At 52.1% G+C, this 71,631-nt stretch overlaps 2 protein-coding genes across 3 annotated transcripts; one reads left to right on the top strand and one right to left on the bottom strand.

Annotated features, from left to right (window-relative positions):
- The first annotated feature begins 5,528 nt into the window (after positions 1-5,528).
- Positions 5,529-15,223, top strand: PARP16 (poly(ADP-ribose) polymerase family member 16). The gene is made up of 7 exons (XM_075575329.1): positions 5,529-5,746; positions 8,601-8,848; positions 10,450-10,587; positions 11,871-12,077; positions 12,730-12,901; positions 13,495-13,639; positions 14,868-15,223. Exons 2-7 carry the CDS (start codon positions 8,696-8,698, stop codon positions 15,007-15,009), a joined length of 957 nt encoding a protein of 318 aa, XP_075431444.1. The 5' UTR covers positions 5,529-5,746; positions 8,601-8,695; the 3' UTR covers positions 15,010-15,223.
- Positions 15,224-30,505: 15,282 nt separating this feature from the next.
- LOC142468784 (gonadotropin-releasing hormone II receptor-like) lies at positions 30,506-54,132 on the bottom strand. Of its 2 annotated transcripts, none has more exons than XM_075575328.1 (5): positions 53,962-54,132; positions 42,765-42,861; positions 40,189-40,707; positions 35,327-35,528; positions 30,506-31,915 (listed from the first exon to the last, which is right to left on the bottom strand). In XM_075575328.1, the coding sequence occupies exons 3-5, from the start codon at positions 40,702-40,704 to the stop codon at positions 31,512-31,514; spliced, it is 1,122 nt and encodes a 373-aa protein (XP_075431443.1). In that variant the 5' UTR covers positions 40,705-40,707; positions 42,765-42,861; positions 53,962-54,132; the 3' UTR covers positions 30,506-31,511. The 2 variants fall into 2 exon arrangements, with proteins under 2 accessions (XP_075431443.1, XP_075431442.1); XM_075575327.1 differs by having other exon boundaries at positions 42,781-42,861.
- Between the last annotated feature and the right edge of the window lie 17,499 nt (positions 54,133-71,631).

The raw sequence follows: 71,631 nt of genomic DNA, 5'->3' as shown, positions 1-71,631 counted from the left end.
CTATGCTGAAGCAGGGATATCCTGAAAACCTGACCTGTTTGGGGAAGGGGGGGTGGGGGGGCTTGAGGCCTGGAGTTGAGCGCCCCGCTCTACGCGGCGCCGCCCTGTGTGTGCGCAGAGGGTGCTGAACAAGGACGTCTCGGGGGTTTCATGCCCATATGAAGAAATCGGATCATGTATAAGAGATAAAGGCGCTCGTAACATGAAACCTGCGCCGCCTAACTGATCGCGCAGAAATAAACGCTGTCATGGGGTTTTACGGGCGGCTTTATGGCGCTGTAATAAAGGGGGAAGATTTACGAGGGGTGTACTGTAGGAGCAGACAATTCCTGACGAGTGCACACAGTGTGCATGTGGGGTGCGGTGCAGGAATACTGTCAGTATACTCAGTGGGAGTGTATGGGCAAAGCTTGCCACTGTACGCGTTAACGCAGCCATACAAGCTGCCATTTAAAAAAAAATGGTGTTTGTTTTTCCCCCATTTAATATGTGCATCAATACAATCCATGCAATGGTAAGGAATTAGCTAAGTTGCCGATCGATCGGCGAAGGTTAGGCTTGGGGGTTCACTAAATGGCTGTCAGTGCAAAGGAAGAGGACCGAAGATGCAAAGTTCTGTGGGGGAAGATTATGTGACCAGGCAGTCACTAGATATAATTGGTGCACTGCTAGAGAGAGGGTGGGGCTCAAAAAGGGTTGTGCCAGAGCCTGTTTCAAGAGAGGAAGGGGATGTGACTTTGTAAATGGCTGCTATAGAAACAAAAAAGGCTTGTTACATAATAATACATTAAAAATGTAATTTAGAGTTTAAAAAATAAATAAATGCTACATGTATTTTCCCATTGTACAGAACGGATTTATTAAAAAAACAAACAAAAAAACACCCGTAGGATATTGCCTGGTCTGCACCTTTAAGGGACATTAGCCCTTCTGGCTTTGAAAAGTTCAGCTATATAAATAAAGATAAACATACATATACATATACGTACGTATACATACATACATATACACACATACATACTAATAATGAGGTTTCATCTCCCTGACACACGGGGGAGGAATGCTATAAAAAGCAGTAACACTGCTTATGTAAAAGACAAACATCCTTTTAAACAAGGGGACAGCGCTCTAGGAATTTCCAGGCCATATTTAAAAGCTTTATAGTATATTTATATATGGGCAACTCCAGTCCTCAAGGGCTTCCAACAGGGCAGGTTTTCCCTGCTTCAGCACAGGTGGCTCAATCAGTGGCTCAGTCAAAGACTGAGCCACTGATTGAGCCGCCTAAGCTGAAGCTGGGCCTGATTGAGCCGCCCGTGCTGAAGCAGGGATTTCCTGAAAACTTGACCTGTTGGCGGCCCCTTGAGGACTGCAGCTGGCCGCCCCTGGTTTATATTGTGAGTAAAGAGAAGACAGGTTTATGTTTAAAGCAGGTCTCCAGTTCTTAAAGCGAGACATATAATAAACCGGTAACGGTGACACTGCGGACTCCCTGGCGCTGCTAGGGATGTTTCGCTGGCAGTGAAGAGGTTAACGGCGCGGTACGCGCTCCCAGATAACGTGGGAATAACGCTGGATTGTGCACAGCTGTCTTTTGACTTGTGCAACCTCCAGATCTTTACAAGATCAGAGGGATTCCGTGTCGGGGAGCCAGGGGGTTCCACGTTCAAAGCCATCCACGTCTCCCCGTATTAAAAGTTTAACGGGCTCCAGATGTATCAGCCGCCCCATCCACGGGGGCGGGACCAGACAGGACTCTTTCACTGCTGGCGTGCGCGACCCCCCTCTTCCAAACACCCCGTCCCGAGTGGATAGGCCGCGCCTGTGTAAGGAGGGTAGCTTAAACTCTCCTTGTTTTTAAAGACGAATACAGCGATGGCCGGACGCGTGGTGGCACACGGAGGCGCGGAGTAGTGGCACACGGAGGCGCGGAATAGTGGCACGCGGAGGCGCGGAGTAGTGGCACACGGAGGCGCGGAGTAGTGGCACGCGGAGGCGTGGAGTAGTGGCACGCGGAGGCGCGGAGTAGTGGCACGCGGAGGCGCGGAGTAGTGGCACACGGAGGCGCGGAGTAGTGGCACACGGAGGCGTGGAGTAGTGGCACCCGGAGGCGTGGAGTAGTGGCACGCGGAGGCGCGGAGTAGTGGCACGCGGAGGCGCGGAGTAGTGGCACGCGGAGGCGCGGAGTAGTGGCACGCGGAGGCGCGGAGTAGTGGCACGCGGAGGCGCGGAGTAGTGGCACGCGGAGGCGCGGAGTAGTGGCACGCGGAGGCGCGGAGTAGTGGCACGCGGAGGCGCGGAGTAGTGGCACGCGGAGGCGCAAAGTAGTGGCACGCGGAGGCGCGGAGTAGTGGCACGCGGAGGCGCGGAGTAGTGGCACGCGGAGGCGTGGAGTAGTGGCACGCGGAGGCGTGGAGTAGTGGCACGCGGAGGCGCGGAGTAGTGGCACGCGGAGGCGCGGAGTAGTGGCACGCGGAGGCGCGGAGTAGTGGCACGCGGAGGCGTGGAGTAGTGGCACGCGGAGGCGTGGAGTAGTGGCACGCGGAGGCGCGGAGTAGTGGCACATGGAGGCGCGGAGTAGTGGCACATGGAGGCGCGGAGTAGTGGCACGCGGAGGCGCGGAGTAGTGGCACGCGGAGGCGCGGAGTAGTGGCACGCGGAGGCGCGGAGTAGTGGCACGCGGAGGCGCGGAGTAGTGGCACGCGGAGGCGCGGAGTAGTGGCACGCGGAGGCGCGGAGTAGTGGCACGCGGAGGCGCGGAGTAGTGGCACGCGGAGGCGCGGAGTAGTGGCACGCGGAGGCGCGGAGTAGTGGCACGCGGAGGCGCGGAGTAGTGGCACGCGGAGGCGCGGAGTAGTGGCACGCGGAAACGCGGAGTAGTGGCACGCGGAGGCGCGGAGTAGTGGCACGCGGAGGCGCGGAGTAGTGGCACGCGGAAACGCGGAGTAGTGGCACGCGGAGGCGCGGAGTAGTGGCACACGGAGGCGCGGAGTAGTGGCACACGGAGGCGCGGAGTAGTGGCACGCGGAGGCGCGGAGTAGTGGCACGCGGAGGCGCGGAGTAGTGGCACGCGGAGGCGCGGAGTAGTGGCACATGGAGGCGCGGAGTAGTGGCACATGGAGGCGCGGAGTAGTGGCACGCGGAGGCGCGGAGTAGTGGCACACGGAGGCGCGGAGTAGTGGCACATGGAGGCGCGGAGTAGTGGCACGCGGAGGCGCGGAGTAGTGGCACGCGGAGGCGCGGAGTAGTGGCACGCGGAGGCGTGGAGTAGTGGCACGCGGAGGCGCGGAGTAGTGGCACGCGGAGGCGCGGAGTAGTGGCACATGGAGGCGCGGAGTAGTGGCACGCGGAGGCGCGGAGTAGTGGCACGCGGAGGCGCGGAGTAGTGGCACACGGAGGCGCGGAGTAGTGGCACACGGAGGCGCGGAGTAGTGGCACGCGGAGGCGCGGAGTAGTGGCACGCGGAGGCGCGGAGTAGTGGCACACGGAGGCGCGGAGTAGTGGCACGCGGAGGCGCGGAGTAGTGGCACACGGAGGCGCGGAGTAGTGGCACGCGGAGGCGCGGAGTAGTGGCACACGGAGGCGCGGAGTAGTGGCACGCGGAGGCGTGGAGTAGTGGCACGCGGAGGCGCGGAGTAGCGCCACTTTTTATTGTATTATCATAAAGTTCTGTTTGAAAGAATAAGGGATTTACGTAAAACGTTATTACAGTAGAAATCAGGGCTGGCCAACTCCAGTCCTCATGGCTACCAACAGGTCCGGTTTTCAGGATATTGTTGCTTCAGCACAGGGGGCTCAATCAGTCCCAGCTTCAGCACAGGTGGCCCCCCCATATTAAATTGAAGATAGACTATATCCACCTCCTCTAGCTCTATGTAACGCTCCTTTAAGCACTCGTGTGACGTATATGCCATAGATGCTATATAGCAGGAGTGAGCAACTCCAGTCCTCAAGGAACACCGTCAGGTTTTCAGGATATCCCTGCTTCAGCACAGGTGGCTCAATCAGTGGCTCAGTCTTCAGCTTCAGCACAGGTGGCTCAATCAGTGTCTCAGTCTTCAGCTTCAGCACAGGTGGCTCAATCAGTGGCTCAGTCGTCAGCTTCAGCACAGGTGGCTCAATCAGTGGCTCAGTCTTCAGCTTCAGCACAGGTGGCTCAATCAGTGGCTCAGTCTTCAGCTTCAGCACAGGTGGCTCAATCAGTGTCTCAGTCTTCAGCTTCAGCACAGGTGGCTCAGTCTTTCTGAGCCACCGGTTGAGCCACCTGTGCTGAAGCAGGGATATCCTGAAAACCTGAGCTGTTGGTGGCCCTTGAGGACTGGAGTTGGCCAGCCCTGGTGTAGAATATGTTACGCAAGGGGATGAGAATTTACAATGGGTGCGCAAACATTGTTCTGTCCTGCACTCGTTTTTTAATGGCCGTTAAGAGGCAACGGGACGAGCATATCCCGCACAGAGCCGCTCTACTCATTACCTAAATAAATTAACCTGTTCATTTCCAGGGGGCTCTGCAAAACCTGTCCTGGTACAGAGACAACAATTTGCAGTTAATATTAAAAGTGAATTCATATTGGTGCACAGATACTCAGCATCACCATGCAGTGCAGCAGATCCAATTTCAACGTGGACATAAAGCTGCCTCTTTATAAGCCGCGGTAACCTCTTTCTTGTTAGCCCTAAAAAAGCCGCATTGTCATAGTTACAGAAACTGGGCGCTGAGCCACACCCCCCCTGTATTCATCCCCAGCCATCAATCACTTCCCCGCTGAAAAGCGCCACTCGTACCATCTCAAAACCAACCTCTTCGCGACCGGCAACTCGGGGACGGGCGAAGTTAAAGGGAACGCCCGCCTGTGCCCGGCTGGAATCTCATTACACTGCAGCCTTGGGATATCTGCTGCGTCCGAAAATCCAAAACGCGCCCTAAAATCCGACGTGTTTGGAGTCGATATTTAAAAAAAAATATATATATATATTTTTGCAGGGGCGCCAGCGTGAATTCGGGGAGGCCGGAAAAACTTGACCGCCCGAGGAGAAAGGGTGCAATAAAAATGAATAAATGAGTGCGGGGAAGGTTAACCCCTTACAGTATGGCCGTGAAGGGTATTCAAAATGGCGCGTTAGCTTGCAAGCTGCTGAGGATCAGGACTTTGTACAAGTCCATAAAATAATGGTGATTGCTGGTCCTGTGTGACCAGCCGGTTCTGTCAATGCTTTAAGCACCAACCCGTTTTAATTATCAGACATTCCTAGAAATGGGGTTTTGGTGCCAACATACTGTAAATGCTAAATAGGTACAATTGAAGGGTCTGTGTATGTGTGTGTATAAGTATATTAAAATAAATACATATATTTTAATAATATAATCTATACATATAGTTCATTGTAAGTGTTATTGTGTTATTCTAACTGTTACATAGTACTCAATGCTGGAGCCTAAAACTACAGCCCCCAGAATCCTCTGCTGCTCAGGCCCCCTGCAGGTGGCTTCCTCCCGCCTGTGTGTGAGTCGGCGCCCGGGACCGGTTGGCACGTGATGTTCTGAGTTCCTGGCTGCCCTCTTCGGTATCACGGGGTCTCGTAACCCACAGCGGGGTCACTTCCATGTGCAGGCACGGCCGTGGGCAGCCCGGCAGCCCGGGCGCTGGGGCCTGGGCGAGACACGTCAGCTGGGGCGGTAGCGGAAGAGACTAGAAGCAGAGTGTGAACAGGGAGAGGAGGAGAAGAAGGACAGCGAGAAGAAGAGGTGAGTGTGGGGCAATAAATGAGGGTCTCCTGGGAGGAGGAAAGAAGTAGAGGGTGGATTGTACAGCTAGCAACCCCCACCTTATGCCACTGCCCCCCCCTCCCCACCTTATGCCACTGCCCCCCCCTCCCCACCTTATGCCACTGCCCCCCCCTCCCCACCTTATGCCACTGCCCCCCCCTCCCCACCTTATGCCACTGCCCCCCCCTCCCCACCTTATGCCACTGCCCCCCCCTCCCCACCTTATGCCACTGCCCCCCCTCCCCACCTCATGCCACGCTGACCACCCCTCCCCACCTCATGCCACGCTGATCCCCCTCTTCACCTCATGCCACGCTGACCCCTCTCTTCACCTCATGCCACGCTGACCCCCCTCTTCACCTCATGCCACGCTGACCCCCCTCCACCTCATGCCACGCTGACCCCCCCCCTCCCCACCTCATGCCACGCTGACCCCCCCCTCCCCACCTCATGCCACGCTGACCCCCCCTCCCCACCTCATGCCACGCTGACCCCCACTCCCCACCTCATGCCACGCTGACCCCCCCCTCCCCACCTCATGCCACGCTGACCCCCCTCCCCACCTCATGCCACGCTGACCCCCCTCCCCACCTCATCCCACGCTGACCCCCCTCCCCACCTCATGCCACGCTGACCCCCCTCCCCACCTCATGCCACGCTGACCCCCCTCCCCACCTCATGCCACGCTGACCCCCCTCCCCACCTCATGCCACGCTGACCCCCCTCCCCACCTCATGCCACGCTGACCCCCCTCCCCACCTCATGCCACGCTGACCCCCCTCCCCACCTCATGCCACGCTGACCCCCCTCCCCACCTCATGCCACGCTGACCCCCCTCCCCACCTCATGCCACGCTGACCCCCCTCCCCACCTCATGCCACGCTGACCCCCCTCCCCACCTCATGCCACGCTGACCCCCCTCCCCACCTCATGCCACGCTGACCCCCCTCCCCACCTCATGCCACGCTGACCCCCCTCCCCACCTCATGCCACGCTGACCCCCCTCCCCACCTCATGCCACGCTGACCCCCCTCCCCACCTCATGCCACGCTGACCCCCCTCCCCACCTCATGCCACGCTGACCCCCCTCCCCACCTCATGCCACGCTGACCCCCCTCCCCACCTCATGCCACGCTGACCCCCCTCCCCACCTCATGCCACGCTGACCCCCCTCCCCACCTCATGCCACGCTGACCCCCCTCCCCACCTCATGCCACGCTGACCCCCCTCCCCACCTCATGCCACGCTGACCCCCCTCCCCACCTCATGCCACGCTGACCCCCCTCCCCACCTCATGCCACGCTGACCCCCCTCCCCACCTCATGCCACGCTGACCCCCCTCCCCACCTCATGCCACGCTGACCCCCCTCCCCACCTCATGCCACGCTGACCCCCCTCCCCACCTCATGCCACGCTGACCCACCTCATGCCACGCTGACCCCCCTCATGCCACGCTGACCCACCTCATGCCACGCTGACCCCCCTCATGCCACGCTGACCCCCCTCATGCCACGCTGACCCCCCTCATGCCACGCTGACCCCCCTCATGCCACGCTGACCCCCCTCATGCCACGCTGACCCCCCTCATGCCACGCTGACCCCCCTCATGCCACGCTGACCCCCCTCATGCCACGCTGACCCCCCTCATGCCACGCTGACCCCCCTCATGCCACGCTGACCCCCCTCCCCACCTCATGCCACGCTGACCCCCCCCTCCCCACCTCATGCCACGCTGACCCCCCCCTCCCCACCTCATGCCACGCTGACCCCCCCCTCCCCACCTCATGCCACGCTGACCCCCCCCTCCCCACCTCATGCCACGCTGACCCCCCCCTCCCCACCTCATGCCACGCTGACCCCCCCCTCCCCACCTCATGCCACGCTGACCCCCCCCCTCCCCACCTCATGCCACGCTGACCCCCCCCTCCCCACCTCATGCCACGCTGACCCCCCCCTCCCCACCTCATGCCACGCTGACCCCCCCCTCCCCACCTCATGCCACGCTGACCCCCCCCTCCCCACCTCATGCCACGCTGACCCCCCCTCCCCACCTCATGCCACGCTGACCCCCCCCTCCCCACCTCATGCCACGCTGACCCCCCCTCCCCACCTCATGCCACGCTGACCCCCCCCTCCCCACCTCATGCCACGCTGACCCCCCCCTCCCCACCTCATGCCACGCTGACCCCCCCCTCCCCACCTCATGCCACGCTGACCCCCCCTCCCCACCTCATGCCACGCTGACCCCCCCTCCCCACCTCATGCCACGCTGACCCCCCCCTCCCCACCTCATGCCACGCTGACCCCCCCCTCCCCACCTCATGCCACGCTGACCCCCCCCTCCCCACCTCATGCCACGCTGACCCCCCCTCCCCACCTCATGCCACGCTGACCCCCCCCTCCCCACCTCATGCCACGCTGACCCCCCCCTCCCCACCTCATGCCACGCTGACCCCCCCCTCCCCACCTCATGCCACGCTGACCCCCCCTCCCCACCTCATGCCACGCTGACCCCCCCTCCCCACCTCATGGCACGCTGACCCCCCCTTCCCACTGTCATGCAGCTGAACACCATCACTACATGCTGATGTCCCACACCATATACCCCCTCACCTCATGTCGCTGATCCCATCTCAACCCATGTCTCTAACCGTTCGTCACCCCATGCCGCCGGCGCCTCCTCACCCCATGCCGCCGGCCCACATCATTTACCCCAATTAGGATGTCCAGAAGTCTGTGAATAGGCCGAGAGCTAAAGAAGTGTGAGGAAAAGTTTCGTGGTCGGAGTACTATGAGAGGTGCCTCAGTATCCCTACTTTTCTCTTTACCCCAGGGCTGCCATCACGCCCCGTGACCTCAGGGCGCTGGATAACCTCGTAAGCGCGCGCACGTCGTGTAGCACGCTGTGCGAGCGGGGCCTAAAGAGAAATGACCGAGCAGATCATAGCGAGGGATCTGCTGGCAGCTGATCTGAAATGCAGCCTCTTCATGTCGGCTTTAAAAAGCTACAAACGGGACTCCGTCCTGCGACCGTTCCCTCCGTTCTATGCCAGCGACGATTATAAGGACTTCGATGCCTTGGTAAGTCCAACATTTTCTACAGCGCGTTACCACTGGGGGTATTAATTACACACACAGCTGCACATAGAATTGTACAGTAGGAACAAATAAATCCAGGCAGTCCCGATGTCCTGGTGGAAAATATCTATGTATTTAAACAGGATCTGCGTTTCGGTCCAACCTTGGACTTTTGGCAAGACACAGTCCCTGCAATCTAATTTTGGTGCCCCCGGCACAGGCGGATAATACCACTTGCCCAATGTCATAAGGATCTGAGACTGGGATTTGAAACTTAGTCTCCGTTTCAGCTTGGATACGGTTCCCGCAATGGAATTACAATACAAATGCAGAAACTGTTGCAACATAAACTTACACAGCACTGGTACGCTAGGTAATGTAGAAACTGTTGGGTGGCGCTTGGGATCTATAAGGAAAGGCAGAGAGGTTGTGAGCACAATGTGTGGCGTCATTTAATAATGCGTTTATTTCATGTATCACTTTTCTCCCAATGGGACTGGAAGCGCGTCACAATTACAGCATAGCGCGCAATGCGCAGCGCACAGGGATGTTACAGGCGCAGTCCCTAGTCCAAATCAATCCGTTTTTGGTGCCTGAGGCACAGGGAGATAAAGTGACTAGCCCAAGGTCACAAGCAGCCGACGCCGGGATTAGAACCCGGCTCCCCTGCGTCACGCTCCGTGTCACTGTTGTCAGCGTATTGACTCACTGAGCCGCTCCTTCAGCCTTTTCCATTTGCTGGAAAGACAGCTGTATTTTTTCCCTCTTGTGTACTTTGGAAGTATGTTTATTTAGCCTGCGTGGCCCTGAGTGTGAGGCTTTCTGCGCATGTCTGTATTGATTTGCCCGTGCTCAGTAATACATTTAGTAAGTCATTTGAGAAGGCTTTCCAGGTGTTTTGGATGGAAGATTTCCCAGGACGGTTCGGTCTAATATACAGATAAAGTGACCCTGTTCTAATATACAGATAGTGTCACTAACACAAGGAAGGTAACGGCAATAATCTCTTTCCGCATTTATAAAGTGTTTTTGTTTTTTTGCTCTAAAGCCGCTATGTTCTCTACTTATGTAAAAAAAAAACAAAAAAACCCAATGTGTCGTTTCCTTGAAAGCTGCGGCCATGTTCAGGGAGACGGCGCGGATGCCTTACAGCAATGATCGCAGCCATGGACCGCGCGTGCGACAGCGCGAGGAAGCAGTTACATTTGATTCCACGGCGCGATGGGCAGGTCACTTGAGCGATTTGCCCAATGAGGGCGAACCAGCTCCGTAACGCCCCAGACACGCCTCCCCATCGCGTCTAGCCCGGCCAGAAAACGCTCCCACTAAAACGCGGCTGACGTCGCGCGCACGCCTCCACGCCGTCTCCCCGAACATGGCCGCAGCCTATGTTGGCATCTTTACATTTCTGAAAGGCGGGTTAAACGCTAGTTAAAAGCTAAATACAAATCTTAATATCTTATTTAGTTCCTTTTTGAAGGATTGAACCCTTCAGCAAGCTGTATTTGGGGAACACGGGCTTAGATCTAAATGCGTCTCGGAGGGGAGTACACGCTCAATAATCATTCAGGTATGGTGTGAGCAGCATTGTGTTTTGTTGTTAGCTTGCAGACACAAACGGTTTGCCCAGCCTGCAAGAAATAATCCAAAGTAACACGGGGAGAGACCAGAAAAGTATGGCCCTTCTGGACTGGACTTTATCAGAGAAGCTTTTTACCATTAAAAGCCTCAAAAAAGATAAGGTGAGCTGCATTCCTCTGCTTCAATGTTCCCTTTTCTAGCGTGGAGAACTCAGTTCTAACCCCTCCACTGCTAGAGGCAACACATCGGTCTCTTCTATCAGTGGGTTAACATTGGCATTTTTTTGGGTGAGGTGACCCTGAGACCTTCTGGATCTTGTCACCGTGCTAAGGCACTGACCGGTGAGGATCCTGTTACCATTCAGAGAGAAGGGAGAGCTGGTTTGTGGTTAAGATGGTCACCGCCAGTAAGGGTGTCATAGGGTGACAGTGTGACGACGCTGACCTGTGTTGTGACGCCTTTAACAGCTACGAAATGAAACTGTAATCTTTGTGGGTTAAGTTTCACAATGACCATGTTTTTTGTTAATGACATGTACCGTGTGGTGAAAATTATCAGCGCCATTTGAAACTGGTTAAAATAGTTTTTACAATAAAGACTACTCTAATTACCTAGTAAATACTAACTCGCTCTCTCCCAGACTCCACTTGTCTCATCAAAAGTATTTTGAACCAAACCACACGAGTTATCAGTGAAAAGTTCAGTTCCACAATTTTTATTTAAACAATTTACTAATTTGCGTCCTTAGCTTAAGTTTCACCCCCCCCTCCCATCCCTAATGCAACTGCTTAGTACATCTACAGCTTTAGCAAAATCAATGTGTTTTCCTTGGGGAACTATTAATTGAAGCATATTAGCTACTGTATGTTTAATCTGTTTTACTAACAATGGCTTTCGAATTATTTCGGAAATAAAGAACAAAGCAAACCGTTGTGGGTGAAAAACGGCAGCCCGCCGCGGCCACTAATAAGTTGCGGCCCAAATTTTGTGCGCCCCCTCCCGGTTACGCCTGGCCAAAAACTGCTGAACCCAAGCCTAATCTTTTCTCCTGCAGATGCAATGTAATGATCTGTCGGTCAGTGCCGCGGTCTGTGCCACGAGCCACGTGAAGATCTCCAGCATTTGGCTCCTTGTGCCTTTTTTTAATGTCACTTGCGACCCGTTAAGGACACCGCAAAGATCTTCAGGTGCAAAGCTCCTCACCGCAGGATTAATATCGGAGGCAGAATGTGTGGCGGTTCAGTGGTTATAAAGGTGGCAGATTCCGTGTCCCACACCCTGGGCCTTTGTCACGGTGCTGCTGGTTTCAGTCACAGTCTCTGTAATGAGACCTGAGCCACACGTGTGCGTCTGATTAGCAGGGCAGGCAGCGTCTGTACTAACCTTATTGGCAATATAACTGCAGCCTTGAACGTTAAGGCCGCGCATCCCTTGCTGTTTTTAGTATGAGGAAGTCCAAGCACTGACAGGCTTTCCCAGTGTTGCTCTGCCAACTCCTGACTTCCTGTTTGAAATAGACTACTGCAAGCAGCTGAGAGACAAATTCCAGGAGACCCGCGGGGAGAGGGAGCTGATGTACGCCCTGCACGGCAGCCGGCTGGAAAACTTCCACTCCATACTGCATAATGGCTTACACTGCCACCTGAACAAGGTAAGGTCTGACCGCAGCTGCTGCCCAGGGCTCCTGGCATGCACACGCACTACATGTTCTGCGGGAGCACGGCGTGCACGCGCACTGCATGTTCTGCGTGGAGCACTGCATGTTCTGCGGGGAGCACGGCGTGCACACGCACTGCATGTTCTGCGGGGAGCACGGCGTGCACACGCATGGCATGTTCTGCATGGTCCTTGCTATGCAGGGAGCACTTACTGCTGGTAGCAGGAGATACATAGTCATTCATTGTGCTCTGCCATGGGAGAGATTAGGAAGTAAGACTTGGTTCTCTACTTCTTTATTCGGTTATATATACCCGTACCTAACGGCACACTTTGCAGGTAGTGACACAGTGTCCCAAAACGCTGAATCTCCTGAACACTGGGAACATGTATATGCATCATAAATTAGAAAGGCCTGTACCGTGTTTATTCTTGGAAAGCCGGGGAGAGAGTTCTGCTAAAATGAATCCCGTCTTTCTTTCAATAGAAATTAGCACCGTAAAATAAATGTGTGTATTTTAACTACAAAGTGCATCACACTTGTCTTTTTGTGTCTTTACTGACCTTCTGTCTTAAGAGAATCCAAATATTAGATCCCATGTACCAGCGGCGCAGTGCAAATGTGGGATCCCTCCTTTCTCTTGCAGACTTCCTTGTTTGGGGAAGGCACCTACCTAACCAGTGACCTGGGCCTGGCACTTCTGTACAGCCCACACGGCCTGGGCTGGACGCAAAGCGTCCTGGGACCAGCGCTAAGCTGCGTAGCCGTGTGCGAAATGATAGACCACCCTGACGTCAAGTGCCAAGCGAAGAAGAAAGGTGAGCCCCGCGATATGCAGAGAGGGAAAGGCCGCTCTCTGGGGAGCGGGCAGTCTGCGTTGCAGACAGGGGGGTTTGGTCTCTCCGATTGTGGAAGTAGTTTTACTTGTTAAAGTTTAAATGAGTTGTATAAATCACACACGACTGAGGGAGTTTGAAACGGTCTTGTGATACATTCATAAAATCGGAGCCTGATATCTTCGAGCAGGGGGGCTCAACTCTAGCCCTCAAGCCCCCATCACAGGTCTTCAGGATATCCCTGCTTCAGCACAGGTGGCTCAATCCGTCAATGCTTTAGCACAGGTGCCTCTTATTCAGCCACCTGTACTGAAGCTTGTATAACCTGACCTGTTGGGGGGGCTTGAGGACTGACGTTGAGCCCCTTGTATTAGAGGCCTCATGAATTTTAGACCTGGACCTCAATAATTTAGTCTGTGTGAACATGATGATCAATGTTTCTTGACGCGATGAAGACCTCAGCTGGAGACGCTGCGCAGCGGAGGTAACACAGGAGCCGTAGGGAAATATTTTGAGTGTTTGGGTTTTGCGGTTTCATTGGTTCTGTGTACACATCTTCCCCCTTCTTCATGCAGATTCCTCCGAAATCGACCGGACGCGAGCCAGAGCCCGAAACAGCGAGGGGGGAGATGTGCCGCAGAAATATTTTGTGGTGACAAATAACCAGCTGCTGCGCGTGAAATACCTGCTGGTGTATTCTCAGAAGCAGCCACAGAGGAGGTGAGCAGAGCTTGAGCCGCTGGACTCGCTGGTCTCTTCATCCATCGCAGGAGGGAGACGTCACCCTGCAGTGTGATGTACAATGTGTCTGCTCACCCAGAGACAAACGTACATTACTCGCACTGTGTGCTGGGCTGCAGCAGGGGAGGGCCAAACCAGTCCTCAAAGGCCACCAACAGGCCAGGTTTTGAGGACATCCCTGCTTCAGCGCAGGTGGCTCAGTCGAAGTCACCTGTGCTGAAGCAGGGATACCCTGGCCTGTTGGTGGTTCTTGAGCACGGGAATTGGCCACCCCTTGGCTACTTCATGTTAACCCCCGCACTGCTAGAGCAGCCTGCAAGGTGGTAAAGCGCATATTTATTTTGTTACGTTTTTAACAAGTTGAATGTTTTGAAGGGCCTGACAAATTGCGCCTCTGCCCTGGTCGGGGAGACCTTGTAACCGTGGCAGGGTTCTCTCTTCCCGTCCCGAATGTCAGAGGAGGGAAGCCATAATGCTATTTATTGTTGTGACGTGTGAAGCGCTAATATTCTGGCCCCAAGTTTCAAAAGCTATTCAGTAAATAAAAACTCCCGCGTGTGAGCACATTCCCACGTCTCCGGCAGGTCTGCCCTTCCCCATTATCTCTTACCATGCAATGCTTCCACTGCAGCCAGGGATTATGGGTAATGGCATGCAAATGAGCACAGTGTCACTCTTTACTGCCTCTTGTCCATTTTAACATGGAACCCTATAAGCTTGTGCCTGCCGCATTACACAGCATTTCAGCACAGCCTGGGTGTAACAGGGACTTATCTCTGTTTTAAATAAAGCAGCCTTAGGGCTCTGAGTATCCAGCCGAGAGAGAGTTAATTGCAGCCACTCAATTAACTAGTCTCCACCTGCCTAATGAGAGCTCTGTGAAAGTGTGTCATGTGAGACACAGGAAAGATTTTCCTCAGTTCACACGGGTGCTGACACGAGGAAAGAGGTCTCGAGTGCACCGAAGGACTGGGCATTGAAAACAAGACTGAAAGGGACCCAAGAGATGTGATTAGGTCACCTGGAGAGTGTACATGAAGTGTACTAGACTGTGTTATTAACCAAATGGTTAAATATGGTATTTTTACTTTATTGCATCGTCCGTATTGCACCTTTAATCCCTTCAGCTCGTGGCTGGCTGGGTACTTTGCTTGCTCTCTACTCCATCCTGTGTGTGTGTTTAACTTTTCTCCCGTTTCTCTGGCAGATCCCGCCAGCCATCTTGTTTTTCCACGCATCGTTTTGCCATCCTGATGACCCTGTACCTGCTGTTACTAATCGTCATCGGCCTGATCAGCTCTCCGGCCTTCACTCACCACTGGAACAGACTCCTGGGCTGGAGGCGCTGAGCTCTCTCGGGGTTTTTGGACTGTACCACAGGCCTTAATTGTGTAACATTCACACGGCGACGCACTTTCAACTCTCTTTGGTGCCTCCAACTGGTGTAGGCATCAATCCGTTCCAGGAGTTGGGTGACCCTCATTCAATTCACTTTTCGGTTCTTTGGATTCACCGCAGGATTTTGGCTTCAAGGGGATTAAAAATGGTGACTTTGCAAAGCAATTTTTTGTTTTTATTTAGGATTCTTTAAAAGGGGTAATTAAGAATAAAATGAGTAGATTTTAAAAGAGCAATTTAAAAACCGTGAGAAAAACAAACCGGCATTGGTTTAAATGTTCTATAATGGGATTGTTTAGCTTATTTTCCCAGATGTAATGAGCTCCTTTCCGTTCGCGTTACTAATGTCTGGAGCAGGGAGGTTTTCCCCCCCCCCCCCCCACATCTGGCAACAGGTTCGTGAGAAAAGGGGGAAAAAGACAGACGGGCAGAGTGATTATTTATTGTTGTACACGCACACCAATGTTTAAAAAAAGATAAAGGTAATACGTAATACTCACCGTTTTGGCTGCACATGGAGCTTTTTTTCAGAGACTTTTTCCAAAACCTGCTTTGAGAGCCGAAACCCGGAGTATTAAATACAAAAAGTATGTGTGCAAGGTAGCACTCCACAACCAAATCCGTATGGAAAGTAAATGATATGGTGCACGGGAACAAGGGCTAACCTCTAACCCCCTAAGTAAGTCAGTAATATATACAGGGGTCCCGAGCACACAATAAAGGAATAAAGACAAAATCTGTCAACAAGAGAATCAATGTATTGAATGCAATAGCAGCTACAAAATCAGCCCTGGCATAGGGTGTGGAGAGGACATCTCGTGGAGAAAACCAGTACAGAGGGGGAGGAAGGGGAACAAGGGGATGAAACTCACAAAAAAAAAGGAAGGGGAACAACGTACAATACACGTAAAGTTTAAGGCAATAAAAATTTAGGGGGGCGACGTTTCGGAGCCAAATGCCCCTTAATCATGCCCGTTCCCACAGACTGAAAACAGCCAATGGTTCTTCCCTAGTTTACACACCTTCAACCTCTACTACCTCTCGCCAAATTTACTCCAGGGGAAAGTAATCATGTCTGGACTACAAAGTACCCAATCACTAGTGTCAAACTAATGGTGAATTATTTATATACACAATATAACCATGTCTCAAAACAAACCCAACATTAATTCGTGGGGATATAAAGATAAAATATAGTGATACAAAATTAGTATATCCAAACAATGTACAGTATGTATATATTACAAGTACATATATGGATTTGTTTGTGTATAAGCCAATGGTTGTCAACCCTTTTTTTTTTTTTTTTGGTGAAGGAACCCTATGTCAAATTTTGAGGAGCCCCAGCCCTCTCTACTAGCGCGTCTGAGATCTGATGCATTGTAAGGAACCCCAACCCTCTCTAATAGCGCGTCTGAGATCAGATGCATTGTAAGGAACCCCAACCCTCTCTAATAGCGTGTCTGAGATCTGATGCAGTGTAAGGAACCCCAACCCTCTCTAATAGCGTGTCTGAGATCAGATGCATTGTAAGGAACCCCAACCCTCTCTAATAGCGCGTCTGAGATCAGATACATTGTAAGGATCCCCAACCCTCTCTAATAGCGCGCCTGAGATCAGATGCATTGTAAGGAACCCCAACCCTCTCTAATAGCGCGTCTGAGATCAGATGCATTGTAAGGAACCCCAACCCTCTCTAATAGCGCGTCTGAGCTTGGTCAATGATACCGGCACTAAATTCCAAAAAGTTGGCCAGCCCTGGAAAACTCGATGACATCCCAGGGGTGAGTATGGCCACCATCCTGCTATGATAGTCGAAGATATTTCTCCTTTGACAAGGGATTGAAGTTGGCTACCAGATAGCTCTGAATAATTATCCTTTTGGGAAATGCTGGACCAGGACTGTACAGAGATTTTAGTTGTGTACCACTACGTGAATGCAGGAAGGTAACTGCTTCCCCCCCCCCCCCTCCCCATGATATTATTTTACCCCAGAAGTTTGATGTACAGATATGTATCTACACTATTGATTTTCAATAAAATTTGAGTTCCGAAAAAAAAGAACCTGTCACCGCCGTGGCTGGTGCTGTACGTGTCACTGTCCCGTGGCTTTTCTCGCATGTAGGAATCTCTACACCCTGCTGCCTGCCTGATGCCATGTCCTGTGCCACGAAGCTCCGTGTTATTTCTCCCAGGCAGAGATCAGGCTGAATACAGGAAGCCAACAGCAGTTTCCGAGCTAATCGCTGTTTGCATGAATCATGTCTGGCTTTCTGTCTATTTCTGGCCTGCGTCGGGGGCTTGTGTTATTAGACCTGGAATGACCGGTGCTACATGAGGGACACTTATCTATTCACTAACGGGTGTCCTGAGACATAGGGCTGAAGGCGAATTAGAAATCCGTCTTATACTTCTATCATAGGGTGAAGGGGTCTGAATTTGTCCGACCATTCGTAGCGTTCGTAGAGTTGGGTGACCCTCATACAATAGGTATGGTTACCCATAGGTTGTGTGGTGTCACTGGGCACTAAGGCAGGGGTGGCCAACTCCAGTCCTCAAGGGCTACCAACAAGTCAGGTTTTGAGGGTATCCCTGCTTCAGCACAGGTGGTGCAGTCTTCAACTGAGCCACTGATTGAGCCACCTGTGCTAAAGCTGGGATATCCTCAAAACCTGACCTGTTGGAGGGTCTTGAGGAGTAGAGTTGTGCCCCCCTGATGTAATCCCTCGCCCTCTTGTCCCAACGCCACGACCGAATGGCTTCCGGGGAAGAGACGGGCTGCTTTATTAGGAAGGGGGGGGGGTGAATACCTGTGGCCCCGGCACGGAGATCCAAGCCTCCGGTTACATTTTTCTTGGATTCCCGAGTCTCATGTGGGTCGGGATTACAGAATTCTGGACTCTCTCATCTCTAATCACAACCAGTTTGGTCTCAGGTGGAACTGCACCTCTAATACCAAGTTATACCTTCAGTCGGCCACAAGGTGTCCCTATTTCTCGCTGTAAAATCCTCTATCCTGACACTACTGTATCTCCTTTCAGTCACCATGAAATTCCTACATTATTATTTTTTATTCTGCCATTTAAATATATACCCTGTATACATTTTAGGGAAATTCTGCAGAAGAGGCTGCGAAGAAACATTCAAGAAAAGCAAAGCATTCTCGTACGGTGACGCAGTGAAGACGCACACAGGGTCATATACTAATATACTGGTGATGAGAACTGCTGAGGGGGTAAGATCTGGTGCTCGGAAATGCGGTGAGATTTGTCATTGAAACCACATTGGGGTGACTCTCAGAACCACGTCACTTCTGGACAATCTGCAGTGTTGGTCAGTTTTTTTGGCTGCTGATGTAATTTCAGGAGAAGTGTTAGAGGTCGTGTATGTGTGTGTGTGTGTATATAGCACCATCCAGGTACATAGCACTTTACCGCAGTAACACGTTGCATATAGCAGACCAAGTTGAAAAAACACATACATCCATCAAGTTCAACCTATGCTAAATTTAGACAGATACTTTATCCTATATCCGTACTTCCTTATTGATCTAGAGGAAGCAAGAAACAAAGAAGTCCAGAGCAACATCCAATGTGACAAAAATACACAGTGGAATACCTTAATATCTCTTGAAAAGGAGTCATTTAGTTAACCCTTTGGCCAAAGCGGCCCACTTTCAAGGCATGACCATAATATCGCAGGTCCTAGCACTACCTGATTAAAATCCTTATTTACCTCTATAATTAGAGGAAGGATGGTCCTGGCATTGAACCTGTCGCAACCAACTGCGTGAAAAGAAAACCTGCTTACTTGGAAAGTCTCCCAGTTTAGGTGATGCCCAAGGATCCAGTATAAACAATATACAGGTATGCAGAGGTGTATATATATATATCTTTAATATATAAAATCGAAAGGTTAGTGCTATCGGCGGTGAATCTGATTGGTCCTCAGCCTCTGGCCAATCAGATTGGTGGCTCTGACGTCACCCAACTGCCACACACACACACACACACACACACACACACACACACACACACACACACACACACACACACACACACACACACACACACCTATCTTCCCCCTCAGCCACACACACTCTCTCTGTCCTCTCCCCCCCATCACACTCACCTTCCTCCCTGGCACTCCCACTCAGCTCCCTCCCCAGCGCTCCAACTCACCTCCCTCCCCGGCGCTCCAACTCACCTCCCTCTCCGGTGCTCCAACTCACCTCCCTCCCCGGCGCTCCAACTCACCTCCCTCCCTGGCGCTCACACTCACCTCCCTACCTGGCGCTCCCACTCACCTCCCTACCTGGTGCTCCCACTCACCTCCCTCCCGGCGCTCCCACTCACCTCCCTCCCCGGTGCTCCACTCACCTCCCTCCCTCCCCGGCGCTCCACTCACCTCCCTCCCTCCCCGGCGCTCCACTCACCTCCCTTCCCCGGCGCTCCACTCACCTCCCCTCCACTCACCTCCCCTCCCCTCCACTCACCTCCCCTCCCTGGTGCTGACTCACCTCCCCTCCCCGGCGCTGACTCACCTCCCCTCCCCGGCGCTGACTCACCTCCCGGTGCTCCAACTCACCTCCCTCCCCGGCGGGGGGACAGGCAGTGGGCAGGCAGCAGGGAGTGGAGAGGAGGGACCCGGAAATTTTAAGCAACCCACACCCCCTCCTGTCCACTGTCCCCCCCCCTCCTGTCCACTGCCCCCCCTCCTGTCCACTGCCCCCCCCTCCTGTCCACTGCCCCCCCTCACGTCCACTGTCCCCCCTCCTGTCCTCTGCCCCCCCCTTCCGTCCACTGTCCCCCCCCTCCTGTCTACTGTCCCCCCATCCCGTCCACTGTCCCCCCCCTCCTGTCCACTCTCCCCCCCTCCTGTCCACTGTCCCCCCTCCTGTCCACTGTCCCCCCCTCCTGTCCACTGTCCCCCCCTCCTGTCCACTGTCCCCCCTCCTGTCCACTGTCCCCCCCTCCTGTCCACTGTCCCCCCCTCCTGTCCACTGTTCCCCCCTCCTGTCCACTGTCCCCCCATCCTGTCCCCCCCTCCTGTCCACTGTCCCCCCCTCCTGTCCACTGTCCCCCCCTCCTGTCCACTCTCCCCCCCCTCCTGTCCACTCTCCCCCCTCCTGTCCACTGTCCCCCTCTCCTGTCCCCCCCTCCTGTCCACTGCCCCCCTCCTGTCCACTGTCCCCCCCCTCCTGTCCACTGTCCCCCCCCTCCTGTCCACTGTCCCCCCTCCTGTCCACTGTCCCCCCCTCCTGTCCACTCTCCCCCCCTCCTGTCCACTCTCCCCCCACCCCCCCTCCTGTCCACTCTCCCCCTCTCCTCCCCTCCTGTCCACTCTCCCCCCACCCCCCCTCCTGTCCACTCTCCCCCCACCCCCCCTCCTGTCCACTCTCCCCCCACCCCACCTCCTGTCCACTCTCCCCCCACCTCCCCTCCTGTCCACTCTGTCCCCCCCTCCTGTCCACTCTGTCCCCCTCTCCTGTCCACTGTCCCCCCCTCCTGTCCACTGTCCCCCCTTCCTGTCCCCCCTCCTGTCCACTGTCCCCCCCCTAATGTCCACTGTCCCCCCCTCCTGTCTACTGTCCCCCCCTCCTGTCCACTGTCCACCCCCCCTCCTGTCCACTCTCCCCCCTCCTGTCCACTCCCCCTCCTGTCCACTGTCCCCCCTCTCCTGTCCACTGTCCCCCCTCCTGTCCACTGTCCCCCCTCCTGTCCACTCTCCCCCCCTCCAGTCCACTCTCCCCCCCTCCTGTCCACTCTCCCCCCACCCCCCCTCCTGTCCACTCTCCCCCTCCCCGCCTCCTGTCCACTCTCCCCCCACCCCCCCTCCTGTCCACTCTCCCCCCACCCCCCCTCCTGGCCACTCTCCCCCCACCCCCCCTCCTGTCCACTCTCTCCCCACCCCCCCTCCTGTCCACTCTCCCCCACCCACCCTCCTGTCCACTCTCCCCCCACCCCCCCTCCTTTCCACTCTCCCCCCACCCCCCCTCCTGTCCACTCTCCCCCCTGTCCACTCCCCCCACCCCTCCTGTCCACTCCCCCCACCCCTCCTGTCCACTCTCCCCCCACCCCTCCTGTCCACTCTCCCCCCACTGTCCACCCTCTCCCCCCACCCGCCCCCTGTCCACTCTCCCCCCACCCCCCCTGTCCACTCTCCCCCCACCCCCCCTGTACACTCTCCCCCCACCCCCCCTGTCCACTCTCCCCCCACCCCTCCTGTCCACTCTCCCCTCTGTCCACTGTCCCCCCACCCCCCCTGTCCACTCTCCCCCCACCCCTCCTGTCCACTCTCCCCCCACCCCCCTCCTGTCCACTCTCCCCCCACTCCCCCCTGTCCACTCTCCCCCCACACCCCCTGTCCACTCTCCCCCCACCCCCCCTGTCCACTCTACCCCCACCCCCCCCTGTCCACTCTCCCCCCACCCCTCCTTTCCACTCTCCCCCCACCCCTCCTGTCCACTCTCCCCCCACCGCTCCTGTCCACTCTCCCCCCACCCCTCCTGTCCACTCTCCCCCCACCCCTCCTGTCCACTCTCCCCCCACCCCTCCTGTCCACTCTCCCCCCACCCCTCCTGCCCACTCTCCCCCCACCCCTCCTGTCCACTCTCCCCCCACCCCTCCTGTCCACTCTCCCCGCACCCCCCCTGTCCAATCTCCCCCCACCCCCCCTGTCCACTCTCCCCCCACCCCCCCCTGTCCACTCTCCCCCCACCCCCCCTGTCCACTCTCCCCCACCCTCCTGTCCACTCTCCCCCCCACCCCTCCTGTCCACTCTCCCCCCACCCCTCCTGTCCACTCTCCCCCCCACCCTCCTGTCCACTCTCCCCCCCACCCTCCTGTCCACTCTCCCCCCCATCCCCCCCTGTCCCCCTCCCCCGTCCCCCCCTGTCCCCCCTTGTCCCTCCATCCCCCCCCGCCCCCGTCCCCCCCCCGCCCCCGTCCTCCTCCTCCTAGCGGGAAATTTAACTCATGGGCAACGCCGGGTCTCTCAGCTAGTATATATATATAAAATGCAGCAACAAAAAAGATGGAGGCACACAGGTATAGTAGCAAAAATTTACAGACATTTACCTTTAAGGGTGGCATTATCTGAGGAAGGGTTTGTGTTCCCGAAACGTTAACGCTTTGTCTGCTTGAGCATAAAGTAAACTTCAGCAAATGTTTGCTGCTACACCTGTGTGCCGCCATCTTTTTTTCTTCCAGGATCCAGTATAACGGTGCCACCTTACTGACAAGGTTCTCCCAGCGGGTGCAGTCAGCCCGGGAACGGCTGTGACATGCTGTCAGTCTCTCAGCGCCCCGCTCATCCCTTATTTATAAAGCATCTTCGGCTGTTCTCTGCTGTGACACACAGCATGTGGTGAGGGCGTCTTCCTGTCACTCGCCTGTCACCCATTTGTAATGACATTGCGGAGGTGACAAGCTTAATGCTTGAGCTGTGCCATGCGGAGCAAAATGTAACGCTGGCTCAGTGAGCTCTGTGCCCCGAAGAGCTTACACTCTAGTTTTAAGTACTTCATTATGACGCTCCTGAATGTCCAGGCTGGCATGGCAGGCTGCTCCAGCAGCGAAGGGGTTAATCGGACGCTGTTTAATACCCAGACCCCACCGTACCGTTCCCAGTGAGACGGTACTTTCTGTAGGAAGGCAGGTACAGCGTTAGCACAGGTGTTTGTGCTGCGGATCAGATCACTCAGTGTTCTCACACTAACAATCCCTGCACTATTCTCCCTGCACTATATCACAGCACTATTCTCCCTGCACTATATCACAGCACTATTCTCCCTGCACTATATCACAGCACTATTCTCCCTGCACTATATCACAGCACTATTATCCCTGCACTATATCACAGCACTATTATCCCTGCACTATATCACAGCACTATTCTCCCTGCACTATATCACAGCACTATTATCCCTGCACTATATCACAGCACTATTATCCCTGCACTATATCACAGCACTATTATCCCTGCACTATATCACAGCACTATTATCCCTGCACTATATCACAGCACTATTCTCCCTGCACTATATCACAGCACTATTCTCCCGGCACTATATCAGAGCACTATTATCCCTGCACTATATCACAGCACTATTATCCCTGCACTATATCACGGCACTATTATCCCTGCACTATTATCCTTGCACAATATCACAGCACTATTCTCCCTGCACTATATCACAGCACTATTCTCCCTGCACTATATCACGGCACTATATCACTGCACTATTATCCTTGCACTATATCACAGCACTATTATCCCTGCACTATATCACAGCACTATTCTCCCAGCACTATATCACAGCACTATTCTCCCTGCACTATATCACAGCACTATTCTCTGCATTATATCACAGCACTATTCTCCCTGCACTATATCACAGCACTATTCTCCCTGCACTATATCACAGCACTATTCTCCCTGCACTATATCACAGCACTATTCTCCCTGCACTATATCACAGCACTATTCTCCCTGCACTATATCACGGCGCTATTCTCCCTGCACTATTCTCCCTGCACTATATCACAGCACTATTCTCCCTGCACTATATCACAGCACTATTCTCCCTGCACTATATCACAGCACTATTCTCCCAGCACTATATCACAGCACTATTCTCCCAGCACTATATCACAGCACTATTCTGCCTGCACTATATCACGGTGCTATTCTCCCAGCACTATATCACAGCGCTATTCTCCCTGCACTATATCACAGCACTATTCTCCCTGCACTATATCACAGCACTATTCTCCCAGCACTATATCACAGCACTATTCTCCCAGCACTATATCACAGCACTATTCTGCCTGCACTATATCACGGTGCTATTCTCCCAGCACTATATCATAGCACTATTCTCCCTGCACTATATCACAGCACTATTCTCACAGCACTATATCACAGCACTATTTTCTCTACACTATATCACAGCACTATTGTCCCTGCACTATATCACAGCACTATTCTCCCTGCACTATATCACAGCACTATATCACAGCACTATATCACAGCACTATTCTCCCAGCACTATATCACAGCACTATATCACAGCACTATTCTCCCAGCACTATATCACAGCACTATTCTCCCTGCACTATATCACAGCACTATTCTCCCAGCACTATTCTCCCTGCACTATATCACAGCACTATATCACAGCACTATTCTCCCTGCACTATATCACGGCACTATTCTCCCTGCACTATATCACAGCGCTATTCTCCCTGCACTATATCACAGCACTATTCTCCCTGCACTATATCACAGCACTATTCTCCCAGCACTATTCTCCCTGCACTATATCACAGCACTATATCACAGCACTATTCTCCCTGCACTATATCACAGCACTATATCACAGCACTATTCTCCCAGCACTATTCTCCCTGCACTATATCACAGCACTATTCTCCCAGCACTATTCTCCCTGCACTATATCACAGCACTATATCACAGCACTATTCTCCCAGCACTATATCACAGCACTATTCTCCCAGCACTATATCACAGCACTATTCTCCCTGCACTATATCACAGCACTATTCTCCCTGCACTATATCACAGCACTATTCTCCCTGCACTATATCACAGCACTATTCTCCCTGCACTATATCACAGCACTATTCTCCCTGCACTATATCACAGCACTATTATCCCTGCACTATATCACAGCACTATTATCCCAGCACTATATCATGGCACTATTATCCCTTCACTATATCACAGCACTATTCTCCCTGCACTATATCACAGCACTATATCACAGCACTATTATCCCTGCACTATATCACAGCACTATTCTCCCTGCACTATATCACAGCACTATATCACAGCACTATTCTCCCTGCACTATATCACAGCACTATTATCCCAGCACTATATCACAGCACTATTATCCCAGCACTATATCACAGCACTATTATCCCTGCACTATATCACAGCACTATTCTCCCTGCACTATATCACAGCACTATATCACAGCACTATTATCCCTGCACTATATCACAGCACTATTCTCCCTGCACTATATCACAGCACTATATCACAGCACTATTCTCCCTGCACTATATCACAGCACTATTATCCCTGCACTATATCACAGCACTATATCACAGCACTATATCACAGCACTATTCTCCCTGCACTATTCTCCCTGCACTATATCACAGCACTATATCACAGCACTATTCTCCCAGCACTATATCACAGCACTATTCTTCCAGCACTACATCACAGCACTATTCTCCCTGCACTATATCACAGCACTATTCTCCCAGCACTATATCACAGCACTATTCTCTCTGCACTATATCACAGCACTATTCTCCCAGCACTATATCACAGCACTACTCTCCCTGCACTATATCACAGCACTATATCACAGCACTATATCACAGCAGCGGGTCAGCGGTAACAAATGACTTAACCCTTTGTGGCATGTGAGAGATCCTAGATTGGATAATTAGAATGGCTCCGCATGCAGCTTCCCTGAAATATGCTGTCACATTTCCACCAATAAAATAACACAGCAAAGTCAGGCAATGGGAAAGGAAATCCCTGCCCCGGAGAGCTTGCAATCTAAGCGGTATGCTGGGAGATTTACAGCGGCATCAGGGAAGGGAGTAAGTGCAGTAGATGGTAGTGCCTGGCCTTGATGGTTGGTAGCAGCAACTGTGGGGCAGTAACATGAGTCCAAGCTATTGTATGTATAACTTTATATAGCGCCCACAATGTAATAGCACTGTACAAAAGAGACAGGAAATACTAATACAATAAGTGCAGCAATCAAAATCAGACCACGGGAGGAGACCCCTGCCCCTGAGAGCTTACAATCTAATCCTACACTCAGAAGGTGGAGACAGAAAGTGCAGTGTGTGAGACACACACACTTTACATTGTGTCTGTGTACATCTGTATTACATTAGAATACAGGCAGGGGTTGTTGCACTTGTCACTATATTGCATTAGATAAGAATATCTGTTCCAAAGAGCTTACAATCTATGAGGTATGTTGGGAGACTAGCAGAGGCGTGAGAAGTGCCGTGGTGCCAGGAGTGAGACTGTTTAGGAGGAAGTGTCGTTATTGAGATATAAAACCCCGTGGCGCGCGCCCTGCCGCGTATTACTGGGAATGTGCGGGAGTTGGAAGGAGCTGATTAAATTGAGGATGGGAATAATAATACTATTATCCCCTCTCCGCTCTCGCTGGGAGCTCGCGGTCGCTGAATGGAGCCCTCCCTCGGCCTGTTCTCTTTTGTCTGAGATGAAAGGGTCCTTAATAGGGGAAAACCGCGTCCCGCTGGCCGCGTACGGAGACGGCAGCTGTAACTGCGCAGTGATGTTATATGGAATCACTGTCAGACTCGGCAGAAAGGCAAAGTGCCGCGCGTCTGGGTGTTATCACGTATACTTAACCCCTTCGCTGCCAGAACGGGGGGCTCTCAGCCTGTTGTAATGCTCTGCACATTTCCTGGCGGCAGAACGGTTAAAGGTGTAGTCCAGAAGTGGCTAACTCCAGGCCTCAGGGGCCACCAACAGGTCAGGTTTTCAGGGCATCCCTACTTCAGCACAGGTGGCTCAACAAGTCCCTGATGTAGCACAGGTGGCTCAATCCGTCCCTGCTTCAGCACAATTGGCTTAATCAGTGACTCAGTCTTCGCAACCTGTGCTGAAGCAGGGATATCCTAAAAACCTGACCTGTTGGTGTTCCTAGGACTGGAGTTGGCTACCCCTGGTGCAGTCTCATGTAATTAATTGTTTTAGTCATTTTCTACATAATTAATACGATTAATAATGAATTATTAATAACAGCACAAATAATATTTGCAGAGACTTAAAAAAAAAACAAAAAAAGGAAAAACCGGGCAGAACGAGCACAAGAAAACAGCATCAGATTTACCAGAGAGATCCTATGGAAACGATGTGTTAAATCCTGTGCTGTTTTTGCCACCGTTCTGCAGCTCGGAACCTTTAGTAATAACCAGACGTGGCTGCAGATTACGGTCGTGGACGGTATTAATCCTCGTGGTAAACCATCGCCCCCCCCCCGGGCCAGCATCAGGATCCGCTCTGTATGACTCGCTGACCTTTAGCGAGGTCCGAAGCCGCGCCTCCCCGGGCAGCCTGGCTGCGCGCAGTGGAAACGCACAGAGAGCGCGTCCTGGAGCGGCACATATGCACCATTTATACTGCGCCATTAGAATGAGTAATATTAATATTCGCACAGGCAGGGAAGGGGTTACAGACGCCATCTCAGCTACATGTACAGCTCGTGCTGGAAACATGCAAGGGGTTAACTTGTGATGGCGCTTCGTCCCGGGCAGTGGCGCTCAAACTCATTCCTCAAGTGCCACCAACAGGCCAAGTATTAAGAATATCCCGGCTATAGATGGCTCAATCAGTGGCCCAATCAGTGGCTCAATCCCGGCAGCAGGGATATTCTTAAACCTGACCTGTTGGTGGCCTTTGAGGACTAAGTTTGAGCCCCACTGGCAGAGGCGTTTCAGACCTCTCAGGCGCTGAAGGAGTTAAAGCGTCATTTACCTTTGTACAAAGATAACAAATCTAAAAGAAATGACTTTAATAAAACCTGCAGTAGTTCCTTCTCCAGAACGGTTACGCTCCCTTTGTTACCTGGGGGGCAGGGAGATATGACTTCTCTAAGATCACTAGTGAACTGGGGTGTCCCACTTCAGAGGTCGGTTTTCAGGTTATCCCTGCTTCAGCACAGGTGGCTCAATCGGTCCCTGTTTCAGTACAGGTGGCTCAATCAGTTCATGCTTCAGCACAGGCTGAACCTCTGATTGATCCACCTGTGCTGAAGCTGGGATATCCTGAAAACCTGACCTGTTGGGAGGGCTTGAGGATTGGAGCTGAGCACCCTTGTGGTTAAGTGACCCTAAACAGCAGAACCCTCATTTGCTGCCCTGTCAGTTTGCATACTTCAGCCTTCATCGATCCGTGGATACAGAGCGAGTACCCCCAAGGTCAGGAGCCTCCTTCCTGACTCAGCAGTGCCCTGGCAGCTGACGTCGGCCTAAGGATCGCTTATACCACACTTTGGTCCACAGCTGCCAGGGCTCCAAGCACTAACATCACTGACATTTGTATGTTCTGGGAGGTGAAGGGGAATCTGAGTCTTGCACTGGGGGGTGTGAGATTTTTTGGGGGGGTAGGGGGGCGTGGCGGTTGCAGAGGCCTTGCTCTTCCCCAAGGCATTTAAATTAAATGGCGGTGGAACTGCGCGAGGCATGCGCAACTTCACTTACCGTGATCCAAATGACGCAGCGGGGTCACGTGGCGTGACGTCACATGACCCCGCAGCGTCACTTGATGCTTCAGATCAGGTAAGCGGGGGGGGGCGGGGGAAACGGCAGGGGGGGTGCAGTTTGCGCACCCCTGGTGTAGCCGGCATGTTGGTGATCTGGTGGAGTCTGGACATCGGCTGCTGGTGAAAATCTGCAACTTCAACTGGGAGTAAAACCTTGTCCAATATTCTGTGAGGGAGAAGATATCAGTTCTATCCGAATGCGTGGGACTGATCTCTCCCCCAGCGCAGGGAAACCGCGTCACCGGATATGGAACAGGGACCTTCCAGAGCAGTTTAATGATAACTGTTTGCAAACATTTCACAACAATGGATGGAAAATACTTGGGAATTTTAGTGAATTTTGCACCATAATCACCACGCAGTTTTTGACCCGTCCAATAAACGTTGCTGAAATGTTTGGCAGATTCACAAGTTCACGGGAACGTTTGGGAACCAGGACAGGTTGATACATTTCTACCCTCTGTGTGTTACCCTGATGTGAGAAAGAAAGGGGGGTACACCTTTCTAAGAATGGTTGGTTTAAAATCTAGAAAACTCCAGTATGCGGCACTCATCTCCCCCTCTCTAATTTCATTGGGTGACAATAAGGCATTCTGATTCTTAGCCGTGGGATGGCATTCTGATTCTTAGCCGTGGGATGGCATTCTGATTCTTAGCTACACACTGTGCCGGTGAGATGGCACTCTGATGCCAAGCTGCACGTTGTGCCGGTGGGATGGCACTCTGATGCCAAGCTGCACGCTGTGCCGGTGGTATGGCACTCCGATGCCAATCTGCACGCTGTGCCGGTGGTATGGCACTCCGATGCCAATCTGCATGCTGTGCCGGTGGGATGGCATTCCGATGCCAATCTGCACTGTGTGCCGGTGGGATGGCACTCCGATGCCAAGCTGCATGCTGTGCCGGTGGGATGGCATCCCGATGCCAAGCTGCACGCTGTGCCGGTGGGATGGCACTCCGATGCCAAGCTGCACGCTGTGCCGGTGGGATGGCATTCCGATGCCAATCTGCACTGTGTGCCGGTGGGATGGCACTCTAATGCCAAGCTGCACGCTGTGCCGGTGGGATGGCACTCCGATGCCAAGCTGCACGCTGTGCCAGTGGGATGGCATTCTGATGCCAATCTGCACGCTGTGCCGGTGGGATGGCACTCCGATGCCAAGCTGCACGCTGTGCCGGTGGGATGGCATTCCGATGCCAAGCTGCATGCTGTGCCGGTGGGATGTGAGCAGACTGTCTCCATTGTTGGCTGTACTTAGTGAGAATGTAACTTCCTGTGAATTGTGCTGAATATATACAGCGTGTGTCAAACGTGTCACTGGAGCATAGTGACAAATGTACAGCTTGGAGGGTGGCAAGGGGACAGACTGCAGTCAATGATGTCATACTCTACCTTACATAGTTACATAGTTACATAGTAGATGAGGTGGAAAAAAGACGTACGTCCATCAAGTTCAACCTAAGCTAAATTTAGACAACAGATACTTTATCCTATATCTATACTTACTTATTGATCCAGAGGAAGGCAAACACACAGCCCCATTAAGGGGAAAAATAAATTCCTTCCTGACTCCAAGAATTGGCAATCGGATTAATTCCTGTGGACTGGCACCTCACCTGAACCATTTAGATGGAAGAAACTTGGAATACGCCTTTAATTATCTGTGCCCTCAGGAGTCAGGACACGATTGTGTAATAATTCATATGTTCTACCAATCCTGACTTGTTTTGCCTATGAATTTACTAATAACAGAAGGTTAACGCGATGAAGCAGGGGTCCCATATAACATTTTAATCACCTCAGTTTTGTAGAGGTGCTGTAATTATACTGATTAAACACACACGGAATAATTCTCATAATCACCAAAGTGGCCATAACTGGTTTTATTTCTGATTCCCGCCAGTTTATACAATGAATGTCATTCATCCTCTTAGTGCAGGAGTGGCCGAATCCAGCCCTCAAGGGCCACTAACAGGTCAGGTTTTCAGGATATCCCTGCTTCAGCACAGGTGGCTTAATCAGTGGCTCAGTCGAAATCGGAGCCATTGATTGAGCCACCTGTGCTGAAGCAGGGATATCCTGAAAACCTGGCCTGGTGGTGGCGCTTGAGGACTGGAGTTGGCCGCCCCTGTCTTAGTGGCACCAATTCGGAGTGTTGTGAAACAGTCTGCATATGACTGGGGCTGAAACCTTGCCTAGCAAGGTGAAAACATATTTTGTGTTCACACGGCCAGTATCCCATTAGCAGCATTTAAGCTATGACAGCGATGTCTTGAGAACGTGACACCAGATCATGCAGTGTGTGTCACAAGTGAGTCTGTAGGGAGACAGCGTTAACCCACTAAATGCCTCATTTCCCAGCTATGTACTGCACCTCAATGAGTTACTGACTCCTCTGGCTGCGCACCTTATTGCTCCTTTCCATCTGATTGTGCTAAACTGAGCAGTTATACCAATGTGTGACACAATGTATCACAATGTATCACAACCCCCAAAAGTGCTTCATGGTTGCGCTTCATGCAGCCGTCACTGGGGCATCATTCTGTCAACGTATTTTTCGTCTGCAGAACAAGATCCAACGGGAGAGAAAGGAAATAACATATTCTGAAAATGACCTGATTCTTGGGGAGGAACAGGCAGATATAGGGATTTGTTTGAGATCACACAGTGCTAGTGATCGAATCTTCTGTATTTAAGAAGAACATATTACAACACGGAGTGTGCCTCACGTTCATCCATACACAGGTATCCGAGTATTCACCCATAAAAGCCCCACTTTAACAGCACCCACAAAGAAGAGTCAAATAGAAAAACTTTGCAACCTGCAAAAAGTCCAGTAATAAGACAGCGACTTCAAGTTAAGCTCGAAGAAGAATCTCGGAGGAGCAGGGTCCCTTCAGGGAGCAGCAGCCGAAGCTCCTTATTAAACCCACGTGTACAGAACCTCCTCTCCCCTGACTCAGCCCGGGCAATTTTATTAGGGAGAATATAGAAAATGATAGATTTCCATGGACACGCCAAGGAGTTTCCCTGATAAAGTGTTGGGTAGTAACAGCATCCAGACACATGGATGGACCTTTCGCCGTGTGGGCTCTGCCTCAGAAGATAGACTGCATAGTAACCCCACTAGACGTTGGTCCATCCATGGAGGACAAGTCTTTAATGTTCACCTCGGAGCCTGAGAGGTGCTTGCTGCTCTTCGCCCGCCTGGACAGCAGACCCCTCGCCCGCCTGAAACACAACCTCATGTCCTCCTTGAAGGACGGGGTGTAGAGTCCATAGACAAGAGGGTCAGTGCAGGTGTGCAGTAGGCCAAAGAGGAACAGGCTGTGGTGGATGTACTCGGGTGTCTGGTGGATGATCTGTGGCTGGAACCAGTACCATAGCCCCAGCAGGTAATAAGGAGTCCAGCAGACCACAAAGGAAACCACAATTGCCAGCGTCATCTTCATTGTTTTCAGCCTGGCTTTGGAGATGAGGTCATTCTTACTTCTCGCAAGTTCTATAACAACACAACATATATATATATATATAGTGTTACTCAGTCATATTAAATCTCTGTAAATTCTACAGGACGATTCTGTTACAGAGAAGGAAATTAAATCAGCAGCGGCCCAAACACAGGGAAAAGAGGCCAAATGTTTATTATTTTACTGGATGGTGTGCAAATGAAATAAAAACCACATTTGGGGGTTTTACTACAGCGCGCTGCTGTCTTTTCTTTTCTCGTCCAGCTACCCGCCTATCTGAACAAGATCCTCACCCCTACCGCACGCAGAACTTATCACCTGAGATCTGACTCCAAACAACTCTTCACGGTCCCACGGTTCAAAGTATCTGCCCGCTCCTCCTCCTGTTACCGTGCACCCCACAACTGGAACAGTCTACCAGAGACCCTCACAGCCGCCACCAGGCTAAGTGCTTTCAAAACTAAAGCTGTCTCATTTTAATCTGGTCTGTAACGGTTACATACGCCTATAATATATATTATCTCTTACTGTGCATGCAATATCTTTATATACAATGTATAACCCTGTTAATGTAATGTAACCATGTATTGTCACCTCTGTGCCCAGGACGTGAAAACGAGAGATAACTCTGTGTATCACTTCCTGGTAACACCTCTTTATAAAGAAATAAATGGGGTGGCGTATTCAGAGTGGGGTCCCCTGCTGTAATATGCACACACCATTTACTGCCCTTATTTTCTCTTGGGGGGGCTTTTAATGGTAATCGGGAACGTAAGAATCAGAAAACATTGTTTAATGAAATATTATTATGGAGCGGCAGAAGATATGCATTCCAAGATGAATAGTAATTAACTAATTTATTGCAGTCCAGAGGAGCCAAACGAGATCCAATGACTTCCAGAGACCAACCTGGTTGGGTTTTCTCCCCTTCTGGTTGTGACATTAAAACAACTATAAATGTAACCGTGGGATCACACACAGAATTGGAAGGAATCGGACCCTGTGGCCATTTTGTGTTGCCCGTTGGATAAACCTGCCAGACGACTGGGAACTCGGGTTTTTGCTGATCAGCTCTGGGGTGACCCCTCGGTTCAGGTAAGCAAATCGTATCATGAGCAGCTAGATTGTAAGCTCCCCGGGGCAGGAATTGTCTGATTTAAATTTTTTGTTGTACTGCTGGTATTATAATTCCCTTCTGTAAAGCGCAGAGCACACTGTGAGCGCTATATAAATAATGATATACTATCATACATGATAAGGCCCCTCTTACGCGTCACATCACGGACTGATTTCTGGGTGGGTTTCTGCTCACCCACTGTCTGTTTTCTTGGTGAAAATGTTGAACGGTGTAAAATATTCTTTTTTTTGAACGTATTACTGGGAATTTGCTGCGTTATAACCCACTCCTGAATTACTCAGGGTTGTTTATTAAAGACTTTCAGATAAAGCAGGGTTCCTCAACTCCAGCCCCCCCCCCCCAAATGTCAGGTTTTCAGAATATCCCTGCTTCAGCACAGGTGGCTCTGTCGACCACTGAGCCACTGATTGAGCCACTTGTGCTGAAGCAGGCTTTTGGATTGAGCCACCTGTGCCGAAGCAGGCTTTTCGACTGAGCCACTGATTGAGTCATCTGTGCTGAAGCAGGCATATCCTGAAAACCTGACCTGTTGGGTGGGGGGGGGGGAGGATGGGGTTAAGGACTGGAGTTGAGAGCCCCTGGGTTACAGAGCTAGAGGGGAAAAAACAGCCCCGGATTTACCGGACACACAGAAACTTCCTTTCCTCCAGTTATGCTAATTTTTTTTAATACAATACTCCCCGTGACCGATTTTCCATTAACCCCTCGAGTACACGATGGGTCTGCAACGCGTTGCGGGACAAGGCGTGGCATTTCAAACCTTTAACCCCTTGGCTACCCTCACGCCTGCGACTCATCGCTCAGCCGCGCAGCGGGTGCGAGCTCCCTGGGAGAGAGCCTCCGGTGTTCGTGGCTAGCTATATATAAGGTGCGTGCGCTGCCCCCGAGCGCGCCATTTATAAAGTTCTGTCGCTAGCCCAATTAGCACATTATTTGTGCAGCACACAGGCCGGTTCGCTGAAGCAGAGAGAGCCCTGAGATTGGGGAAGTTACTGCTCCCTGCGTGGATGTGACAGCGCGTGGGATAATGGGAGAGGTTTCGTATGCTCCGTATTCACGGCCCCGCAGCGCTGATATTAAGGCAATGAGGCGTTCATAATAACGGCGAGGCTTAGTGCGAGTTACTGAAGCGTGCTGTACTACGCAGGCACTTATTATAAGACAGGGGCCCGTGGAGTCACAGATAAGGGTCGCACGAGAGCAGGGCCGCCACCGGAAAACATGGTGCCCAGGACAAATGAAAGGAGCAGCCCCCACACCCCCAATCCATTGTACCCCCCCCCAATCCATAGCGCCCCCCCAATCCATAGCGCACAACTATTACTTAACTGTGTTCTTCTTATTGTAATACGGAAAAAAAAAACATTACAATGCAATCTGTTTATTTTAATATTTTAAACAAAAGACAAAGATACCCAATGCTACATCCTATGTGACAAAAGGCCTGGGGGGGTTCAGTATGGGCCTGGGTGGGGTGACTGACCTTGACTGGGTGGTGCTTCCATGCCTCGCTTCCCCCCATGCCCCCTATCCCCATGGCTGCTGCCCGGGGTGAGAGGTAGGCTCGGGGTGCGGGAGGTAGGCTGGGGGGGTCGAGATTGGGGGGACCTGGGTTGGCGGGCACACCACGGCACTTCCCCTCCGTCCCACGTTGGGAGCGGGGGGGAGCGGGTCCACGTGGCTGCTGCTGCTCGGGGAAGGAGGAACAAGCCTGGACGCCCTGCGCATGTGCGCTGAGACATCTGCTGGCCCGCCGGCATTTTTTCCCTCTGACACTTTTTTTTTTAACACTGGCACGGGCGTGCAGGGGGCCGGGGACGCCCCCCCCGGCAGAGCTAGAGGGAGAAAGTGATCGCCAGTACACACAAAGGGCAGTATAGAGTCGGGGTGCTCAACTCCAGTCCTCAAGCCCCCGTCAACAGGACCGGTTTTCAGGATATGCCTGCTTCTGCACAGGTGGCTCAATCAGCCCCTGCTTCTGCAAAGGTGGCTCAATAATTCCCTGCTGCAGCACAGGTTGCTTAATCAGAGGCTCGGTCTTTGAGCCACCTCTGCTGAAGCTAGGATATCCTGAAAACCTGACCTGTTTGCGGGAGGGGGCTTGAGGACTGGAGTTGAGCACCCCGGGTGTAGAAAACAACAGCCGATACCGCCAATGTGAATATGCCCACTGAACCCGGCGCATTTCCAGCGCGGTATATAAACCCGGTTAAAGCGCCAGAGAGGGGATCGCAATACGGTTGGAAGAACGAGGAAGGTGTTTGGAGAGGGGGTTTTCCCCGTGCTAGTAAATGGCGCCACTCACCGTTCTTGTGGTTCATCTGCTTGCTGATTTCCCACAGGATGCGGGTGTAGCACACGATCATAACGCCCAGCGGCGTGACGAACAGCGTGCAGAAGGTGAACATGTTGTACACCGTCTCCTGCCAGCGCTCTGTAAAGCTCCCGTGCGTGGCGCACTGCGTGAAGTTGGCGGCGGGAACCGTGCGCAGACGGAAGAGGAAAAGCTGCGGGAGTGGGGAGGCGAGAAAGTCACAAACTGCGTCACACAGGGTCGCCAGGCGGCGTCTCCAAAAGTACTGGGCACAGTGGGGAAAAGTGCGACGTGCTCGACACACACACACACACCCCACTCTCACCTCTCACTACTCCATGGTGTTTCCTCTTCTCCTTGGCCCCACCCCCAGGCTCCTGACACCTCCTCCAATCAGGATGGAGGAAGCTGCTTGGCCCCCTAGCCACAGCCCTGCTCTATCCCTGCTCTGGGAAATCCCACGGCCCCCCAAGCCGGTCAGGTCACTATGTCCAGAGAGGTAAAACCGCTATACATGTACATGTCCAGAGAGGTAATACCGGTATACACATACACACCCAGAGAGGTAATACCGGTATACACATACACGCCCAGAGAGGTAATACCGGTATACACATACACGCCCAGAGAGGTAATACCGCTATACACATACACGCCCAGAGAGGTAATACCGGTATACACATACACGCCCAGAGAGGTAATACCGGGTATACACGTACACGCCCAGAGAAGTAATACCGGTATACACATACACACCCAGAGAGGTAATACCGGTATACACATACACGCCCAGAGAGGTAATACCGGTATACACATACACACCCAGAGAGGTAATACCGGTATACACATAAACGCCCAGAGAGGTAATACCGGTATACACGTACACACCCAGAGAGGTAATACCGGTATACACATACATGTCCAGAGAGGTAATACCGGTATACACATACACGCCCAGAGAGGTAATACCGATATACACATACACGCCCAGAGAGGTAATACTGGTATACACATACAAGTACACAGAAACAGGATGACTAGTCGCTCTCCTAGTAGTAGTAGGAGATAAAAACCTCGGTGCTTAGGGAGTATATAACAAATAAACACTTGGACAAGTGACTAAAGGTCACTGAAAGCCCTAATAACAGCACTCAAAGTCACCATATATAAGTCAATACATGGTGGGGATGGATCCCCACCATGTATAGACTTATATATGGTGACTTTGAGTGCTGTTATTAGGGCTTTCAGTGACCTTTAGTCACTTGCCCAAGTGTTTATACACATACAAGTACAGAGAGGTAATACCGGTATACACATACACGCCCAGAGAGGTAATACCGGTATACACATACACGCCCAGAGAGGTAATACCGGTATACACATACACGCCCAGAGAGGTAATACCGGTATACACATACACGCCCAGACAGGTAATACCGGTATACACATACACGCCCAGAGAGGTAATACCGGTATACACATACACGCCCAGAGAGGTAATACCGGTATACACATACACGCCCAGAGAGGTAATACCGGTATACACATACACGCCCAGAGGAGTAATACCGGTATACACATACACGCCCAGAGAGGTAATACCGGTATACACATACACGCCCAGAGAGGTAATACCGGTATACACATACACACCCAGAGAGGTAATACCGGAATACACATACACACCCAGAGAGGTAATACCGGTATACACATACACACCCAGAGAGGTAATACCGGTATACACATACACACCCAGAGAGGTAATACCGCTATACACATACACACCCAGAGAAGTAATACCGGTATACACATACACGCCCAGAGAGGTAATACCGGTATACACATACACGCCCAGAGAGGTAATACAGGTATACACATACACGCCCAGAGAAGTAATACCGGTATACATATACACTCCCAGAGAGGTAATACCGGTATACATATACACACCCAGAGAGGTAATACCGGTATACACATACACCCCCAGAGAGGTAATACCGGTATACACATACACACCCAGAGAGGTAATACCGCTATACACATACACACCCAGAGAAGTAATACCGGTATACACATACACGCCCAGAGAGGTAATACCGGTATACACATACACGCCCAGTGAGGTGATACAGGTATACACATACACGCCCAGAGAAGTAATACCGGTATACACATACACGCCCAGAGAGGTAATACCGGTATACACATACACGCCCAGAGAGGTAATACCGGTATACACATACACGCCCAGAGAGGTAATACCGGTATACACATACACACCCAGAGAGGTAATACCGTAATACACATACACACCCAGAGAGGTAATACCGGTATACACATACACACCCAGAGAGGTAATACCGGTATACACATACACGCCCAGAGAGGTAATACCGGTATACACATACACGCCCAGAGAGGTAATATCGGTATACACATACACGCCCAGAGAGGTAATACCGGTATACACATACACGCCCAGAGAGGTAATACCGGTATACAGATACACGCCCAGAGAGGTAATACCGGTATACACATACACGCCCAGAGGGGTAATATCGGTATACACATACACGCCCAGAGAGGTAATACCGGTATACACATACACGCCCAGAGAGGTAATACCGGTATACACATACACGCCCAGAGAGGTAATACCGGTATACACATACACGCCCAGAGGGGTAATACCAGATACATACATGCAACCCTAGCTTCACACCCAAATCTACAACATCCTGCCACAATTCTCGTAAGAAACAAACAAAACAATTAAAAGCTTTTTGCTTAACAAAAATGGAGCAGTTTGTTGATTTTTGGATATTTATTAAGGTGAGCAAAGTGCCGGAGAAGGAGGTGCAGGTGATGCGGATGGCTTCTAGCTCTCCCGGGTCATCAACCAGACTGCAACATGTTTCATTTTATAAAGACCGTACCACGACTATACACGGACCTTGGGGTTGACTTTGTTCAAGCAGAGGTCTGGGAAGGCCCCTTCCCCACATGACAAATGTAGGCCGAAGCCTTTAAATAACCCCACAGTCTGATCTGTACGAGCGCTGCAGGAGGACCCTGACCGAATACGTTCCACTTGTTTACAGCTCCACATACAAAGCACTCAGGAAAAGATTGGTTAAGAGAAACGGTCAGAGAACTAACCTTAAGGACACACATTGCACTTCAGATGTTGCATGCCTGAGGGCCTTCCCTCTATATAAAGCTCAAAAGTAGCATATTAAAATGAAAAGGAGTACTTCAGCGTTAGGTGAGACCTTTTCTATTTGGACCAATAATTGATATTATAAGACGAGCTTTGGAGAGTTCTCTTTCTTCCTCAGGTCAAGCAACGCTCGTCTTATAGTATCAATTGTTAGTCCAAATAAAAAAGGTATCACTTAATACTGAAGTACTCCTTTATGCCTCGTCCGTAGTGCAAGATATGGAGTAAGCTACAGAGCCCGTGCTACAAATAAACGTGTGTATTCCAAAGTGTCACAGTAGACGAGGACTTCTAACACCATTTATATTTAAGGGATCAGTCACAGGGCAAAGCACAGTAAGTGAAAAAAAAGGAGGTTTATTTTGGAAAAACCCTCGGAAACACGCAAGAATACAAAATACAAAATATACACACTTACAGGGGTCTGGGGGAAGAAATCTACCTTTCCTAGGAGCAGGGACCCACTTCAAATGGGTTTCCCCTGTCCGCTTCTCTCTCCAGGTTATCAAAGTGCTGCACACAGCAGCCCCCCTGAAATGTATCTCCACACTCCTTCCCAGAGAGGGACTTCGGCAAACTCCCTCTGAAGGATAACTCAGATGGTCCTCTCCCTCTGAGGGATAACCTAATGCACTGTCCAGCAGCATCCCTTTTATACCCCTTGGTGACTATTGAACAAAGGCAGCCAGCCAAGAGAAAACAGTGCCTGGGGCTCAGACCTGATAACTGACTCATTTAACTAACCCCCTACCTTTGTTCTGATCCATTTCTATGGAGAGCTTCAACTGAGTGAATTACTTAGTCTTTCTTCCTAGAAATGACAGTAACAGTGGAATATCTCATTTACTTTCTTGCATGTTAATTCCATCACCACACAATACCAACTACTGTATCTAATCGGGGAGGAACTGCTAACACATGTATAAATGCAGACAGAAGGTAATTATGTAAAAGACAGGACTTAGCATTACACACAGCTAGCACAAATCCCATCAAAGAACAATGTTGATTGGGGAAAGGATTGTCCCAGGGAAGACAGAGTACATGCTTTGAAATGCATTCTTACAGACATGGTGCATAATACATTCCCTGTTCTCCCTTTGATATTAAATTATATTTGGCTGAAATAAGCCTTACATAGCTGGCCAAGTTACATGGATGTATGGGTAAATAGCTGGGATTTCTCCCCACTAGGTCACCCAGCGACCCCTACCATTACACAAAACGCATGGCCATAGTGAGCGCGAGCTTGCACGTGAGATACAAGGATACCAAAAGCAGAGGAGACAAACCTGTTTGCTGGTGTCGTGGGGGTGGGGGTGGGGGATATGGGGGAGAGGGGTTCAGATACACAATGTTGTGACAAGATGTGTCGAGCTGCATCAACTGCAGCGAGGGGGCAGAGTTATGACGTTGGGGTCAGAGTTTAGGACAGTCTCGGGGGTTTCCTGTCTGCGTGAGATTTCCATCATGCCGCATGGAGCTGAGCCCTCGTGGGACTCCTGCAGATTGCGTGAGTAGTGACAGCAAGACGGTCCATATTTTGCAACCTTGATATGCACCCCCACCCCCAAATGTTGCTAAGTGGGACTCGGCGCTGAAGCCCCCTGGAGTCAGGCGCGAGACGTACCTGTGGTGTCGCCAGGAGAAGGCTGCCTATCCAGGCGGTCCACAGCATGACACGGTTGCGCTGTCCAGCGCTGGTGAAGCTGAAGGGATACAGAATGGCCCAGTGCCGGTCCAGGCTGATCACCACCAGCACCAGGGAGGCGGAGTACATGGCAAACAGCTTGCCGAAGTTGAGGACTTTGCAAGGCAGCTCCCCCGCATACCACTGGACCGTCACGTTCCACAGGGCGTCCAGTGGCATCACCAGGAAGGTGACCAGCAGGTCGGCCGCGGACAAGCTGAGGATGAGGACGCGCAGGTGGGACTTGCATCGCTTCCCGCTGATGCTGCAGAGCACGGCGGTGTTACTGCACGATGCCACCAGAAAGAAGCAGCAGGTGATGCCCACGCGGACCTTGGCAGCCACTGTGAATGTGGGCTCAGTCCAGGGGCCCGGGAAACCCTGTGCCGAGACGTTGGTGTCTGGTGGAGCCAGAAACCGGTGGGTTTGGTTCAGAGAAGGGAGCTGCGCAGCCATGGCCTGAAAGGAATATACTGAGTGAGCTTTATATCTGACATATAGTTTGTAATATTACAGTGTAACGTCAAAGAATTGTTTTTGAATGATTAAATGTGACGTCCATAGTGGTAAAATATCCATTATCCTGCAGTGCCCTCCCCTGCTACCCTCCTGCAGTGCCCTCTCCTGCTACCCTCCTGCAGTGCCCTCCCCTGCTACCCTCCTGCAGTGCCCTCCCCTGCTACCCTCCTGCAGTGCCCTCCCCTGCTACCCTCCTGCAGTGCCCTCCCCTGCTACCCTCCTGCAGTGCCCTCCCCTGCTACCCTCCTGCAGTGCCCTCCCCTGCTACCCTCCTGCAGTGCCCTCCCCTGCTACCCTCCTGCAGTGCCCTCCCCTGCTACCCCCCTGCAGTGCCCTCCCCTGCTACCCTCCTGCAGTGCCCTCCCCTGCTACCCTCCTGCAGTGCCCTCCCCTGCTACCCTCCTGCAGTGCCCTCCCCTGCTACCCTCCTGCAGTGCCCTCCCCTGCTACCCTCCTGCAGTGCCCTCCCCTGCTACCCTCCTGCAGTGCCCTCCCCTGCTACCCTCCTGCAGTGCCCTCCCCTGCTACCCTCCTGCAGTGCCCTCCCCTGCTACCCTCCTGCAGTGCCCTCCCCTGCTACCCTCCTGCAGTGCCCACCCCTGCTACCCTCCTGCAGTGCCCTCCCCTGCTACCCTCCTGCAGTGCCCTCCCCTGCTACCCTCCTGCAGTGCCCTCCCCTGCTACCCTCCTGCAGTGCCCTCCCCTGCTACCCTCCTGCAGTGCCCTCCCCTGCTTCCCTCCTGCAGTGCCCTCCCCTGCTACCCTCCTGCAGTGCCCTCCCCTGCTTCCCTCCTGCAGTGCCCTCCCCTGCTACCCTCCTGCAGTGCCCTTCCCTGCTTCCCTCCTGCAGTGCCCTCCCCTGCTACCCTCCTTCAGTGCCCTCCCCTGCTACTCTCCTGCAGTGCCCTCCCCTGCTACCCACCTGCAGTGCCCTCCCCTGCTTCCCTCCTGCAGTGCCCTTCCCTGCTACCCTCCTGCAGTGCCCTCCCCTGCTACCCTCCTGCAGTGCCCTCCCCTGCTTCCCTCCTGCAGTGCCCTCCCCTGCTATCCTCCTGTAGTGCCCTCCCCTATTACTCTCCTGCAGTGCCCTCCCCTGCTATCCTCCTGTAGTGCCCTCCCCTATTACTCTCCTGCAGTGCCCTCCCCTGCTTCCCTCCTGCAGTGCCCTCCCCTGCTAATCTCCTGCAGTGCCCACCCCTGCTACCCCCCTGCAGTGCCCACCCCTGCTACCCCCCTGCAGTGCCCTCCCCTGCTACCCTCCTGCAGTGCCCTCCCCTGCTATCCTCCTGTAGTGCCCTCCCCTATTACTCTCCTGCAGTGCCCACCCCTGCTACCCCCCTGCAGTGCCCTCCCCTGCTATCCTCCTGTAGTGCCCTCCCCTATTACTCTCCTGCAGTGCCCACCCCAGCTACCGTTCTGCGGTTCCCTCCCCTGCTACCCTCCTGCAGTGCCCTCCCCTGCTACTCTCCTGCAGTGCCCTCCCCTGCTACCCTCCTGCAGTGCCCTCCCCTGCTACCCCCCTGCAGTGCCCACCCCAGCTACCGTTCTGCGGTGCTCTCTGTCCTCCCCTGGTGCCCTCACCTGGTGCCCTCTGCCCTCCCCTGGTGCTCTCTGGCCTCCCCATGTGCCATCTGCCCTCCCCTGGTGTCCTCCCCTGGTGCCCTCTGCCCTCCCCTGGTGCCCCCACTGGTGCCCTCTGCCCTCCCCTGGCGCCCTCTGCCCATCTCTGGTACCCGCCCCCTCTGATCCCCCTAAGACAAGCAGCCTGGATCATGAATCTTTTATTAAACATATCTGAAATAATGAAGCAATAAAGTAAGATATGGTGTTGCAGGGCTGAGTGCTTTCACTTCTCAGCATCCCCTCACCAGTAGGACTGCACCTTTAACCCATTCACTGTCATGGAGTCTTGCAGCATGTGACAGTACAACGCATTGCTGACCTCTCAGGCAGTGAAAAGGTTAAGGCTGCTTAGATAAGCTTCAACTGATAAAAACCTGTGTTTCCTCTCACAATATCCCAGAGTTCTGCGCTCCGGGCCTGTGACGTGGGCTCTTCTCAAATGGATCATCAGCACGGCACCTCCAGTAAGCTCTGCAAGGAACAGAGACGAACCATAGGTAACCTAACTCCTGAGTGCCTGATTATACTATCGTTACATCCGGGGAAAACTCCTGTTTGTCCATCAGAATGTATCACAACCCACAACCAAGCTCCACTTCACCATGATCAATACAGACGTTGGTACGTTCAACATATCAACGTATCAGTGACCCAAACGGCGTCCATTTTATATCCCCAAACACCGCCGCAGCTTTCTGTATTTGGTTTGGTTACAGAGTCGGCAAAACGTACACTGCTTCGGCATTTAATGAAGGCGTTTCTACGCTGATAGTTTATTTTCTTGGTTATTGTGCATTTTCATGAAGATTTACCTACGTGTGACTGATTATAATATATTATATTATTATATTATAGTTTCAGATCTGTGCCGTCTTTTTCTTGCGAAATGTTTACCTGTAAATGTGTTATATCAAAGGTGTAATTCCCAATAGTGAAAACCTGTCACTTTTTAAGCATTCGACAGTGATTCTAACCTTTCCTCTTATGAACAAAACTACTCGTAATGTTTCATTTTTTTTTTTAAGGAAATAATCCTTTTTTCTGCCAAACGATGATTAATGTACAATGAATTTAATTCCCTTTCTCAAAAAAAACAAAAAATTTTGGTCAGATTGCGCCTTTAAATCCAGCGTCGCTGTTTGGAAGTGATCGTTCAGATCTTGTTTTCTATATAAACTTCATAGATGAGTAAAATAAAATATTCTGTGCGATATGAAAAGATTGAGAATGTGCAGATGTGGTCAGCAGCACGAGCGACTTGCTCCTGTAACTCTCCTCTAGTCAGTGAGCGGCTCAGCAGCACGAGCGACTTTCTCCTGTAACTCTCCTCTAGTCAGCGAGCGGCTCAGCAGCACGAGCGGCTTTCTCCTGTAACTCACCTCTAGTCAGCGAGCGGCTCAGCAGCACGAGCGGCTTTCTCCTGTAACTCACCTCTAGTCAGCGAGCGGCTCAGCAGCACGAGCGACTTTCTCCTGTAACTCTCTTCTAGTCAGCGAGCGGCTCAGCAGCACGAGCGGCTTTCTCCTGTAACTCACCTCTAGTCAGCGAGCGGCTCAGCAGCATGAGCGGCTTTCTCCTGTAACTCTCCTCTAGTCAGCGAGCGGCTCAGCAGCACGAGCGGCTTTCTCCTGTAACTCACCTCTAGTAAGTGAGCGGCTCAGCAGCACGAGCGGCTTTCTCCTGTAACTCTCCTCTAGTCAGCGAGCGGCTCAGCAGCACGAGCGGCTTTCTCCTGTAACTCACCTCTAGTCAGCGAGCGGCTCAGCAGCACGAGCGGCTTTCTCCTGTAACTCACCTCTAGTCAGTGAGCGGCTCAGCAGCACGAGCGGCTTTCTCCTGTAACTCTCCTGTAGTCAGCGAGCGGCTCAGCAGCACGAGCGACTTTCTCCTGTAACTCACCTCTAGTCAGTGAGCGGCTCAGCAGCACGAGCGGCTTTCTCCTGTAACTCTCCTGTAGTCAGCGAGCGGCTCAGCAGCACGAGCGACTTTCTCCTGTAACTCACCTCTAGTCAGCGAGCGGCTCAGCAGCACGAGCGACTTTCTCCTGTAACTCTCCTCTAGTCAGTGAGCGGCTCAGCAGCACGAGCGGCTTTCTCCTGTAACTCTCCTCTAGTCAGCGAGCGGCTCAGCAGCACGAGCGACTTTCTCCTGTAAGGCTAAGGCCCCGCTCCCAGAGTCAGCGCACCCGCACTGCTGACAGGCGGTGCGCTGAGATACACAGACCGCGATATGCGGTCTGTAGGGAGCGGGAGCCGGAGCGGGAGGTGGGCGGGTGGTGGGCGGTTTGACAGGGAGGGGGGGCGTGGCTTGAGCGGAGGGACCCGCTACTCTCCCCCCCCTCCCTCCTCGGGCTGGAGCTGGAGCTTCGGTAAGTATTAAACACACACACACGCAGGCACTCATACATACATACACACACACACACACACACACACACACAGGCAGGCACTCACGCACTCATACACACACACGCGTGCACACACAGGCAGGCACTCACGCACTCATACACACACACACACATACACACAGACAGAGGCAGGCACTCACGCACTCGGGCACACACATACACACACAGACAGGCACGCACACACACAGACACACACACAGAGAAAGGCACTCACCTGCTTTCACTCCACACTCCTCCCCGCTCCCCGAAGCCTCTCCTCCTCCCGAAGCCTCCCCTTCCCATTGGCTCACAGCCACACACGTCACGCGTCAAAGCTAGAAAACACCATTCTCTGGTGTCTCCAGCGGCTGACGCGCGACAGCGTGTAGTCAGCTGTGCCGCCAGTGGGGACCGGGACCGGCTCGCGAGGATTCCCCTGCTGGTGGGGAACTCGCTACATTGCCGCCCACGCCAACGAGCGCAGCGGGACCGAGGCCTAACTCACCTGTAGTCAGTGAGCGGCTCAGCAGCACGAGCGGCTTTCTCCTGTAACTCACCTCTAGTCAGCGAGCGGCTCAGCAGCACGAGCGGCTTTCTCCTGTAACTCACCTCTAGTCAGTGAGCGGCTCAGCAGCACGAGCGGCTTTCTCCTGTAACTCACCTGTAGTCAGTGAGCGGCTCAGCAGCACGAGCGGCTTTCTCCTGTAACTCTCCTCTAGTCAGCGAGCGGCTCAGCAGCACGAGCGACTTTCTCCTGTAACTCTCCCCTAGTCAGCGAGCGGCTCAGCAGCACGAGCGACTTTCTCCTGTAACTCTCCTGTAGTCAGTGAGCGGCTCAGCAGCACGAGCGGCTTTCTCCTGTAACTCTCCTCTAGTCAGCGAGCGGCTCAGCAGCACGAGCGGCTTTCTCCTGTAACTCACCTCTAGTCAGCGAGCGGCTCAGCAGCACGAGCGGCTTTCTCCTGTAACTCTCCTCTAGTCAGCGAGCGGCTCAGCAGCACGAGCGGCTTTCTCCTGTAACTCTCCTCTAGTCAGTGAGCGGCTCAGCAGCACGAGCGACTTTCTCCTGTAACTCACCTGTAGTCAGTGAGCGGCTCAGCAGCACGAGCGGCTTTCTCCTGTAACTCACCTCTAGTCAGCGAGCGGCTCAGCAGCACGAGCGGCTTTCTCCTGTAACTCACCTCTAGTCAGCGAGCGGCTCAGCAGCACGAGCGGCTTTCTCCTGTAACTCACCTCTAGTCAGTGAGCGGCTCAGCAGCACGAGTGGCTTTCTCCTGTAACTCACCTCTAGTCAGCGAGCGGCTCAGCAGCACGAGCGGCTTTCTCCTGTAACTCTCCTCTAGTCAGCGAGCGGCTCAGCAGCACGAGCGGCTTTCTCCTGTAACTCTCCTCTAGTCAGCGAGCGGCTCAGCAGCACGAGTGGCTTTCTCCTGTAACTCACCTCTAGTCAGCGAGCGGCTCAGCAGCACGAGCGGCTTTCTCCTGTAACTCTCCTGTAGTCAGCGAGCGGCTCAGCAGCACGAGCGGCTTTCTCCTGTAACTCTCCTGTAGTCAGCGAGCGGCTCAGCAGCACGAGCGGCTTTCTCCTGTAACTCACCTGTAGTCAGTGAGCGGCTCAGCAGCACGAGCGGCTTTCTCCTGTAACTCTCCTCTAGTCAGTGAGCGGCTCAGCAGCACGAGCGACTTTCTCCTGTAACTCTCCTCTAGTCAGCGAGCGGCTCAGCAGCACGAGCGGCTTTCTCCTGTAACTCTCCTCTAGTCAGTGAGCGGCTCAGCAGCACGAGCGACTTTCTCCTGTAATTCACCTCTAGTCAGCGAGCGGCTCAGCAGCACGAGCGGCTTTCTCCTGTAACTCACCTGTAGTCAGCGAGCGGCTCAGCAGCACGAGCGGCTTTCTCCTGTAACTCACCTCTAGTCAGCGAGCGGCTCAGCAGCACGAGCGACTTTCTCCTGTAACTCTCCTGTAGTCAGCGAGCGGCTCAGCAGCACGAGCGGCTTTCTCCTGTAACTCACCTCTAGTCAGTGAGCGGCTCAGCAGCACGAGCGGCTTTCTCCTGTAACTCACCTCTAGTCAGTGAGCGGCTCAGCAGCACGAGCGGCTTTCTCCTGTAACTCACCTGTAGTCAGTGAGCGGCTCAGCAGCACGAGCGGCTTTCTCCTGTAACTCTCCTCTAGTCAGCGAGCGGCTCAGCAGCACGAGCGGCTTTCTCCTGTAACTCACCTGTAGTCAGTGAGCGGCTCAGCAGCACGAGCGGCTTTCTCCTGTAACTCACCTCTAGTCAGCGAGCGGCTCAGCAGCACGAGCGGCTTTCTCCTGTAACTCACCTGTAGTCAGTGAGCGGCTTTCTCCTGTAACTCTCCTCTAGTCAGCGAGCGGCTCAGCAGCACGAGCGGCTTTCTCCTGTAACTCTCCTGTAGTCAGCGAGCGGCTCAGCAGCACGAGCGGCTTTCTCCTGTAACTCACCTCTAGTCAGCGAGCGGCTCAGGAGCACGAGCGACTTTCTCCTGTAACTCACCTGTAGTCAGCGAGCGGCTCAGCAGCACGAGCGGCTTTCTCCTGTAACTCTCCTCTAGTCAGCGAGCGGCTCAGCAGCACGAGCGGCTTTCTCCTGTAACTCACCTCTTGTCAGCGAGCGGCTCAGCAGCACGAGCGACTTTCTCCTGTAACTCACCTCTAGTCAGCGAGCGGCTCAGCAGCACGAGCTGCTTTCTCCTGTAACTCACCTGTAGTCAGCGAGCGGCTCAGCAGCACGAGCGACTTTCTCCTGTAACTCACCTCTAGTCAGCGAGCGGCTCAGCAGCACGAGCGGCTTTCTCCTGTAACTCACCTCTAGTCAGCGAGCGGCTCAGCAGCATGAGCGGCTTTCTCCTGTAACTCACCTCTAGTCAGCGAGCGGCTCAGCAGCACGAGCGGCTTTCTCCTGTAACTCTCCTGTAGTCAGCGAGCGGCTCAGCAGCACGAGCGGCTTTCTCCTGTAACTCTCCTCTTGTCAGCGAGTGGCTCAGCAGCACGAGCGGCTTTCTCCTGTAACTCTCCTCTAGTCAGTGAGCGGCTCAGCAGCACGAGCGGCTTTCTCCTGTAACTCTCCTCTAGTCAGCGAGCGGCTCAGCAGCGCGAGCGACTTTCTCCTGTAACTCACCTGTAGTAAGCGAGCGGCTCAGCAGCACGAGCGGCTTTCTCCTGTAACTCACCTCTAGTCAGTGAGCGGCTCAGCAGCACGAGCGACTTTCTCCTGTAACTCTCCTGTAGTCAGCGAGCGGCTCAGCAGCACGAGCGGCTTTCTCCTGTAACTCACCTCTAGTCAGCGAGCGGCTCAGCAGCACGAGCGGCTTTCTCCTGTAACTCTCCTCTAGTCAGCGAGCGGCTCAGCAGCACGAGCGGCTTTCTCCTGTAACTCACCTGTAGTCAGCGAGCGGCTCAGCAGCACGAGCGACTTTCTCCTGTAACTCACCTCTAGTCAGTGAGCGGCTCAGCAGCACGAGCGACTTTCTCCTGTAACTCTCCTCTAGTCAGCGAGCGGCTCAGCAGGAGAAACACTTAGTTTTCTTCAATTAAATAGAAGTAGCCACTTCAAGTTCAAAGACCAGGAGATGGGCCACCCTTCCCGTCCTGCTCCCTACGTCTCTGCTGTGGGTATCTGCTTGCTGTGCAGCTGCCTTCACTTTACATCTGACTCTCTAAGGCTGCGCTTATAGAGACGGCCAAGACGGCCCACTTAAGAGAGTCTCCCCAATATGCTTCAACTTCACTGCTCCTGTCCACTAAGCCAGCATAGACAGGGTTAACATCCTCAAGGAACAATAGGCACCACTTCAAAGACCAGTAGGTGGCCACCTTCTCATCTCCCCTGTATCTCTGCTGCGGGGGTGTCTGCCGTGCAGCTGACCACGCCGACTCAGGTGTTTTCTCTGAGAGTCAGCGTTGAAGTGTCTGCTCTTCACTGGAACATATTGTCGTTGTGATTTGCAGTCGCAGTTTCCAGCTGCTCTGCGGCTTTGCGATGCTGCAGGGATTCTGCACACAGGCTCCTCATTATTTCAGTCGCCCTGTCAGGGGCATCCGCCTGAGTATTGGGGATGTTTCAGAATCCCACTTCATAACCGAGGGTGTTATTTCCTAACTTGCGGACATCAGTAGGATCAGAAAATCAGCGCACAGTTTCACTGGACAGAGGCATAATCACATCATATGAGGGGGCCGTTTTGACACATATGTGCCCATCAGAATCGTTTTTTCTATTATGTTGATTGAGGAATATTAAAAAATAAATAAATATATAACCAGCCAGTAAATACACAGCAAAATCCTACAAAACAATTAGGAAGGGAGCTGGACCAGTAAGACTGGACGTTTCCTGTGGTTCTACAACAAAACCCATAAATAGTAGTGTACCCCCCCCCCCCCGCCCCCCTGTGTGATGAGCTCACACTGACCTATGGCAAGTTTTTCTGCAATGTATTTTGGACATGTGACTGTGATGGATATGATAGCAGCCAGTGATAACGGCTGTGGAAGAGGAGGGACTATGAGCAGGGGTTCCACCTTCTACTGAAGGGTAACCCAGAGATAACATTTTTTATTGGCAGTGTTTTCCGGCATCCTCCGGACATCCTCCCCGAAATCTTCCCCTGCATCTCCTGTCAACATGTCTGCCATGACAACGGGAACGCGATGTGACGTCACGTCGTTATGCGCCGTCATGTTGCCATGACAAAGGGGGTGCCTTATGGGGGGAGTTGCAGGGGGAGATGCCGGAGGATGCCAGAGGAAAGACACCAACAAGAGAGCATTCTACCTTCCATTTACCCCGGGGGCTACTGGGGCCATCAGCACAAGTGAAGCTGAAAATTGAGGGACAATGGTGCATGTTCTCTTGGATAGTGGATCACAGGTATCCATTATTTTTAAACCCTGGTACAATCGGTACCTAAAACATCTGCCGTTGCAACCACTGGAGGGTTTGGTCATTTTGGACCTCAGTGACCCTTATCTAGGGAATGTAGTGGTGTAGCTCGAGTTTCCAAAGAAGGTAACTTGAGGAGAAGGACCATTGACAGTGTTGGTCCTCATATGCCCTGAAGTCCACAGCAAAGAGGAAACTGGCGCCATAATTGGCATAAATGCTAATATTTTTGAACAACCACCAAAATGGTCCCAGACCATCGGGGGGAAACGATTGTGGCCGCACAATGACCACCCATCTCTTGTGTTTGATGGCATACCAGCGGATGGAGAAAAAAGAAAGGGCTCAGATTTAAGGGCACTTGGGGGATGTCACGTGGGCAGGACCCAACCCAGTGTAAGTGCCCCCCAACAGTGTACAGAGGATAACTGAAAACGTGACACTCCGGTGAAATAAAGAAGCGACCATTTGCCATAATCGATAGTCCACCCCATGGAGGATACCCTGGAGGGCTACTGGTAAAGGCCGGGGTTCTGTCCATACAGACAATATTAATGGACACACTAGGAGTAGAAGAAATGAGACTGCCCATGATATGTGGATATGTAGAGGTACGGTGGTGGCTCACCTGTATAGTGCCGACGTGATGGGCCCCGCCCGGACAAGAAAATAGAAAATAGATTGACCCGGCTACGTTCAATTTTAGAGACAGTCCTGCTCCGGAACACTGGAAGAAACGGCTGCAAGAGAAGATGGCTCGTGGGCCTGAGGCTTTGTCCACTCGAGAATGGGATGTGGGAAAAAGCCCATGGAGTGGAACACCAGATCCGCCTTCATGATGCTTGCCCTTTTAGGGTAAGGTCACGGAGACTGGCCCCGGCTGATGTGGAAGATGGGAGACGACATCTCCAGGAATTGATGGGGGAGATGGAATAATCTCCAAATTCCGGAGCCCATACGCATCACCCATAGTGATGGCCCGGAAGAAAAATGGGCTGGCAAGAATGTGCATTGATTAATAATAATAATTGTTGTTTGTTCTTGTATAGCGCTGCTAGTTTTAGGTAGCGCTTTACAGAGACATTTTGCAGACAAGTCCCTGCCCCGTGGAGCTTACATTCTATGTTTTGGTGCTTAAGGCACAAGGAGATAAAGTGACTTGCCCAAGGTCACAAGGAGTCGACACCGGGAATTGAACCAGGCTCCCCTGCTTCACACTCCGTGCCAGTCCGTGTCGTTACTCACTGAGCCGCTCCCTTCTCCCTACTTATCACACACTGAACAAAAGGACCACTCCGGATCAATGTACGATACAGCGTATAGAGAATGCATTGGATTGCCTCACCGGGAGGAAATGGTTTTCGATCTCAGACCTCTGCAGCGGATATTACCAGATCCCAATGTGCAAGCAAGATAGGGAAAAGAACGCTTTTATATGTCCGTTGGGCAGTTCAAGTACATGCCCCAAGGAGGGTCAGAGGCCCCAGCTACTTTCCAAAGACTAATCGAACGCAGTGCAGGGGAAATGAACCTATTAGAAGTTGTTGTGGGGAGGACATCCGGACCGGCTACAGTGATGGTTCATCGGTCAGTGGCAGCGCCTTCAGCCCCCGAGGATCCTGAGGCGGCCAGGATGGACCTCAAGGGCACTTCTCCTTGAGTTGGCATACTCCAATTAGCACACCAGAGATGGTATAACTTGGGTTTGTTGAACACAGCAGGATACATTAAGGGTCACTTCCATGAAGGCAAGTACCCAGGGCTTGAGGCCCGGAGCACCCCGTCAGCGCACACCGAACCCCCTAGCAGGGCAAGGCCTCAGCCTAGTCCTCTTTAGGAGAGGCCCACTGCTGCATCCTCATACTCTGAAGGACAGCCCAGAACAACTCCCAGAATACACCTACTCTAACTCTAGAAGGAACCCCCCTCCTACCTTGGGGAGTGGCTTGTAAGCCGGCCGACCTAGTCATAGACCCCCCTTACAGTAGCAGGCTAATCCTGAACTTTATTGCTAAGACCAGTACACCGACCCTGCAGGACTTACTCCCAACACTGCCCACTCGTTACTTGGACTTACCGTGATAGAGGTGGCAGTGAATCAGTAGTCCAAGAGGACTTGGCCACATACCTAATAGTATTTAGGAAGACCTTAGAGGAACAAGATCGGCCTGATGAAGGTATTCGGCAGACAGCCTTTGGTGCAGCAGAAGGGCAGCTAAAGGGTGTGAACCGTTTGCTGCCGTTTGACGATGTTTGATGATGTTAAATCTTCTCTATTTCAATCTGAAACTCACCAGCCTTTGGTGGGACACATTGTGTCTGAAATAGGAGTGGCTACCGACCCCTCTAAATTAGAGGCCATTGCACCCCGGCATAAGCCCCAAAAAAGTGACAGAATTGTGATTTTTTTCTGGGGTTCTGCGGATATTACAGATGGTTCGTGAATAATTTCTCAGCTATAGTAGAGCTGTTGACGCAATTAATGAAAGGTTTCAGTAATGAATTATAATTTATTGAAAGGTATTCTCTTCTTTATTCTAAGATACAATTGGTATTAAAGTACCTCCATGAGAAAATAGATCTTAGATTCCGATTTGTATGATTATAAAGACTATTTTTTTAAATATATATATATATATATGTGAAAACAGAGTCAAGATCCATCTCAGGGGACCGTGATTGAATAATTTGGCTGCAAAGACATTATTTTCTATTAAATTAAACACCAAACCATCTCTTTCATTAGCCCCTGAAACGGCACATTTCTCAGTAGAGCTATGGTTAGACTCCCTGGAGAAAGTCTGGAAGATGTCTGTTAAGGTTACAATACTTAAAAAAATGGATCGCTATTAACCTCTTCACAGCCCGAAGGACCATTGTTTGACATGTTATATTATTTTACGACGTGTTTTCAGCCACTCAGGCTGTGAAAGGGTTCAAATATAAACCCCTGTTACTTTCCAGAGATTTCCTTTGAAAAAAATGCAATACCTGTTTAATGGACATGAAATATACCTTTTATTAGCATGATATGAGGGGAAATCAGCCAATTGTCACACTACAGAAAAATGACATCTGAAAGCCGGTATCACTGTAATTCTGCAACTTACAAGGCAGAGGCAGGAATTACAGTATAAAGCATAAAATAGCATGATAACCCCATTGCAAACCCCTGTGATAACAACACATATATAGCATGTTACTGTGCATGCTATTAAGTTGATCTGCATGTTATTATACCGCTCTGCGTGTTATCATATCTATCTGCATGCTATTATACCGCCCTGCATGTTATACCGGTCTGCATGTTACTATATTGCTCTGCGTGTTATTATATCGCTCTGCATGTTATATCGCTCTCCGTGTTATTATACCGCTCTGCGTGTTATACTGCTCTGCATGTTACTATATTGCTCTGCGTGTTATTAGACCGCTCTGCATGTTATACCGCTCTGCGTGTTATTATACCGCTCTGCGTGTTATACTGCTCTGCATGTTACTATATTGCTCTGCATGTTATTATACCGCTCTGCATGTTATACCGCTCTGCGTGTTATTATACCGCTCTGCATGTTATACTGCTCTCCGTTTTATTATACCGCTCGGTGTGTTATACCACTTTGCATGTTACTATATTGCTCTGCGTGTTATTATACTGCTCTGCATGTTACTATATTGCTCTGCGTGTTATTATACTGCTCTGCATGTTATATCGCTCTCCGTGTTATTATACCGCTCTGCGTGTTATACTGCTCTGCATGTTACTATATTGCTCTGCGTGTTATTATACTGCTCTGCATGTTATACCGCTCTGCGTGTTATTATACCGCTCTGCGTGTTATTATACCGCTCGGCATGTCATTATACCGCTCTGCGTGTTACACCACTCTGCGTGTCATTATACCGCTCTGCGTGTTATACCACTTTGCGTGTCATTATACCGCTCTGCGTGTTATACTGCTCTGCGTGTCATTATACCGCTCTGCGTGTTATACCGCTCTGCGTGTCATTATACCATTCTGCGTGTTATACCGCTATGCGTGTTATTATATTACAATGGATGACATCTCTGTGCATGTTAATATATCACTCTGTATGTAATTATTTTATCCTGCCTGTTGTGCGGCTCTGCGTGTTATTACGCTGCTGAGCGCTGTACTATATGCTCTGCAATACATTGCAATCGCCTCTGGCACTGAAGCGGTTAAACTGCGAATTACAGACCTTCACCAGGTAACACTGGATATCACACCTGCTAAATTGAATTATTGTTGCACTTACCAAATCCTGCTGGACATCGCTGCCCCCTTCCTCCTCATGTCCTGCTGGTGACATGCGCTGAAGTTGGTCCCTCTGCCCGGTTCTGCGTCCTCGCAGTCTCCCTGCTCAGCCCGCTCTCTCCCTGGTGATGTTACAGAGCCGCTCAGAGCTGAGCAGGGAGTGTTATGGGAGGGGGGGGGGGGGGGGGCAGAGCGTTGTGTCTGTGTAACAGAAGCTCCGTTCAGAGAAGAACTGCTGCTCCTAGCACAGTGCGGGACCACGAACGTCCCCAGCTCTGCCACTCACATCTCTGCAGCCATTTCCATACTGACGTAACATACAGAGTACACCAACACTGAATCCCTGCCCCGAAGAGCTGACACTCCAAATTCCCTGAGGCACAAGAAGACCAGGCTTATGTATCAGTCGGCCAGCGGTCCGGTTTGCCGGGAGACTATGATAACCCCCAAACTGGCTTTTCCAAGGTCACAAGGAAATGGCTGTTGGGCCATGTTTACTAACTGGTGCTACTCCCTGTTTCCTATTCACCGGAAGGTGTCTTCTCTTGACGATTATGGTTTAGCCCCACTAGGTAAATATGGCTCCTTGGTATCAACCTAATATCTCCCTGTAACAGGGACTTATCACTGTTTGAGAGAAACTACCTCTAAATCCAGCAGTGTGCTGGTTAGTTGCACACAGGCAATCAACCAGACTCCACCTGGCTGATTAGGACTCTTAGAAAACGCCTGATGTGAGAAACAGGAGAGAGATTCCTTAGCTCACATTTGGGCTGACATAAGGAGAAGGAGGACTGCAGAGATTTCCTTAGCCCACAACTGGGCTGACCTGAGGAAAATATGATGTCTTGATGCACACAGAAGGACAGTATGCTGACAGCAAGACAAGGGGACAAGACCTTATACCTGGACACAGAGAGTCCCATAGCCCACAAGGGTGCTGATCCAGGAGAACAGAGAGGCCTTCCCCTACAGCTACAACAGAAACAGATAAGAGACTTTCTTGTTGGACTGTTGTGTATATATGTATATTTGTTTGGGGTGGTAACCAGCTTAGCTACCCACCCAGTTATAAAGGGCTGGAGTAAAGGTTTAGTTATTCTACAAAGTGGAGTAGGCCTTTATTTTGTTTGTTTTTGTATGTTTCGCCTTGTTAAAGGAACAGGCGCAATAAAGCCAGGATTTAATTTCACCCTAATCGGTCTCCATTAAATGCTATTCTGCACACATCTCTTACACTCCCAAATAAAACTTTAGGCCAGGAGTGGCTAACCACTGATTGAGCCACCTGTGCTGAAGCAGGGATATCCCTAATACCTGGCCTGTTGGTGGCCCTTGATCACTGGAGTTGGCCACTCCTGCATTAGGCCCCTCCTCCTCTTTCAGTCCTGTCCTATCATATGCCACGAACTCCTGCGTCTTTATAACTGGGGTCACACCTAGAGACGGGCGCATTGTTTTTGCGGATTGGCGTCCGCAGCGGATCGGCCGGTTCATTTGGTCCGCGGATTTCAGCGGATCAATGTCAAAAAGGGCGATTTGCCATTTTTTTTTTATTATAACTGTAAGAGTTGTGTGCAGAGGTGTGCAGAGGTGTGCAGAGGTGTGCAAAATGCAGGCCGTTTTTAGGGTGAAATTAATATAAAGCTTTATTGCCTGTTCCTTTAAATAACGCAGCAAACAAAAATATACATAAAACAACAAACACCTACCCCTGTGTAAGGGCTAACTCACTGCCCAGCCCCTGTCTGTAAGACTGGGAGGGGAAAGCCCCTTACCAGCATACCACCCCCAAATTCTCAGCAGTAACTTAAAGCAGGTGTCCCTGCAGGTCAGTGGTGTCTGGGGGTCTTGGTGTGTTGGAGGGTCCAGCCTCTGGCAGGTTCCTGGGACCTGTGTCCAGGAAAAGAGATCTGGTCCCCTTGAGGAAAATCTCTTTCCTGTGTCTCACATGACACTTTCACAGAGCTCTCTTTATAGAAGCGTTTGTGGAACATCTTCCCCCATTAAAAAATGAACACAACAAAATTCATTTAAAAAAACCTCTGCAAGACTGCACAGAACCTGCAACTTGTACAGTGTGAACACGTCGCCTGTGCTAAGCATTATTATTAGAATACTTTATTCTTAAAGCGCCAACATGTTCTGAAGTGCAGTACAATGAGGGCACACAGATTTGATCATTACATAAACAGAGTTAAATACAAATAAGGCCAAACAAGCGTAAACGGATACAATGTAGCTAAAACTTGTCATTTGTTCCTCCGTAACGTAGCAAACATACGCCCTTTCCTCTGTCACTCGACTGCTAAAACTCTGACACAGGCCCTCATTCTCTCCCGTCTCGACTACTGTAGCTTTCTACTGTCCGGCCTTCCTGCCTCTCACCTGTCTCCCCTACAATGTATCATAAACGCTGCTGCTTGAATCGCTTTATTCTGTCCTAAATCTGCTTCACTGTCTCTCCTTCTGAAATCCCTCTCCTGGCTTCCTATTAAATCCCGTATTACTTACAAAATTCTCCTCCTTTCTTTTTTTAAGGCTTTACACTCCCCTGCCCCTCCTTATATCTCACCCTAATATCTCACTATACCCTCCACTGCCGCTCCTTATATCTCACCCTAATATCTCACTGTACCCTCCTCTGCCACTCCTCCATATCTCACCCTAATATCTCACTGTACCCTCCTCTGCCCCTCCTTACATCTCACCCTAATATCTCACTATAAACTCCCCTGCCCCTCCTTATATCTCACCCTAATATCTCACTGTACCCTCCACTGCCCCTCCTTACATCTCACCCTAATATCTCACTATACACTCCTCTGCCCCCCTCCTTATATCTCACCCTAATATCTCACGTTACCCTCCTCTGCCCCTCCTTACATCTCACCCTAATATCTCACTATACCCTGCTCTGCCCCATCTTAAATCTCACCCTAATATCTTACTGTACCATCCTCTTCCCCTCCTTACATGTATGTATGTATGTATGTCTTTATTTGTATAGCGCCATAAAATGTACATAGCGCTTCACAGTAGTAATACATGTCATATAAATAACAAATATAAATAACAGATCATGGGAATAAGTGCTTCAGACATACTGTAAAAGTAACATTAAGGAAGGAGTCCCTGCTCCGAGGAGCTTACAATCTAATTGGTAGGTAGGGAGAACGTACAGAGACAGTAGGAGGGAATACTAGTACTGTAAGTGCGTCTGCAGGGGGCCAAGCTTTGTGTCATGTGTCCATGATTATCCAGTGCTACTCATATGCTTCTTTAAGCAGATGTGTCTTAAGGTGGGTCTTAAAGGTGGATAGCGAGGGGGCTAGTCGGGAATTGAGGGGAAGGGCATTCCAGAGGTGTGGGGCAGAAAGTGAGAAAGGTTTAAGGTGGGAGAGAGCTTTAGATACAAAGGGGGTAGAAAGAAGACATCCTTGAGAAGAACGCAAGAGTCGTGATGGTGCATAGCGAGAAATTAGGGCTGAGATGTAATGAGGGGCAGAAGAATGTAAAGCTTTAAAAGTGAGCAGTAGAATTGAGTGTGAGATACGCGATTTAATCGGAAGCCAGGAGAGGGATTTCAGCAGGGGAGACGCTGAGACAGATTTAGGAAAGAGTAGAGTGATTCTGGCAGCAGTGTTTAGGATAGATTGTAGGGGAGACAGGTGAGAGGTAGGAAGGCCGGACAGCAGGAGGTTGCAGTAATCGAGATGTGAGAGAATGAGGGCCTGAGTCAGAGTTTTAGCAGTTGAGTAACAGAGGAAAGGGCGTATCTTTGTGATATTGCGGAGGAAAAAGCGACAAGTTTTAGAAACGTTTTGAATATGAGATGAGAATGAGAGAGAGGAATCAAGTGTGACCCCTAGGCAGCATGCTTGGGCTACTGGGTGAATGATCGTATTTCCAATAGCAATGTGGAAGGATGTAGTAGGGCCAGGTTTGGGAGGTAGTATAAGGAGCTCTGTTTTTGCCATGTTAAGTTTCAGTCGGCGGATGGCCATCCAGGATGATATTCCAGAGAGGCATTCAGAAACTTTGGTCTGTATAGCAGGTGTAAGGTCAGGGGTTGAAAGGTAAATTTGTGTGTCGTCAGCATAGAGGTGATATTTAAACCCAAAAGATGTGATTAGGTCACCTAGAGAGAGTGTGTAGAGAGAAAAGAGAAGGGGTCCCAGGACAGAGCCCTAGGGTACCCCCACAGAGAGATCAATAGAGGAGGAGGAGGTGTTAGCAAAAGAGACACTGAAGGTACGATGGGAGAGGTAAGAGGAGATCCAGGATAAAGCTTTGTTCCGAATACCAAGAGTATGGAGAATGTGAAGGAGAAGAGGGTGGTCCACGGTGTCGAATGCTACAGAGAGGTCGAGTAATATGAGCAGAGTGTAATGACCTCTGTCTTTGGCAGCATGGATGTCGTCAGTTATTTTAGTGAGGGCTGTTTCAGTAGAGTGAGCAGTGCGGAAGCCAGATTGTAGAGGGTCTAGTACAGAATAGGTGTTGAGAAAGTGTAGCAATCGAGAGAATACAAGACGTTCAAGGAGTTTGGAGGCAAAAGGCAGGAGGGAGACAGGTCGATAGTTAGAAGGACAGGTAGGGTCAAGCTTGCTGTTTTTGAGTAATGGTATAACGGTTGCATGCTTGAAGGATGAAGGAAAGGTACCAGAGTAGAGGGAAGAGTTAAAGATCTGTGTGAGCATAGGGATTATAGAAGGAGCAAGAGGTTTTAGGAGATGGGAGGGAATGGGATCAAGAGGGCAAGTGGTAGAGGGAGAAGAGGAGATCAGCAGTGATACATCCTCCTCCGAGATAGCAGAAAAAGAGTCAAGAAAGACAGGAGGAGAGTTGGGAAGCATTGTGGGATGGGAGGAGGCAACAGATGGGATGTTCTGCCGTATGGACTCCACCTTTTTCTTAAAAAAGTCAGCAAACTCCTGAGGTGAGATGGAGGAAGAAGAGGAGGCAGCTGAGGGTGGTCTGAGTAGAGAGTCAAAGACAGAAAAGAGACGGCGTGGGTTAGACTTGTGTGTGTTGATTAGTGATGAAAAGTAGGGTTGTTTAGCCTGAAAGAGGGCAGAGTTGAAACAGGATAGCATAAATTTGTAGTGAATGAAGTCTGCGAGCGTATGAGATTTCCTCCAGAGGCGTTCAGAGGAACGAGTGGAGGAACGCAGCATGCGTGTGTGGGAGTTTAGCCAGGGTCTGGGGTTAGAAGGGCGAGGACGGCAAAGAGAAAGTGGGGCATGAAGATCAAGAGAGGAAGATAAGGCAGAGTTGTAGTTCCTGACCAGGTTTTCAGGGTCTGAAGCAGAACTGAGAGAGGAGAGGGAGGAGCGTAAAGTGGAATCAAGAGCTGGTAGGTTAATAGAGCGCAGGTTTCTGCAAAAACGAGGGCGAGATGGAGATGGAGAGAAGCGAGAGAGAGAAAATGAGATGAGGTGATGGTCGGAGAGAGGAAAAGGGGAAATGGAGAAGTCGGAGAGAGAGAAGTTTTTAGTGAAAACCAGGTCTAAGTAGTGGCCATCCTTGTGGGTGCTGGCTGCAGTCCACTGTTGAAGGCCAAAAGAAGAGGTTAGAGAAAGAAAGCGGGAAGCCCAAGGGAGAGAGGGGTCATCAATGTGGCAGTTGAAGTCCCCAAGGAGAAGAACAGGGGAGTCTGAGGAGAGAAAGAAAGAGAGCCAGGATTCAAAGTGAGAGAGAAAGGCAGAAGGGGGATGAGTAGAGGTAGGTGGGCGATAGATGACCGCCACATGGACCGGGAGAGGAGAGAAAATCTGGACTGTGTGAGCCTCGAAGGAGGGAAAAGCAAGAGAGGGGGGAATAGAAACTGTTCTGTAACGGCAGAGAGAGGAGAGCAGGAGCCCCACGCCTCCACCCCTGCCACCAGGGCGTGGAGTGTGGGAGAAGGAAAGGCCACCGTAGGAGAGGGCAGCTTCCAGAGCAGAGTCAGACTGAGTGAGCCAGGTCTCAGTTATAGCAAAGAGAAGCAGGGAGTGAGAGAGAAAGAAGTCATGCACAGAGAGGAACTTGTTAGAGAGGGAGCGAGCATTCCAAAGGGCACAGGAGAAAGGGAGAGAGGAGGGAGGGTGGCAGGGGATGGGTATGAGGTTGGAGGGGTTTACACCAGAAGGAGTAGAAGTTGCATGTGGAAGGCGAGGACGAGAGCAAGTAGAAATAAGGCAGGGACCAGGATTGGGAGAGATATCCCCAGAAGCAAGGAGGAGAAGCATGGACAGAAAGAGAATGTGTGAGGATGATTTGTAGGGGTGTGTTTTAGTGCAGGCGGCATAACTGTGTGGTGACAGAGGGCGCAGGTAAGAGAGGAGTTCATGTGAACTGAGAAGTGGTGAAGTAAGGAGAGATGGCGAAATATGAATAGAATATGAATACATCTCACCCTAATATCTCACTATACACTCCCCTGCCGCTCCTTATATCTCACCCTAATATCTCACTGTACCCTCCTCTGCCCCTCCTTACATCTCACCCTAATATCTCACTATAAACTCCCCTGCCTCTCCTTATATCTCACCCTAATATCTCACTATACACTCCACTGCCGCTCCTTATATCTCACCCTAATATCTTACTGTACCCTCCACTGCCGCTCCTTACATCTCACCCTAATATCTCACTATACCCTGCTCTGCCCCATCTTAAATCTCACCCTAATATCTTACTGTACCATCCTCTTCCCCTCCTTACATCTCACCCTAATATCTCACTATACCCTCCTCTGTCCCTTCTTACATCTCACCCTAATATCTCACTATGCACTCCTCTGCCCCTCCTAACATCTCACCCTAATATCTCACTATACCCTCCTCTGTCCCTTCTTACATCTCACCCTAATCTCTCACTATACCCTCCTCCATCTCTTCTTACATCTCACCCTAATATCTCACTATACACCCCTCTGCCCCATCTTACATCTCACCCTAATATCTCACTATATCCTCCTCTGCCCCGCCTTACATCTCAGCTGTAATCTCTCAGTATACACTCCTCTGCCCCTCCTTATATCTCACCCTAATATATCACTATACCCTCCTCTGCCCCTCCATTCATCTCACCCTAATGTCCCACTATACCTGCTCTGCCCCTCCTTACATCTCACCCTAATATATCACTATACACTCCTCTGCCCCTCCTTACATCTCACCCTAATATATCACTATACCCTCCTCTGCCCCTCCATTCATCTCACCCTAATGTCCCACTATACCTGCTCTGCCCCTCCTTACATCTCACCCTAATATATCACTATACACTCCTCTGCCCCTCCTTACATCTCACCCTAATATATCACTATACCCTCCTCTGCCCCTCCATTCATCTCACCCTAATGTCCCACTATACCTGCTCTGCTCCTCCTTACATCTCACCCTAATATCTCGCTATGCACCATCCCAACTCTTGCGTTCTGCTCAAGGATGTCTTCTCTCTACCCCCTTTGTATCTAAAGCCCTCTCCCACCTTAAACCTTTCTCACTCACTGCCCCACACCTCTGGAATGCCATTCCCCTTAATATCCGACTAGCACCCTCTCTATCCACCTTTAAGAACTTTCTTAAAACACGCCTCCTTAACGAAGCATATGAGTAGCTCCGTGGCTGATACTATACACCTCATACATCGACCTTTGGCCCCTGCAGACGCACTTACCAGAACATCTTTCTACTGCCTCTCTACATTCTTCCTACCTACCACTTAGATTGTAAGCTCTTTGGGACAGGGACTGCTTTTCCTAATGCCCATTTCCCGTTTGAAGCGCCTGTTCCCATTTTGACCCCCTGCTTCCCCAGATATTGCTTTTAAATCTCCCGCGGCAGGGGAACCAACATTATCCGACGCAGCCCCCTATTGGCTCCCGTGCCCCGGGAGATTTAAACCTCCATATTGTTTACGCAGCCGGGGATGCTCCCGGCCGCTCCTTCTCGGGGGGACTATCTCGGGAAGCAAGGGATCTCCGGCCTCCTTCGTAGAGCAAAACATAGTGGGAGCTACAGAACGTGTGCTGGTCAGAGTATTAATCAGGACAGGCGGAAGGCTGAGGTGTGCCTGTTAGAGAAGCAGGTCTCCCAGCGATAAGAACTCGGTACAATGAATCACAGTCCAGCCCGGCGGGCAGAGGAAGTGCCCACATATATCCAGCCCGGCGGGCAGAGGAAGTGCCCACATATATCCAGCCCGGCGGGCAGAGGAAGTGCCCACATATATCCAGCCCGGCGGGCAGAGGAAGTGCCCACATATATCCAGCCCGGCGGGCAGAGGAATTGCCCACATATATCCAGCCCGGCGGGCAGAGGAAGTGCCCACATATATCCAGCCCGGCGGGCAGAGGAATTGCCCACATATATCCAGCCCGGCGGGCAGAGGAAGTGCCCACATATATCCAGCCCGGCGGGCAGAGGAAGTGCCCACATATATCCAGCCCGGCGGGCAGAGGAAGTGCCCACATATATCCAGCCCGGCGGGCAGAGGAAGTGCCCACATATATCCAGCCCGGCGGGCAGAGGAAGTGCCCACATATATCCAGCACAGGGCGAATGTATCATTAGAGCAAAGTATCCACATCAATTATTTGCTATGCTGTCGTGTTGCGTCCGTGTCACATGTTTGTAACTTGTTCTGATGGCTGATACGTTGGGCACTACACAAAGAGGCTGATGTTACCTTGGGGTTGTATCAATGCATCGTATCCTAGTATTGCTGTATATAGCCACTCTGTATACCGCATGCTTATGCAAGTGAGACAAAATCGCAGCTAAGTGCCACGTTAAACCATACCAGTCCGTACCTGTAATATCTGAGCTGGGACCCTCGTCTGTAGCTGTCTGTACTGATGTATCTGTACAGGGACCCCTCACCTGTAACTGTACCTGTAATATCTGAGCAAGGACCCCTCACCTGTAACTGTACCTGTAATATCTGAGCAGGGACCCCTCACCTGTAACTGTACCTGTAATATCTGAGCAGGGGCCCCTCACCTGTAACTGTACCTGTAATATCTGAGCAGGGACCCCTCACCAGTAACTGTACCTGTAATATCTGAGCAGGGGCCTTTCACCTGTAACTGTACCTGTAATATCTGAGCAGGGACCCCTCACCTGTAACTGTACCTGTAATATCTGAGCAGGGACCCCTCACCTGTAACTGTACCTGTAATATCTGAGCAGGGACCCCTCACCTGTAACTGTACCTGTAATATCTGAGCAGGGACCCCTCACCTGTACCTGTACCTGTAATATCTGAGCAGGGACCCCTCACCAGTAACTGTACCTGTAATATCTGAGCAGGGACCCCTCACCTGTAACTGTACCTGTAATATCTGTACAGGGACCCCTCACCTGTAACTGTACCTGTAATATCTGAGCAGGGACCCCTCACCTGTAACTGTACCTGTAATATCTGAGCAGGGACCCCTCACCTGTAACTGTACCTGTAATATCTGAGCAGGGACCCCTCACCTGTAACTGTACCTGTAATATCTGAGCAGGGACCCCTCACCTGTACCTGTAATATCTGAGCAGGGACCCCTCACCTGTAACTGTACCTGTAATATCTGAGCAGGGACCCCTCACCTGTAACTGTACCTGTAATATCTGAGCCAGGGACCCCTCACCTGTAACTGTATCTGTAATATCTGAGCAGGGACCCCTCACCTGTAACTGTATCTGTAATATCTGAGCAGGGACCCCTCACCTGTAACTGTACCTGGAATATCTGAGCAGGGGCCCCTCACCTGTAACTGTACCTGTAATATCTGAGCAGGGACCCCTCACCTGTAACTGTACCTGTAATATCTGAGCAGGGACCCCTCACCTGTAACTGTACCTCTAATATCTGAGCAGGGACCCCTCACCTGTAACTGTACCTGTAATATCTGTACAGGGACCCCTCACCTGTAACTGTACCTGTAATATCTGAGCAGGGACCCCTCACCTGTAACTGTACCTGTAATATCTGAGCAGGGACCCCTCACCTGTAACTGTACCTGTAATATCTGAGCCAGGGACCCCTCACCTGTAACTGTACCTGTAATATCTGAGCAGGGACCCTTCACCTGTAACTGTACCTGTAATATCTGAGCAGGGACCCTCACCTGTAACTGTACCTGTAATATCTGAGCAGGGACCCCTCACCTGTAACTGTACCTGTAATATCTGAGCAGGGACCCCTCACCTGTAACTGTACCTGTAATATCTGAGCCAGGGACCCCTCACCTGTAACTGTACCTGTAATATCTGAGCAGGGACCCCTCACCTGTAACTGTACCTGTAATATCTGAGCAGGGACCCCTCACCTGTAACTGTACCTGTAATATCTGAGCAGGGACCCCTCACCTGTAACTGTACCTGTAATATCTGAGCAGGGACCCCTCACCTGTAACTGTACCTGTAATATCTGAGCAGGGACCCCTCACCTGTACCTGTAATATCTGAGCAGGGACCCCTCACCTGTAACTGTACCTGTAATATCTGAGCAGGGACCCCTCACCTGAAACTGTACCTGTAATATCTGAGCAGGGACCCCTCACCTGTAACTGTACCTGTAATATCTGAGCAGGGACCCCTCACCTGTAACTGTACCTGTAATATCTGAGCAGGGACCCCTCACCTGTAACTGTACCTGTAATTTCTGAGCAGGGACCCCTCACCTGTAACTGTACCTGTAATATCTGAGCCAGGGGCCACTCACCTGTAACTGTACCTGTAATATCTGAGCCAGGGGCTCCTCACCTGTAACTGTACCTGTAATATCTGAGCAGGGACCCCTCACCTGTAACTGTACCTGTAATATCTGAGCAGGGACCCCTCACCTGTAACTGTACCTGTAATATCTGAGCAGGGGCCCCTCACCTGTAACTGTACCTGTAATATCTGAGCAGGGACCCCTCACCTGTAACTGTACCTGTAATATCTGAGCAGGGACCCCTCACCTGTAACTGTACCTGTAATATCTGAGCAGGGACCCCTCACCTGTAACTGTACCTGTAATATCTGAGCAGGGACCCCTTACCTGTAACTGTACCTGTAATATCTGAGCAGGGGCCCCTTTCTTGTTAGTGTCTTTGTCACAGGTCTGGAAAGCGGATTATATTAGTTCAAAACTGCCCACATTTGTAAAATTGTGTTCACAAACTCTTTGGTCTAAGTTGTATAATCGTATCTTTTCAGCACTGCACACTGAGCTTACACAAACACACAATACAGGTGACACTTCTGGCGCGTGGATATTGTGCTCCCGAGTGGATATTGTGCTCTCGCGTGGATATTGTGCTCCCGCGTGGATATGGGCTCCCGCGTGGATATTGTGCTCCCGCGTGGATATTGTGCTCCCGCGTGGATATTGTGCTCCCGCGTAGATATTGTGCTCCCGCGTGGGTATTGTGCTCACGCGTGGATATTGTGCTCCCGCGTGGATATTGTGCTCCCGCGTAGATATTGTGCTCCCGCGTGGGTATTGTGCTCACGCGTGGGTATTGTGCTCCCGCGTGGGTATTGTGCTACCGTGGATATTGTGCTCCCGCTGGGATATCGTGCTCCCGCGTGGATATTGTGCTCCCGTGGATATTGTGCTCAGCGTGGGTATTGTGCTCCCGCGTGGGTATTGTGCTCCCGCGTGGATATTGTGCTCCCGCGTGGATATTGTGCTCCCGTGGATATTGTGCTCCCGTGGGTATTGTGCTCCCGCGTGGATATTGTGCTCCCGTGGATATTGTGCTCAGCGTGGGTATTGTGCTCCCACGTGGATATTGTGCTCCCGTGTGGATATTGTGCTCCCGCGTGGATATTGTGCTCCCGTGGATATCGTGCTCCCGTGTGGATATTGTGCTCCCGTGGATATTGTGCTCCCGTGGATATTGTGCTCCCGCGTGGATATTGTGCTCCCGCGTGGATATTGGGCTCCCGTGGGTATTGTGCTCCCGTGGATATTGTGCTCCCGCGTGGATATTGGGCTCCCGTGGGTATTGTGCTCCCGCGTGGATATTGTGCTCCCGCGTGGATATTGTGCTCAGCGTGGGTATTGTGCTCCCGCGTGGATATTGTGCTCCCGCGTGGATATTGGGCTCCCGTGGGTATTGTGCTCCCGTGGATATTGTGCTCCCGCGTGGATATTGGGCTCCCGTGGGTATTGTGCTCCCGCGTGGATATTGTGCTCCCGCGTGGATATTGTGCTCCCCCGTGGATATTGTGCTCCCGTGGATATTGTGCTCCCGCGTGGATATTGTGCTCCCGTGGATATTGTGCTCCCGTGGATATTGTGCTCCCGTGGGTATTGTGCTCCCGCGTGGATATTGGGCTCCCGTGGGTATTGTGCTCCCGTGGATATTGTGCTCCCGCGTGGATATTGGGCTCCCGTGGGTATTGTGCTCCCGCGTGGATATTGTGCTCCCGCGTGGATATTGTGCTCCCCCGTGGATATTGTGCTCCCGTGGATATTGTGCTCCCGCGTGGATATTGTGCTCCCGCGTGGATATTGTGCTCCCGTGGATATTGTGCTCCCGCGTGGGTATTGTGCCCCCGTGTGGATATCGTGCTCCCGTGGATATTGTGCTCCCGCGTGGATATTGTGCTCCCGCGTGGGTATTGTGCTCCCGCGTGGGTATTGTGCCCCCGTGTGGATATCGTCCTCCCGTGGATATTGTGCTCCCGCGTGGATATTGTGCTCCCGCGTGGATATTGTGCTCCCGTGGATATTGTGCTCCCGTGGATATTGTGCTCCCGTGGGTATTGTGCTCCCGCGTGGATATTGTGCTCCCGCGTGGGTATCGTGCTCCCGTGGATATTGTGCTCCCGCGTGGGTATTGTGCTCCCCCGTGGATATTGTGCTCCCGCGTGGATATTGTGCTCCCGTGGATATTGTGCTCCCCCGTGGATATCGTGCTCCCGCGTGGATATCGTGCTCCCGCGTGGATATTGTGCTCCCGTGGATATTGTGCTCCCGCGTGTATATATTGTGCTCCCGCGTGGATATTGTGCTCCCGCGTGGATATTGGGCTCCCGTGGGTATTGTGCTTCCGCGTGGCTATTGTGCTCCCGCGTGGGTATTGGGCTCCCGTGGGTATTGTGCTCCCGTGGATATTGTGCTCCCGTGGATATCGTGCTCCCGCGTGGATATTGTGCTCCCGTGGATATTGTGCTCCCGCGTGGATATTGTGCTCCCGCGTGGATATTGGGCTCCCGTGGGTATTGTGCTCCCGTGGGTATTGTGCTCCCGCGTGGATATTGGGCTCCCGCGTGGATATTGTGCTCCCCCGTGGATATTGTGCTCCCGTGGATATTGTGCTCCCGCGTGGATATTGTGCTCCCGCGTGGATATTGTGCTCCCGCGTGGATATTGTGCTCCCGTGGATATTGTGCTCCCGTGGATATTGTGCTCCCGCGTGGGTATTGTGCTCCCGCGTGGATATTGTGCTCCCGCGTGGGTATTGTGCTCCCGCGTGGATATTGTGCCCCCGCGTGGGTATTGTGCTCCCGCGTGGGTATTGTGCCCCCGTGTGGATATCGTGCTCCCGCGTGGATATTGTGCTCCCGTGGATATTGTGCTCCCGTGGATATTGTGCTCCCGTGGGTATTGTGCTCCCGCGTGGATATTGTGCTCCCGTGGGTATTGTGCTCCCGCGTGGATATTGTGCTCCCGCGTGGGTATTGTGCTCCCGTGGATATTGTGCTCCCCCGTGGATATTGTGCTCCCGCGTGGATATTGTGCTCCCGCGTGGATATTGTGCTCCCCCGTGGATATTGTGCTCCCCCGTGGATATTGTGCTCCCGCATTTATATTGTGCTCCCCCGTGGATATTGTGCTCCCGCGTGGGTATTGTGCTCCCGTGGATATCATGCTCCCGTGGATATTGTGCTCCCGCGTGGGTATTGTGCTCCCGTGGATATTGTGCTCCCGTGGATATTGTGCTCCCGTGGATATTGTGCTCCCGTGGGTATTGTGCTCCCGCGTGGATATTGTGCTCCCGTGGGTATTGTGCTCCCGCGTGGATATTGTGCTCCCGCGTGGGTATTGTGCTCCCGTGGATATTGTGCTCCCCCGTGGATATTGTGCTCCCGCGTGGATATTGTGCTCCCGCGTGGATATTGTGCTCCCCCGTGGATATTGTGCTCCCCCGTGGATATTGTGCTCCCGCATTTATATTGTGCTCCCCCGTGGATATTGTGCTCCCGCGTGGGTATTGTGCTCCCGTGGATATCATGCTCCCGTGGATATTGTGCTCCCCCGTGGATATTGTGCTCCCCCGTGGATATTTTGCTCCCGCGTGGGTATTGTGCTCCCGTGGATATTGTGCTCCCGTGGATATTGTGCTCCCGTGGATATTGTGCTCCCGCGTGGATATTGTGCTCCCGCGTGGATATTGTGCTCCCGTGGATATTGTGCTCCCGTGGATATTGTGCTCCCGCGGATATTGTGCTCCCGCGTGGATATTGTGCTCCCGCGTGGCTATTGTGCTCCCGCGTGGGTATTGTGCTCCCGCGTGGGTATTGTGCTCCCGCGTGGATATTGTGCTCCCGCGTGGATATTGTGCTCCCGCGTGGATATTATGCTCCCGTGGATATTGTGCTCCCGCGTGGATATTGTGCTCCCGCGTGGATATTGTGCTCCCGCGTGGATATTGTGCTCCCGTGGATATTGTGCTCCCGCGTGGATATTGTGCTCCCGCGTGGATATTGTGCTCCCGCGTGGATATTATGCTCCCGTGGATATTGTGCTCCCGCGTGGATATTGTGCTCCCTCGTGGATATTGTGCTCCCGTGGATATTGTGCTCCCCCGTGGATATTGTGCTCCCGTGGATATTGTGCTCCCGTGGATATTGTGCTCCCGCGTGGATATTGTGCTCCCGTGGATATTGTGCTTCCGTGTGGATATTGTGCTCCCGTGGATATTGTGCTCCCGCGTGGATATTGTGCTCCCGCGTGGATATTGTGCTCCCGCGTGGGTATTGTGCTCCCGTGGATATTGTGCTCCCGTGGATATTGTGCTCCCGTGGATATTGTGCTCCTGCGTGGATATTGTGCTCCCGTGGATATTGTGCTCCCGTGGATATTGTGCTCCCGTGGATATTGTGCTCCCGCGTGGATATTGTGCTCCCGTGGATATTGTGCTTCCGCGTGGATATTGTGCTCCCGTGGATATTGTGCTCCCGCGTGGATATTGTGCTCCCGCGTGGATATTGTGCTCCCGCGTGGGTATTGTGCTCCCGCTTGGGTATTGTGCTCCCGCGTGGATATTGTGCTCCCGTGGATATTGTGCTCCCGTGTGGTTATTGTGCTCCCGCGTGGATATTGTGCTCCCGCGTGGGTATCGTGCTCCCGTGGATATTGTGCTCCCCCGTGGATATTGTGCTCCCGCGTGGATATTGTGCTCCCGTGGATATTGTGCTCCCGTGGATATTGTGCTCCCCCGTGGATATTGTGCTCCCGCGTGGATATCGTGCTCCCGTGGATATTGTGCTCCCCCGTTGGTATTGTGCTCCCGTGGATATTGTGCTCCCGTGGATATTGTGCTCCCGTGGATATTGTGCTCCCGTGGATATTGTGCTCCCGTGGATATTGTGCTCCCGTGGATATTGTGCTCCCGCGTGGGAATTGTGCTCCCGCGTGGATATTGTGCTCCCGTGTGGGTATTGTGCTCCCGTGGATATCGTGCTCCCGTGGATATTGTGCTCCTGCGTGGATATCGTGCTCCCGTGGATATTGTGCTCCCCCGTGGATATTGTGCTCCCCCGTGGATATTGTGCTCCCGCGTGGGTATTGTGCTCCCGTGGATATTGTGCTCCCGTGGATATTGTGCTCTCGCGTGGATATTGTGCTCCCGCGTGGATATTGTGCTCCCGTGGATATTGTGCTCCCGTGGATATTGTGCTCCCGCGGATATTGTGCTCCCGCGTGGATATTGTGCTCCCGTGGATATTGTGCTCCCGCGTGGGTATTGTGCTCCCGCGTGGGTATCGTGCTCCCGTGGATATTGTGCTCCCGTGTGGGTATTGTGCTCCCGTGGATATTGTGCTCCCGTGTGGGTATTGTGCTCCCGTGGATATTGTGCTCCCGTGGATATTGTGCTCCCGTGGATATTGTGCTCCCGTGGATATTGTGCTCCCGTGTGGGTATTGTGCTCCCGCGTGGATATTGTGCTCCCGCGTGGGTATCGTGCTCCCGTGGATATTGTGCTCCCCCGTGGATATTGTGCTCCCGCGTGGATATTGTGCTCCCCCGTGGATATTGTGCTCCCGCGTGGATATTGTGCTCCCGCGTGGGTATTGTGCTTCCGTGGATATTGTGCTCCCGTGGATATTGTGTTCCCGTGGATATTGTGCTCCCGTGGATATTGTGCTCCCGCGTGGGTATTGTGCTTCCGTGGATATTGTGCTCCCGTGGATATTGTGTTCCCGTGGATATTGTGCTCCCGTGGATATTGTGCTCCCGCGTGGATATTGTGCTCCCGCGTGGATATTGTGCTCCCGCGTGGATATTGTGCTCCCGCGTGGGTATTGTGCTCCCGTGGATATCGTGCTCCCGCGTGGATATTGTGCTCCCGTGGATATCGTGCTCCCGCGTGGATATTGTGCTCCCGTGGGTATTGTGCTCCCGCGTGGATATTGTGCTCCCGTGGATATTGTGCTCCCGTGGATATTGTGCTCCCGCATGGATATTGTACTCCCGTGGATATTGTGCTCCCGTGGATATTGTGCTCCCGTGGATATTGTGCTCCCGTGGATATTGTGCTCCCGCGTGGGTATTGTGCTCCCGCGTGGATATTTTGCTCCCGTGGATATTGTGCTCATGCGTGGATATTGTGCTCATGCGTGGATATTGTGCTCCCGCGTGGGTATTGTGCTCCCGCGTGGATATTGTGCTCCCGTGGATATTGTGCTCCCGTGGATATTGTGCTCCCTCGTGGATATTGTGCTCCCGCGTGGGTATTGTGCTCATGCGTGGATATTGTGCTCATGCGTGGATATTGTGCTCCCGCGTGGGTATTGTGCTCCCGCGTGGATATTGTGCTCCCGTGGATATTGTGCTCCCGTGGATATTGTGCTCCCTCGTGGATATTGTGCTCCCGTGGATATTGTGCTCCCGCGTGGGTATTGTGCTCCCGTGGATATTGTGCTCCCGCGTGGGTATTGTGCTCCCGCGTGGATATTGTGCTCCCGCGTGGGTATTGTGCTCCCGCGTGGATATCGTGCTCCCGTGGATATTGTGCTCCCGTGGATATTGTGCTCCCGCGTGGATATTGTGCTCCGTGGATATTGTGCTCATGCGTGGATATTGTGCTCCGTGGATATTGTGCTCATGCGTGGATATTGTGCTCCCGCGTGGGTATTGTGCTCCCGCGTGGATATTGTGCTCCCGCGTGGATATTGTGCTCCCGTGGATATTGTGCTCATGAGTGGATATTGTGCTCCCGCGTGGATATTGTGCTCCCGTGGATATTGTGCTCCCGTGGATATTGTGCTCCCGCGTGGATATTGTGCTCCCGCGTGGATATCGTGCTCCCGTGGATATTGTGCTCCCGCGTGGATATTGTGCTCCCGCGTGGATATCGTGCTCCTGTGGATATTGTGCTCCCGCGTGGATATTGTGCTCCCGCGTGGATATTGTGCTCCCGCGTGGATATCGTGCTCCCGTGGATATCGTGCTCCCGTGGATATTTTGC

The sequence above is a fragment of the Ascaphus truei genome, chromosome 18, assembly GCF_040206685.1.
Source record: "Ascaphus truei isolate aAscTru1 chromosome 18, aAscTru1.hap1, whole genome shotgun sequence".
NCBI lineage: Eukaryota > Metazoa > Chordata > Amphibia > Anura > Ascaphidae > Ascaphus > Ascaphus truei.
Note: the sequence above shows the minus strand (reverse complement) of the source record. Positions and strands in the feature narration are given on the sequence as shown.

Coding starts and splice junctions, on each gene's coding strand:
- PARP16 (XM_075575329.1), top strand. CDS start 8,696: ATGACCGAGCAGATCATAGCGAGGGATCTGCTGGCAGCTGATCTGAAA. Junction 8,849..10,449: donor ATAAGGACTTCGATGCCTTG/GTAAGTCCAACA, acceptor TTTTGTTGTTAG/CTTGCAGACACAAACGGTTT. Junction 13,640..14,867: donor CAGAAGCAGCCACAGAGGAG/GTGAGCAGAGCT, acceptor TTTCTCTGGCAG/ATCCCGCCAGCCATCTTGTT.
- LOC142468784 (XM_075575328.1), bottom strand. CDS start 40,704: ATGGCTGCGCAGCTCCCTTCTCTGAACCAAACCCACCGGTTTCTGGCT. Junction 35,529..40,188: donor TTCTCCTGGCGACACCACAG/GTACGTCTCGCG, acceptor CCACTCCCGCAG/CTTTTCCTCTTCCGTCTGCG. Junction 31,916..35,326: donor GCAGATGAACCACAAGAACG/GTGAGTGGCGCC, acceptor GTGTTGTTATAG/AACTTGCGAGAAGTAAGAAT.